We start from the raw sequence: 72089 nt of genomic DNA on the forward strand, positions 1-72089 counted from the left end.
CTAATCCAGCACTCTCCATCCACATGAAGTAATATATTCATAATTCTAAATGATCATTGTAAAGATCTTGCAGTAACACAAAGAACTCTTCATGATATGAAGATAAGTGAAAACGTAAAGATTGCTACATAAAGTCCTATGACCTTGCACATTAAAAATATATGCAAATGCAGGCTATTATAAAAAGAATATGCAAATGTGGAAATAATTAGAATTTTAAAAACGGAAACATTTCTTTGAGGGTCTAAGTAAGTATCAGTACTTGGAAGAACTTGCATGAACCTCCTTGGCAAGACGGTCCTAATTTTTTCCTGAGAAGTGGCATTCCTCAAAGGGATCCAGGTAGTCGACAGCTGCAGCCGAATCACGGACACCTTTTCTCCACCTACAGAAACAAAGAGGTCAATGGATAGAGTCTTCTTGGCTAAATTTTTCAATGATCTTTTCTTTTTTAAGCCTATGGCACCTACTATCACCTGGCCAACACTCACAGGTGTATGAATACAAATGTATATGAAAGGAAAACTTGGAAAAGGGCGATCAGACTGGTTACCTTTTTTTTCGTTTGTGGTTGTGATTTTTCTATTGCCTGCTGATAATATTTTCACATCTGGGATTTGTCTGAGTTGATAGAATTAAACACTCTTTGCCTCCCAAAGGAAGAGCTCGTCTGCACTCCCGGTTGCTAAACTAACACCGGTGATTTCTTCCGCCCCACCCCAGCTGCTCCAGAAAGGAAGAAGGGAATGGTGGGTGCAGACTGTGCCTGGAAGGTTGTTATCAGGTGAACAGAACTGACTCTAACAAGAGGGAAATTTTTATTCACACAAAGAGATCAAAGCTTACGTGCGCCCCCACGCAGCGAGGGGCTGGGCTAGGGACTTGTAGGGTGCTGCAAACCGAAGTCGCCTCAAGCTGCCAATGGTTGAAGTAATATACCCAAAGTGATGGAAGCAAGCGGAGTCCACTGCAGGGGTCCAACATAGGCTGCAGGAGTGGCCACTTTCGCTTCCAAGTCATACACTGAGAGTGCCGTGGGCAAACCATCCGTGTCCCGCAGAGCGTGATCAGAAAAACAATGATCACTAACTTCTTGTGGGCCCAGCACTGTGCTCAGACTTGGCTTATCTCATTAATATCCCCGCTGTGCTGATGAAAAAGCAGAGACACAGAGGTGGAGAAGTGACTTGCCAGAGTCAGCACACCGCTTTCCCCACACAGCTGTCCCTGCCTGACATTCCCGTCGTATCCCATTGTTTTTCAGTCTCCAAGAAAGTGAGGAGTCAGGCTATTGAGTCATTTAAGATGTGACTCAGCACACTGGGTATGTCTACTCTCAAGAAGGGACACCGGAAAGTCACAGAAAGTGGCCTCGGATTTGAGAAGGGCTGCCACAAGAAGAAACCAGCAGAACGCTCCTAAGCGCCTCTAGCTTTGGTGGTAAGTTCGGTGGTAGACGTAAAATACTTTGTAGCAGTGACAGCTGATCAAAACGTCAGTGGGAGTGAGGGCCCGAGTGCCCCGTTAGCAGGGGGGGTCACGCAGAGCCCACACCTGCAGCTCTCAGGGACAGACCACTGGGGGGCAGATTTCTACATGAGGCGGGAAGCACTCACACCCTGAAGTGCTGTGAGCTCCTGAGTTGCGATTCCTCATTACGTCTACACTTTAAGGGAAAGGAAACTAACATTTCTGAAGCCCTCATGTGTGCCAGGTAATACTCCAGGCCTTCCTCATATGTCATCACATTTCATCTGCACAACAGCCGACTCTCACCTTGCCAAATGGGCAACGAGGCAGCCCTCATTTATCTCTGTGTCCACACATACAGATTCAAGTGCATTACGGTCAAAATTTGAAAGGGCTTCTTTCTATGGCAGGTGCCAGACCAAAAAAACGTTGAGGATTGAGCCGACAGTCCTGGCCACCAGCTATCCTAAACGAACTATCTCTTGTCTGATGCTCCACAAAGGGTCATTCTAGCTTCTAGGAGAAAAAAGAAGGAGGGGCAGAAGCCAAATCGTGAGGATGGTTTTTCCTAGCCTGAGGGATAGAGATGTTGAAGCTGTTTTTGTTTTTGTTAAGATCAGTATTTTATTTGTGCGTGTGTCAATCGATTGATTGAGTGCCCAACTGAGAAGTTATCTTCCCCAATAAGCAGATCATGCTCCAGCTAAAATGCACACAGAGGGATACCAAGTCATAGAATTCCCAAGACAATCTCTCTCTTTCTCTTTCTCCCTCTCCCCTTCCCGCCTCTCACTCTCTCTCTGGCCGGTGGAACCTTAGCCTAGCTCTCCTTCCTGTCTTCATTCCTGCTTCTCCCCTGGCAGCTGGCCTAGTGGCAGCCTGGAAATGCAGCCAGATGTCCAAGAAGAATGGAGGGGAAGTTTGATGTGCAGAGAATGAAGAAGGAAAGAGAGAGGAAGAGGAGAGAAGTGGAAAAAGGGGGGGAGGGAGTGACAGGGAGAGAGTGAATGAGATAACAATAGAGAGAAAGGAAAGAACAGCAATAGAGAAAAACCAAGAAGACCAACAATAGAGGGGGTCAGGGACCAAATAGACAGAGTGAGGCATGGGCATCAATTAAAATTGGGAGAGCCCAAATTAGGAGGAAGCGAGAAAAGAGTCTTTGAGGGGAGATAAAAGCCTCTGAAAGATCAAGGGAAGCACTGCAGAAATTTTGAAGAAGTCAAAGTAAAACAGATGGAGAAAGAGAAGAACCGTTATTGAGAACACTTTATAGACACCATCTCATTTGATCCTTTCAACAAGGAAAATGTCGATTTTCGTTGTGAACTGGGTAGCTGGCATTCACAGCTCACACCCTTTGCCACTCCACTCTCCTGCCTTCCAAGCCTTCTGCCAAGAAGTGGAACCAAGTGAACCTTAGCTCATGGAAGGGACCCACGTCTCAGGCCACCCTCCTTGCCCCAGAGTGCCAAGCCGTCTGCCTTGAACCCAATGGACCCACCATGAAGGCTGGTGTAAGTGAATCCTCTGTGATTAAGAGTCATGCCCTCATTTCTAGTCATTTTCCACCAAAGATCGGAGCACTGGCCTGGGGTATAGCAAGGGACGACTTCTTCATTTAAGCCCAGACCCTGATGAGAAAAACATTACAACCAAGCAGTGGGTTACAGGATGCAGGTTTTAATCTGCTCTTGAGCCATTTATTGCTGTTTGGTCAACATAACAAGCACTGCTGGTCACTGAGTTTTGTCCTGAACTTAGCAAGTCATTTTGTCCAAACCAGGGAGCTCCCTTGCCTGTGGGAGGAGGTGAGGTTGCTACTCGCGTTCCTCATTTTATTGAGCACCTTCTAAATACTGGGCACAGTCTCATTTCAAACACACACACAAGTTCCTTGTGAGGTGTTAACTGTTGCCATCCACACTTGCATTGAGAAATTAAGGCTCAGAGTTCAGCTGACCCACCTAATTGGGGCATAGTCATCCAAATAGATCCTTCATTTTACACTAAGTTGAACAAAGCAGTACAGGGTAACCGTTACACTTGATGAGCAAATTTAATGGGTACAAGCAGAAACAATTATATTCTTTCCCATCCTTTTATCAACAAGGCCTCACTGAAAAGTTCTTTCTCTGCCCTGGGTGGGGAGGATGCAGGGGCCGGTAGGAACACAAGTCGAGTCCTATAACCTTTTCCGGCATCCCTGTATAATAAGTTTTCCATTTACTTTACTTCACAAGAATGCTCTCACTTTAAACATTAAAAAGTCCTGTCCAGGATAATAACACTACAGCCCAGTCCAGTACAAAACCTCTCCCCTTTACCTACAGGTCAGGCCCGCTTCCGAAATGGAGACCTGCAGTGGGGGGGGGGGGGGACACGGGTGGTTCCTCTTGTCATTCTGGCACCAACCAAGGGGTTTCAGTCCTATTATTTCTACACCAGCAGAAATCAAATACCAGCCTCACATTCTAGAGGACACACATTGAGCCCACCTGTCCCTTGAGCCTTCTTAGCATGTCCCTCATGAATGGCACCTGGCTTGAAGATCTGGAGGTGCTTGGTTCTCAGCCAAGTACCCAGGACAGAGAGTGAAGAGTCCCACTTTCACCTCTATCGTAGAAGCACTGGAAAGTCCTGGAAGAGGTCCAGCTTTGTGGAGTGACATTCATCACTGTAACACTGTAACTGTTATCCATCAGGCAAGTTTGTGCTTATTCTGCTTAATTTAAATCAGAGCTCCTGACCAAAGAAGAGCCGTAGACCTTCATTGGAAGATACATGTATGGATCACTTGCTAAACGCATTGATTCAGCACTCAGGGGCTCAAGATAAATTTCTCATTAACTCTGAGTCACAGAGGCAGGCATTGCCAGTGTTCATTCCAGCAATTTCTAGGTCATTCTAGCCAATGGATCTTAAGGGTTATGGTCCCACTCTCAGGCTAGCCACATCAGGTATGGGTCGGGGGATATCGAGCTATCTTTGCCGAAGAGGATTTTTTTTTTTTTTTGAATTAATTCTTTGGGGCGTGTTATAGGCCTATCTCAAAAAAACAAGAACTAGCCCAAATAAACAACCTAACACTTCATCTTAAAAAACTAGAAAAAGAAAAAAAAAGATGAAGCCTCAAATCAGCAGAAGGAAAGAAATAATCAAAATTAGAGCAGAATTCAATGAAATTGAGAACAAAAAGATAATAGACAATACGTGGTGATGGACAGCAGGTATCTTATGAGACTGGGGCCTTACTACCTGGCCACCACTCCTGCGTAGGAAAGAAGCTTCCTTAAAATCGCCCATCCAGCCACCTTGCTCCAATGTCATGCTCAATGTCAATGTCATTCTGAATATTTACTTATTCACCGCCTCATGCCAACACAGCAGTCACCAGCGTGGCGGACAGAAAAGTCTTGCAAGAGTACAACAGTGCGTGCCATTCTGCGGTGCCAACTCGGGAACACTGGAACTAGATTTCCCAGAATCTCCTTCGCCGTACAGTTCCAGGAGAAACTTGGCCCAAAGAGGACCTTGCACGTGGTGTGGAAGCAGCTCTCACTTCCAGAAGTTAGTCATGGCAAGGTGGTGACAGGCGCAGAGGCGCCCCACGGGTCCCCACTCCTTCTTAAAGCTCCGTGGTCCCACATCCACATGTTCCTCGGCGTACTGTGTCCCCAAGCTCACCACAGGGGCTTGGCTGCTGACCCACGGAGGTAACGGCCACATCGCCCACACTGTACCCACAGCACGTGGAGGACAGAGGCAGTCAGTTAGAGACCTCAAATGTCCTGAAAGCTTGTGAAAACACAGAGAAAACCTTTAATAGCATGTGGTGGGGACTTTTCAGAGTAATTGAAGAAAGCAGACCTTAGGCATCTATATAACTGTTAAAGGACCTGGTATTTAGAGTGATCTGTAAGCAGATTAGCAAACTGCCAAATTTCATAAGCTAATAATAAAAACCCTAACACAAAGGGAGTGTAGACTCCAGCTAGTAAAAATGATGAGGCCCACAGAGAAGGGTCCCCCGACTTTGTAAAACAAAGAAAGAAAACCCGTCCACGACCTGTATAAATTCTAAACACCCGGGCTCACCCAGCTAAGACTTTTTATCGATCCCTTACCGAGGAGGAATTTGGTAGGTAGTATCTAAACCTCATTTAAAAAATGCATCATATATACTGTCTGCTGTGGCCTTGAGGGAGCATGGTGCACCGACTAACTGCATGGATGCTAGGCAGATTGCCTGGGGGTAGATCCTGCCTCTGTCTCTTTGAGCTGGGTGAGCTCAAGCTCTTTGTTCCTCAGTTTCCTCATCTGTGAGATAGCTCATAGGGATCTTCTGAAGATTAAATGAGTCAATATTTTATAAAATATTCATAAGAATTCTTGGCACATAGAAAATGCCACATATATGGCATTCGTTATAGAAGACAAATAGTTTTCATTCCACGGTGTGAATTCAACCTTCCTGGTAAAAATCGTTCTGCTGTCTCAGTTCTTCTTAGAGACTCCCTCTCCACCCCCACACCTAAGAATAGTTACAAATAGGTATTACCCTCCTGGCGCTTGCATGACGCTGAGGGTGAGCAAACCAGGAAAGCCACCTCTCTGCAAAACTCTGCTTCGCAAAGACTGATTCCTGGCCTTGGTGGTTAGAGTTAAGTTCCCAAGTGGAACCACTGAGTCTCTCCACATAATTTCTCTGGGTGTTCTGCCAAGGCCTGGTTTGAAAGATCTCCTCCCTCACCCCCACCCAGTGGCTTCTGACTCTGGGTCCCGCACGACAAGCAGGAATTGCAGGCTCCTTACTCCAACTTCCTGTCAAATCCCAACCAAGTCTCCTGGGAATGTTAGTGAATCAACTTTCCCTTTCCCTCTGTGGGGCAAGTTCAGGCTGTTCCTCTTGGCTTGGGGCTATGTGTTTTCACTTTATGATTCCTTCCTTGTTGCTTTAACATGCTTTCTCGGCCACCATATCAAGGCCAGGAGGTGGCCTTCCCAAACAGCACCGATGCCCACTGACCCCCTTCTTCTCCTCATTCATCATTATGTCCTGAGGGAAAGGGCAGAGGTGGTTAAACACTAACGAACATGAAATCAGAGAGGCCCTGTCCCGCTCTGGGCCCACTGCCTCCTTGTTAAGGCATCTACCGTAGGTCTGTCTGCCTCAGTGGCTTTTGGAAAGGAGCGGGGTGGTCGGGTGGGGGGGGATGCAGGCCACATTTTTTGAGCCTCTTTATCACAGAAAAGCAGCTGGAAGTTGTCAGTGTTTACATGTGACAACTTTAATTTCCTTAAATTCATACACTGGCATGTACTCATTTGCAAGTATAAGATCTCTCCCCGTGGCACGGTCTTCTTTTTAGAGCCCTAATCAATGAAGAGTCTTTGCATCAGAATTGACCTACTTGGTCAAGCCTTGATGAAGCAGAAATAAATCAGACATGGCACCTTCCTCCTGGGTGCTCACAGTTTTGTGGAGGTATGTGCAAATAGATGAACCATAGAACAAGCTGGTAGAAGGCAAAAAGGGGGATATGGACTGTGATGGCGAACGGATGAGCCCCCATCTCTGCTAGGGGCTCAGAGGAGGCTTCCCCATGGAGGCAAAGGGCTTCCAAGCAGAGATTTCAGGATGCCTGCTGCTCCACCGGGACGTCTTGGCTAGAGATAAACCTGAAGGAATCCATTGCAGAAGTGGATTGCTGTGGTCACTGGAATTAGAGGAATTGAAGGCCTGGCCCAGGGCCATTTGGAATGAGAAGAGAAAGCAGCCCAGACGAAGCCTTTAGTCCAAACACGGGATAGTGCTCAAGGTTATCTGTGGACTGGTTACCAGCTTGCGTGAGAATGGGTGGGAGGTGAGTTCAAAGAGGAGGCTCAGGCCCCTCTGGGCATCTCATCACCTTCCAGGAGACCAGCCAAGGCAGGAAGGGGCCTATTCCCCCAGGGCTGCTCCTTCTGCCAGCCCCTCTCCCAGGGTGATGACAATGGCTCTGGGCCAGACACCCCCACAGGTCAGCTCACCACCCTCCCTACCGTCCCCTCTTTCAGAGCCTCCACCATTTATAAAGACTCTATCGGGCACATGGGGAGTTTGGTCTTGGGTTCCCCTGCAACAGGAACCTCTGTGCCTTGATCCCCGGGCTCTCAGTGGAGCTAAGAGCTCAGCTATCCCCAGAGCAGAAATGAGCACTACTTCTTCATTCCAAGCAGCCTCCCGAGACCTAATTCTTTGTTGTAGGAAAGAGGAAGAACAGGTTGAGTCTCCCTTACGGTTCATTCTCCCTCGAGGTCTGTCATCTTACTTAGTCTGTTCCTGCCAGGCTGTGGGCTCCTCCGGGTACGAAACTTAACTGTTCATCCTTACATGCCCAGAGTCTAACAGGAGACACTCGATGGATGTGGGGTCTTTGCTGTTGGCACCAAAAGTAACAGTAAAGATGTGAATTCTGTGCTTCACAGACAGGATGTGGGGAGTTGAGAATTATGCCCCATCTCCAATAGGAAGATATTTTTCCCTGGGGTGACTTTAAAGATACAGCTTTTGCAGTCTGTGAGCCTCAAAACAGAACACTCAAAAGAATATGAATATAAACATTCACCTGCTTTTTCAAGGACATAAAATAGCTTTTAGAATGGCACAAAGCCTCCTTTCTATGCATATTTTGCTCTATAGGGCACTTTCTAAATGAGTTGATGAATCTGTGTCCAGAAATTCTATCATATGACTTGACTAGTTTTTTTTTTTCTTTTTTTTTTTTCCATCTACTCTGATTGAAGTTGAAACATTCCAGGGGAACTTGCTTTCCAAAACTTACACTTTTCCAGAGAGGCAGAAAATAGCTTGCTTTTCAAATCCACTGTAAAGATTTCACTTAAAAAATAAAATAAAATAAAATGGAACCAAACACTCCTGGCATCTAATCTGAGTACAAATTGAAAACTATACTAGTGTTTACATGGTTTGGGGTTTTATTAGGAAAGAGTTGCCCAGTGTTAATAATATGATGTTTAGCTGGAGTGGAATTCCAGCTCTCCTTCTTTCCAGACTCTGGGGGAATGAGAATACTCTGTCCATTCTCTGGGCCTCTGCAGACTCATTCAAGGAGGAGATGCTGGATTTAGGATGCACATGAGAATCACAGCCATTGCGGATTTACATATATGAGACCTAAGTGGTTTCCCGCACCCCTGGTACATGGATGTCATCCATCCCACTGTACAAAGGAGGAAACTGAGATTCAGATGGATTAAGTCCCTTGCCCAAGAAGACCACACAGGCAGTAAATAAGGAGACAAGAATTTGCATCTGAGTTTTTCTGCATTCATTTGTCAGATACCTTGATTCATCCAACTGACTGACTCAGTGGTTCTCGATGGGTGTGTGCTAGAGAAAGAGAGAATGAGAGAGAGAGAGAGAGAGGTATTTTGCTTGCTCAGGGGAGATATGGTTATGGCTCGGTGACATTTTTGGTTGTCACATCCAGGGAATTCCTACTGACATCTAATGGGTAGAGGCTAGGGATGAGGCTAAACATTCTACAATACACAGAACAGCCCTCCCCACTCCAAAAAAAAAAAATTATCTGACCTCGAATGTCAATAGCACTGAGATTAGAATCCCTAAACTAGCTCTAAGTGCTAGATGAATATTGGAGCATGTGATGTTTTTGAAGGACACATACAGATCGTTGTTCTCAGTCACACCAAGAAAATGAGAATTCCTTGGTAATTGACAAGTTCCATCATCGGTAGGAAAGAATACCTACACCTTTTCATGAGAATTATTTAAGGGAGAGGTGGCTAATTTTGATTGAAATATTTGGCAGAGAAATAATTGGGCAATTTCCTTCTGCTTTCTCTGAATTACAATGGATCCGTATAGTTCTGAGCTCACTGTAGTAAAACTCCAAGAGCCCAACCCCACAGGCATGATTCCCCTTTGGACATTTCCTAGGGAGACTCCCTTAGAGGCACTGGGAAGCCGGGACCGCTAGCCGCCACTGAGACTTTCACATCTGGGTGAGGAGTGGAGTTCTGCGCTGCTTATTTGCATCAACTTTCGGAAGCCCCCAAACCCAGAGCTTGATGAGTTGGGGTCTTCAGCTGGAGTGGGCTTGGCAGATTTAAAGAAGCAACCATGAAATCATTAGAACCACACCCAAGAAGTTTCCAGAAATGGGAGATACAAAGAAGAGGTCAGGAGCCAATAAATCATGGAGGAGAATAGAAAGAGGGGAACAGGCAAGAATGAAAGGGCTCGTTGTGAACATTGCCAGGGCTCGTCGTGCAGGGGTCTGTCTGCTCGTTTTAGAGGTAAGGTAAGAATTGGATGAACACAATATAGTTCTGCTCTGACTCTGGAGATGTAGCTAGGTCTCCTCCCTGAAGCCCGGGCTTTCTTTGTAATATGAAAGAGGGCAGAGCTCTGGCATTTGAGGCAGAAACCGCAGCACCATGTTCTGTGCCACGCTGGCCCAGCAAGGCCATTACAGGGAGAATGCACCTACACGCTCACGCTCAGCCCGCCCCGGCCCTTAGGAGCACTTTAGCTGCTAAAGGGCCCGTCTTCGGCCTCATGCCTGCACACGTGGAGACCATGGCCTGGAAGCAAGACCAAAAGGATGCGATGTGTCTGCGGCCACGTATGCACAAAGACTCAAGGAGGATGCATTCCAACCCGCTCAGGGCCTGCAGACCCTGGGCAGAAGCTGGTCTGTGCCATACTGTACTTAGCCTGTGCTCTCCAATTTCATCATTTCTGGCTCAAAATGGGCCTGCAATTTTCATTTCTTTATGAGCTTAAGTAATCTATTGCAAATGTCACCAGCAGGCTATAATGCATTCTTGCCGAGGAAACTGTTCTTTCTCTTCAGTAACTTTCTGGTCGAAGATTTGCTGGGCCCGGTAACTGTTTTACATTAGCTATAATGGTGTTTACATTGGATGCACCGATGTTTAAATCACTGGACAGATTTGTTATTAGTAGGGAGGCAGTGGCATTGTTTAGCCCGAGTATCTGGGGGGAAGGGCTTCTATTAGTATTGATAATATTTTACAAGAGACCTCGCAGGGGTGTTTATAATAATAGCAGTGCTGTTTATCTTACCAGGATTGTGTTGAAGCAACTTTAATTGTATTCATATTAAACATATCAATGTTAGAACTGATGTAATATGTTTAGCATTAATATAAAGGTTGCTAAGTTGGGGGCTTTTGAGTTAGAATTAAAGGGCCGGGAAGACAATGGGACATATGGAAAGCATTTGGGGGTTTCTGTTCTTGTCTAACAAGAAGGATTAGTGCGTTTGCCGAAATACAGTATAAGATGTACAGTGGATTGTAATGCTAGCATCTGTTTCCCTTACGATCGCGTTCTCTTGGCTTGTGTATGTGTGCGCGCGATTGCTCTAGAGTCCTTGCATTCTCACAAACTCCACCAAAGCCCAAATGTCAGGGATACTTCAGATGCTTTGCAGCTGGCTGTCGCACCCAGAGATGTTTCAAAATGGATTTTGTAATGGCTTATAAAAGTCCCACATTGTGCGCTGGCGGTTATTGAGTGTGATATAGTGTGCACAAGAATGTTCCAAATTCCCTCCGTGCTGTATCCATCAATCTGGCTCTATTAGGGTTGGCAGGATAATGGCCAGAGTGAGGCTCTGGACTTTATCTCCAGCTGAAAGAAGCATCCTAATTATCTACTCATCAGAGCTACCCCACTCCTGGCTCAGGGAGACCACTGCCAGCTCAGGCCCCGAAATTCCACATCCTCGCAGTCACCAGCCAGGCCCACAAAGGCCGGGTGCATGATTGTGTCCAGCTCAGCTGGGGAATCGTGGTCTTAATAAATCCGGGAAATCCATCTGACTCCCAAGCTGGAGGCACCGTCCGGTAAGCCAGCAAGGCTCTGTGTCCTGTTCTGTCTCCTTCCAGGCCAGTTCAGTTCCCTCGGCCCACCCAGCTCCCTGAGGCTGCATGGTGGAGGCTCGGACCCAGCTCAGGCAAGTCAGGAGCCCTGGTTTTCCGTGCAGGATGACAGCTGCGCCTCCCTCCTCAGGCCTTTGGGAGGATTCAATGGGAAAACCGACAGCAGCACCTAGTAGAAAAACTGAGCCATCACGCATTTATTACTGGCCACACTGGAAAATCTAGTGGAGCATTAAGGCTTTACAGTAAGTGAATGGTTTTATTTGACAGAGACATGTCTGTTTTTTAGTGGAGTACTCAAAGAATATTTGTAAAGAAAGTTCTTCTTTACACAATACTTCTCACAAATATTATCCTGTAAGCTGGTATTATCACCATTATTATTTTTCTTCCTGAGATTGGAATCCCTAAATGAATGCTTAAGTTTTGATGAGGAAACTAAGACTCAGAAATGAGATGATTTGCCCATTTTCTCACTGATTCTTCCCTAAACTCCTATGTGTTGGCCACTCAGGCTGTAGAGATAAGGGTCCCTGTCCCACTGTGGTTAACATGTGACTGAGAGAGGCATGAATACACAGCTCTATATGCCTTTCCCTTCCCAAGCCACCATGTTGCAAGTCTGCACATGTGGAAGGGGGTTTGAGTGGAACACACATATAAATAGCTATAATGTAAGATGCAAAGAACTGAAGAGGCATGAGAGATGGTGTGATGAGATCTGAGAAAAGGGAGAGACAACAGTTGATAAGATGCAAAGGAGGTAGGACCGGAGCTGTGCTTCGGAATCAGTGGGACTCACACATGCAAAAGGAGAGAAGGGCGTGCCAGACAGAGGGGCCAGGATGAGCAAAGGTCTAGGGGCAGGAACGTGAGAGGAACATGTGGGGAATAGCAATAACTTCCTTTGGGTTTGGGTGATTCCGGTGGTGGGTACGGAAAGGGATGGACTGGAGGTCCTACTGTGTGCCGATGTGTAGCAGATCAGGGCCAACTGAGGAGCTACATGTTCCCTTTGAGGAATGGGGATCCAAGGAGCACTTTAGAGCAGAAGCATGACACATATGATCAGAGCTGTGTTTTCAGAAGGTTAAACTGTAAGCTTTGGAGGAAGCGGATGGGAGGAGGAAGATGGGCCTATGGCAGAGTGTACATGGCCAAGGCGAGGGGGCTGGAAAGGGGCAGAGAACATGTATGCGAGAGAGATCAGAAGTAGAAATGTGACTACATATGGCCGTTTCCTCCCTCTGCTCTTTGGAGGGGCATTGGCAGCAGCTCGAATGAGAGGCTGAGGAGCAAGCCACGCGGCAGCAAGATTTTGCCCAGGTTGTATTTCTCAAGCGCTGGTGGGTGGGGGTCTCTGTATCTCACCTTGGAAATATGCCTTGGAAATATGCTCAGGCTGCCATAGCAATGTACCACAAATTGGGCGGCTTGCGTAATAGAAATTTATGTTCTCACACACAGTTCTGGAGACCGGAAGTCCAAGATCAAGGTGTCAGCAGGACAGGTTTCTTCTGAGGCTTCTCTCATTGGCTTGTGAATGGCAATTTTCTCCGTGTTTTCACATGGTTTTCCGTCCACGCCTGTCTGTGTCCAAATTTCCTCTTTAGTTAAGGACAATAGTCGTATTGGATTAGAACCCACCCTAATGGCCCATTTTAACTTAATTACTTTTTTGAAGACGCTGTCTCTAAATAGTGTCACATTCAAGGGACAAATCCATCACAGAGCCATTTACAGTCTTCCCCAACACGCTTAGTGCCACATAAACCCATGCCAAGCCAGAGCGAAATAAGACTATGTCCCAGGCTCTCCTCAACAGTCCAAGGAAGGATTCATTCCCCACCAGCCGCAGACAAAGCCAGGAGTTGTGCGTGGGTGGGATCTAGAGCCAGTGTGCCCCGGTTCAAATCACAGCTCTGCCACTTACGAGCTGCATGGCCTTGCAAGGATTGCTTATCTCTCTGTGCCTGAATTTTCTCATTTGTAAAGTGGAGTTAATGGTAATCTCCACCTGATAAGCTTGTTATGGGGGTTAACAGAGTGAACATATGTACAGCTCTTAGACGGTGCCTGGTACGTAATAAGTGCTCAACACAGGTTAATTATGGCATCCATTAATATCCTGGGTCCCAGCTGGGGTGGAGGTAGTAGGCATTTGAAAGGGTTTACCAAGAAGAAAGAAGATCTAGAAGCTTTTATCAGCATTTTACAAAGCCCGCAGGAATGTGTGCATTTGTCCTCCAAAGGACTGCATGGGCTAAAAGAACTCCAAGTCCTCTCCTTGGGTCATTATGTATACCATTCATCATAACACACCCTGCTTGCCTAGTAGCACAGGCCGGGCACTGGCAGGAGGAGAGGGCAGGGTACTAATCAGGGCTGTCAGAGGAGGAGAAGCCTGTACAAATTACTGGAACACAGAGGGCCCGAGACCACGTCATGCGGTTTATTAATACAGACCCACAGTGGCCTGGGGGAGAAAGGGTTTGTGGGAGGTGGAGCACAGGCAGCGAGTGACTGTGTTGCATCTCAAGGCAGACCCTGCCTTTATAGGGGTGTCCCCACAGGGTCAGGACTAGGGTGAGGCGAGCAAGGCACTAACCTCAGGCAAGACATTGAAGAGGATGCCAAAACTCAGTCATCAACATCAAAATAACATTTTAATGCAGTCCTTTTAAAAAAAAAAAATCAAAATTTATGCAAAAGCCAACTAAATAAGTAAATATATCCAAGATGAACAAAATATCAAAAGTTTAAATAAGGACAAGATCTGACCCTGCACGTGGATGAAGGCCTCACTCACCTCACCTCAATTCTGGCCCCAGACCACCAAATTCCTTCAGGAGTCTTCCACTCTGACCTTGATTTGAGTCCTTGCCTTAAGCTGCTCCTTGTCTGAGGGCAGGAACAGTCTTGCTATTTCTGAGCTGTGGAACTTGAGGAATTTGTTTCACTTTGTCTAAAAGGGGTCTAGCATCACCTACCTCACAAGGATATTGTAAGGCCCAAGGTAAACGAGCCCGAATGTGTTATGGCACCTAGTTCAGTGCCTGGAAAACACCTAGCACTCATGACATTTTTACCGGGGCCAGAGAAATCATTTCAGATCCATTTTAATGTTCACATATCACTTTGTGTGGACACCGAGTAGGGAAATTGATGTCCAAATTCAGTGGGACATCTTCACGGATGACACAGTATAATTGAAATAGAAGCATTTAACTTTTTGAGCTTAAGAGTTAAAAAAAAAAAGATACGTGTCTAACCAGGTCTGAATGGTCAACCCAGACCCAACCAACCTCTGTAAATTGGAGCACCATTTTATGGAGGAGACAGATGGGGATCAGAGAAGATTTGTACACTGCCCAGCATTGCACACTCAGAATATCAACCAGAGTGGGAGATGGTGGCCAAGGCAGAAGCCTGGGCATTGTATCTAAGTGTCAGAGCCCTGGCTGGGCCTCTCACAGGTGAGGCGTGGTGCTCTGTGTGGGTTTGGTGCTGATTCTAGGAGCTGGTATGGGGCAGAGCACGGAACGTACAGGGGAGCCAAAGAGGAGTGTAGCCCCAGGTTGTAGAGAGCTGGCTGCTACCAGCCAGCCCTGCATCTTCTGCATACTATGGCTAACATGTCCATGTGTCCTGGATGCCCAGGAGAGCTCCAGTTTATGCCCATTGTCCTGGCATAACTGTTAGTAACTCACACTTTTACCATCAAACATAATTTGGTCTAGATATAAACCTCAAGCATCACCCCAATTATAGCACTTCTCAGGCAGAAGACAGGAGCTGTGGATTCTTCTCCTCCCCCGGGAAACCCCTTCAGCCTGACTCCCCAAGGGCCAGGTGTGTGTCCTCTCTCTGCTTCCCGGGATGCCGACCCAAGAATCGGGTCAGAGCAGAGATGCTCAAAATCATTTGCTCAGTGGAATTAAATGGAGTGAACCAAACATCTCTGCTGCAGTCTCCCTTCCCGGTGCTCCCCAGAAAGGCACTCATTCCCGGTCTCTGACTCTTCCAAGGAAGGGACAACGGTCTTCAGAGCCACTGTGCTGGATGTGAGGCAGAAAGGAAAGCAGGAGCGAAAGCAAGTCAGAAAGCGAAGAGGCCCTGCCTGGCTCGCACTCGGCATGGAACCAGTGTCCAAGACACGCCCCGCAGAATGGGATCGGGGATCTGCTCTTTCCACTGTGAGGGGGACTCCAGCCCGTTTGCTCAGATCATTGCAGCAGCCCAGACCCTCTGTACTAAGGAGAGAGGCCCTATTGTGTCACGTCCTCCATCAGCCATTTAGCTGAGGAAACTGATCTTAGTGTGAAGAATGTGAGACTAAGAGGCGACGGCAGGCCCCTAGACTGGGGAGAGGACCTGTTTGGCATCACTCTGTGCCCAAGTCTGACCTTTCTGGATCCCGCCTTTGTTTCCCTCAGACGCTCCCCTTCTTAGGGAAAGTCCTCCCAGGTTGCCGTCTTTGCCCCTGACCTTGGCTGTGGTCAGAACCTGCCTTACTCTCTTGGCTCACCATTACATCGCTTTCCTCCCCTGCCCTTCTTCAAGGCCGCCTTTCCTCAGGTCGCCGGCTTTCCCCATCCCCGGATTTCTGATTTAGCAGGTCTGCGCTAGAGCCCAAGAATCTGCATTTTTAACAAGTTCCCAGGTGACGCTGAGGCTGCAGTCTGGGGAACAGGCTTTGAGAACCACGCCTCTTGCTCCTCTCTGGGAAAAGGCCCGCTCCCAGCAGCTGGGCTGGCCTCGAAAGCAGCAATCCTCCATCTGGCTGCAGAGGGAACTTGTGAAAGGTTCCACACTTCAGTCCACACCCTGGACCAATTACATTCAGATCTGGCAGTGGGACCCAGGCCATCAACATTTTTTTTTTTAAGGCTGCTCAGGTGGTTCCAGAGTGCATTCAAGGTAAAGAAATACTATTTTCCATGGACTTGATTTTCCTGGGCCCTTCTGCCAATCACAGCTGTTCTTCCTATCTGAACTGAGCAAGTCCCTTTCTCCTTCACATGTGCTCAGCATGTTTTTTTTTTTTTCTTCAGCATGATTTTTCACACCTCATTGCAAAGTTCTCTCATTTAATCCATCCTCATGGGGTGGTGGGTGGGGGTTGGCAGGACCATAGTTCATGACACCTTCACACAATATTCTTTAAATACTTGCTTAATGTTTATTTAATGGGGATAGCAAGAAAATTTTCTAATACAAATTATATTCAGAAACAGGTTCTCCCGATAATTCATTCCCATGGCCAAAAGTGATTAAATGGTCTTTTAAAAAGAAAAATAAAAACCATTTCCCATCTTTCTGTGGTTCTGGAACTCCTTTCAGTTGTCTTTTGTGATTTTCTAAATCAGACCAACTTCTTGGGAGGACGAATAAAGGGTTTAAATTTAGATAGTAAAATGAATCACCAACATAAAGAAGACCACATCAACATGCGCTCCGGTTTCAGAGTCTCAGCTGACAGCTCTTGCCTGAGCATGTCTCAAAAATACACAGCTGAACTAGGCAATTGCTGGTAAGGCTTTTTTTTTTTTTTTTTTTTTAACTTCCACTCAGAGACGTTTTGTACTTGGATGAGAGAGGGACCGATTTACATTTTGCCAATCATGTAAAACGTTATACACAGAAGTTCTAAATAAATTGGCACTATATCTCTAATTCATTCCGAGGAAATTTGGCCTGCAAAGAATTGGTGCCCTGGGAGGCGGTCCAGCTGGCCTTCCCTTTGATCCACTTTGGCTTCCAAGTTATTCTTTCCATCACAAGCACTCACAGAGGTGGATAGGATAACCATTGCTGCTCACCAGAAGAGCTGGTTCTTACAAAAATCAAAGAAGAGAAAATTTCAGGCTGGAGGAAGTTGTCATCAATTGAGAGGCTGAGTAAGCTGAGACTTCAAAAGCAAAGAGAGAAAAAAGCATCCACTGATTTGAAGAAGCAATGTCATGTGAGAAAGTAGAGACAGTGAGTTTGCAAAGCTCTTTTGAAAGCTCGGTTTAGGAGAAGAAGGAGGAGATAAGAGAGAAAGCTGGAAAAGAAGACAGGGCCAAAAGGAGATTTTGTTTATTTATTTTGTCTTTAGTTTTATAAGATTAAAAGGACTTGAATTTGTACTTATAAGTCAGGAGGACTGGTACAGACTGAGAGATAAATAAGTGTAAAAAGGGTACCAGTGACACATGGAATTTTGTCACTTAAGAGGCAAAGAGGGTGAGGTTCTGAGTGAAATTTGCCAAAAGTGTGCTTCACTTTGCTGCCTTTTTGGTTCTCACCGGCTAACACGAGTACTTTGTTTCTAACAAACTCCCATGGAAGATACACATTCCCAGGTGACGGGAGGGTCTGGCACAGGGGAGGGACTTCTTGGAAGAGAATTGGGTCGTAATGGTGATTATAATTAAAATTTCTAAAATTCAATATAGAGTGGCTTTTTAAAATTTGAAATTTTGTTAGTTTAGTTATACTTTTTACTGAGTTGAAAAAAATTCAATAAAGTGTACAGTACTAATCTTGGTGTAAAGTCTGTGGAATTTTCGCATTTGTATGTACACCCACGTAACTACCGCCAGATCAAGATACAGAACACTCCCAAGCGCCCTATAAGGTTCTCTTATGCCCTCTCCCAGTCAAAACCCCACCTCCAAAACCACTGTTTAGATTTCAATCGCTACAGACTACGTCTCCTATTCTTGGACTTCATATAAATGAAATTACATATAAATGGCTTCCTTTGCTCAATACAATGTCTGTGGGATTCATCTGTGTACTGGCGAGTATCATTATTCTGTTTACCTTTTTATTGCTCTTAAGTATTCTATTATATGAAAATATTGCAACTTATACAGCCATTCTTCTATTGATAGGCATTGGCTTACTTCTGGTTTGGGGCTGTTATGAATGCAGATGCTATGACCATTCTAGAGCATGGCTTTGGTGGATATATGTCCTTTTTTCTCTTGGCAGTATATCTGGGAGTGGAATGGATAAGTCCTAGGTTGGCATATATTTAGCTATAGGGAATATTTTGAGGTTTGGAGGCTTCCCGTGATCCACAGGGTAAGGCTAGAGCTTTATAACATAGGGTGCCTTCCAATCTATTGCCCTCATTTACTTCTCTGACCTAAGCTCTCACCATGGCCCTCTCTCACCCTGCCTAGGAGCCATCTGAACATCACACACTTCCCCCGACCTTGTCCGATGTCTCCAGGCCTGTGCTCTTGCTGTCTCCTAAGCCCATGATGCTTTCTTGCCCTCGTCTATTGGAGAAGGCCTGTTTAGTTCTGAAGACAATAGGCAAAAATTACTCCATCACTGGATCTTTCCCTGCCTTTTCCCTTTCTCTCCTGTCTGGAGTATTTTCATCTGTGTGTTCAATGCCTTCTGCCTTTATCTTTATTAACTCCAGTCACTCTGTGTTGAAATTACTTGGTAATGAGACAATGACTGCATCTTGGTCATCTCTCTGTCCTCATGTGATGCACAGGACCTCAAACTAAGAAGGATCTTAATAAATATTTTTCAGATTTAACAAATGAACTAGATTTTAAATAAACAGGAGAGATGGCCTATTCTTTTTTCTCCCAGAGATACAACAATAGGAGACAAAGCATCCGGTTTCAAAAACATGTCAAGTAGAATTGCTCACCTGATCTGCAACAACCAGTGAAGATAAAAGTGGACCAGAGACGGAAGTAGGAGTTCTGAGTGACGACTTTCGTCTCTCCTCAAAGGAACACGCTTTCCAGACTCCGAAAGACATGCTGGTGATTCAGACTTTGTCTGTGTCCCTTAACACCAAACACTTGACACAAAGTAGTTATTTTATTTTATTTTATTTTATTTTATTTTATTTTATTATTTTATTTTATTTATTATTCTTTTTGGCAAACTTTTCAGATGTTTCCAAATACCCAGATGTTCTCCCCGATGTAACCCAAACAATTCTGTGTCTCTGTCACATTTTATTAAGATATTTGGTATCTTGGAAACAGAGCTTGGATGAAGTTGAAAATTCAGTAGACAGAACCAAGGACAGGAACTTTGACGGGCTCTCTGTACTCCAGAGAATGCCTGAGAAATGCGGCCCAGAGCCGAACCCGGGAGAGATGCCTGCGATGTGCCATTCCCGACGCCCGGCCGTTCCAGGGAGTCCCTGGCCAGTGCACTTCTGTTGATCACGCAGTCACGTGAAGGAGTGTTTTCCTTCTCCGTCAGGCTGAACGACCAACCACCTTTTTTTTTTCTTTTCAGATTGTCACTTCTTTTTATTGAGTTACAAGTTGAGGTGTGCAGGTTCGGTGGCATCAGCCCCCCAAATCCCTTCCCCCTTGAGTGACAATAGCTCCCAGCACTGAGGAATGGGGTGAGGGGGAGGGTCCCGAGGGTCCCTGGTGCAGACATGTCGAAGCTCACTCCTTTGTCCAAAATGCCTTGTCCCGGTTTCTTCCCAACACATCCTTCCTATCCCAGCTTCCTCCCAGCTGAAAGTGATCTTTTGCTCTCCATCTTCTCTCCGTCCAAATCCTTCCCAGAGTCGGCTCAAATGCCAGCTCCCTACAGAAGGGGATCTCACACTATCTGGACACCCAGCTTTCCCAACACCCTCTGCTTCTTTTGGGGGGTCCCTTGGCATTTTCTACATTTTAGCACAACTTTCTATGCATATATTACCACCTTCCACAAACAGGAAGTGCTCGAAAGGCTTCCCTTTGGGTTTATCTGCTATGTATCTGTGCTCCCCAAAGAAAATGACGGCCAATTAAAAATATCGATTGAAGGTGACAATTTCTGTGTATGGCTTATGACTGTCATTTGGATGTCCTAAAATTGAAGGGATAGTGGAAGGAGCTCCTGATTAGGAGTCAGGCTGACCTGAGTTCCACACTGGATCTGCCACCACCTCGGTCTATCATTAGACAGTCTGCTTCCCCACTCTGGGCTTCAGTTTTCCCATCTGTAAAGTAAAAGTGTCTCCAGGATGCATGTAACAGAAGAGTTGTTAAGGCAGAGTTAAATGGGGGTGCCCAATTATGTCAACATTTCTCTTTCCTATTCAGAGTTAGAGGTGAATGGTTATTTTGGGATATGCCTTCTCTCCTGGGGGAAAGACACCTTCAGTACACAGATTCAGCAGAGAGGGAGGATATAGCAGAACTGACTTTGTCTTTGTGTGGAGGACTGGAATTCAAGCTGACTTATTTTGGTATCCCCAGTGCCCTTCCTAGCTGGCTTGGAAAAGCCCTAGGTCAATGTTTAATGGATGAATGAAGGTTTTATCCTGCCGAGACTCAAGAAAGTCCAGTATTGGGGACAAGGAAGAGGTTGGTCTTTTAAAACTGAAGCATTCAATCGATGAGTATCTATCAGCTAGACTAAAAAGCTAGGTCGCTACAGAGTGAGACTTGAGCTCTGGTTCTATTAGGATTTCTCCTGGACCCTGAGTAGGACTGAGCCTCTCTCACTGGGAGTCAAGTGGCTCAAGCCATTATGAAAGAATTGCTCTATTCAGGAGCCTGACATCTGACCAGGTCCCTCTTGAGGGCAAGTCAACTACAAGTTCCTCTATGGGCCCTTTGAGCTCTCACGCTTCTGTGGGTCTCTGCCTGCTGAGTCTGAGTGGGGCTTCCTGACCTTTCCTGCTTTGTCCATTCTCTCTCCCCCTCTTTCTCCTTTACCTCCTTGATCATACAATGGCGGGTTACACAAAAGCCACAAATTCCAAGCTATATGTAGCAGAGAGCGGCTGTTTGTCCCAAAATACCGTGGCGCTGACTACAGCAAACACAAATTACAAGCTTTATCTAATCACAGTTATGTGACCAGTCATTTTTGGTTTCCAAAAATGACGGTGAGTGGCGTGCTTCTGCAGCTGGTGGTGGCACCGGCTTGGGTTTCAGATCTCAAGTGCACACAGATGCGCTTGGAGACCAGCATCCCAAGTGACCGCTTCAGAAAGGGAAATAGGAGAGGGAGGAGAGGAAGTGCAACTCCTCGGATAAACAAAGCCCTCTGGCTTGGACCTCAAAAATAAATGATTTAAAATCATCACGGTGCATCGCCACCACACGAAAGGTCATCAGCCCTCATCTCCCTGGCACACAGATCACTCATGTAGAAGACACCAAAGTAGTCACCGAATGGCCACGCGAGGGACCGGAGGAAATGAAGCTTGTTTAAAAATCATCGATTTAGTTTTGGGGTTGAGTCTGTTTGCTTCCTTTACTTATCTTTTCGCCAAGAGTAGATGGCAGTGGTATCGAGGAGAGAGCACTGGGTCGGTTTACGGCCATGCCTTTGAATGTGTCAGCACTACTCTGAGTGACCTCATGTATAAGATGAGGCTGATAACACCATCCGCCTCCCTGGGGTGATGGAAGGTGAGGATACAGGAGGAAGTACCGGCTACATATTCGGCTCATATGGGCCTGGATAAAGGGGATCGAGCCATTCTTCTCTGGGAGCTGGATTCTCTTTCCGCACCATTTCATCATAACCATTTTGACTGCTCCTTTATTCTCACGTGTGTGGGCTTTCATTTGCTAGGAACAGGCAGCAGAGGGGCCCGGCCTCTCTTGTCACGTCTTGCGGCTTCAGTTTTCTGCATGATGAACTCGGCCTGTGATTCAGAGTGTCAAATACTGCCACTCAAAATAAACTGATGTTCCACTGAGACCCCAGGGCACGTGTGCGCACTCGGAAGGTATTCCCCTGTAAGCTTTAAATAGCCCAAAGATGTGCTTGAGCAATACTCTCTGTTAAAGCATGAAAGTATCAGGGAAAGCACAGCCCTGTAAATACCTACATTCCTCCATACCAGATTGAAATTGCACAAGGCCACTGTTAACAGGGGGTGTGAGCTCCCACCACGAGCCTCTTCGGCAGCAGAGGCCTGACTCTCCGGGGCCAGCAGAGGGGAGAAGAAGGATGGACAATTCTACCAGCAGCTGAAGTAATACCAGTGAAACAATGAACGGTCCGAACTCAAACTGACTCTCACTTCCCTAAACTATAAATAAATCAGCATTTTTTTTTTCTTTACTTCAATTCCACATTAGTGCATCTCATAAATGAGTCCTTTAAGAGAAAGAACTGGAATCTGAGTGTCAAACTCTAGCTGAGTAATGCTGGAAAATTCAGCCCTACCCCTCACTCTGAAAGAAAGGATGGGCCACCAAAGCTCTTTTAAGCTCTAGCATTCTCTTCTGTTGAGGCCAGCTCATCTTGAGAAATGGGTTGGAATAAGAATTTTACCCAATGGAATATCTTTATTTTTCATCTGCCATCATATTCGTTGCCAGCGATTAATTCTCCCACTGCCCAACACTCGATCAGTAATGTAGTTAACTCAGATCATCATTTTTCAGCCTCTGTCACATTGGAAAAGGGATAAAACTCTGGAGCTAATTCGACTGAACAGTAGCTGCGATACCAAAGGTAGATGATTTCTGAATTCAAGTAGAAACCTGAGAAGAAATCACAATAATGATAAAAACTAGCATTTACAGAGTCTCTGCTATGTGTTATGCATTATCCTTAAGAGTTTCACAGCTCTTATTTCATTTCATCCTCAGAACAATTCTCTGATGTAGGTGCTTTTATTACCATTTTATTAATGATGAAGCAGATATTTAAAAGTAAGGTAACTTGCCCAGAATATTTCCTGTTTCTTCCACCCACTAGGAAACTCAGGGTTAAATCTGGTCAAATGCAAGCGCACAGGGGTTTATACCTGTGATCTTGTCATTCCCAGCTCCATTTTCTCTAGGTCCTACTTTCCTGTTTTCTTTCTCTTACAACTTATTTCTGCATTTTTCCTATAATATAAAGCTACCTTCAATCCTTGTTTGGAAGAGAGAGATGCAGATAAATGACAGAGCAGCAACCAGGCAGCAGCATAGCCAAGATGGGAACTGAGGTCCCAGGTGCCTGAGCCAGCTGCCTTCTCACGTGTGTGTTCTCTGCTCAGACGGGCTATTTGCCTGGAGAAGTGCAAAGGTGGAAAGTCGACAGGAGGTCAAGAAGAGAACCCTAATCTGAAACTACACAGGTGGCTTGAGTTCCAGCTGAGGATGGGGTAGGAAGTGCAAAGGCGGAAATGAGATCTGGAATCTCCCTATGGAAGAACTTAGCTCTTTTGGTGAGAGGTCCAGAGAGTGGAGACACAAACATGGAGTTCTGGAGAGAGCAAACCGACAGGAGCTCCTGACTGTCAGCAGACACAACCCTCCCCACGGCTCAAGGAACTCAAAAGCCCCAGCATCTCTGTAGGAACACGGTTATGGCTTTCAGAAGCCCTAAGCCAAAAAGTAGCGCTGTCTCCACCTGAGAAATCCACAAGAACCTGAAAAGAACCATCCACAGTGATACAAGAGCTTCACAAAGGGATGGAGTACAAGATAAAACAGCAATAATTCATGGCATCCTCACATGTCAGCAAGAAACGGTTGGGAAAGCATACAGGAGCAAAGGAATCTGTTTATACTGCATAAAAAGGAATCTGTTTTATACTGCGTAAAAAATCGGCGGCAAAATTGGGAGAAAATTAAAAGGAAATGAAAATTAAGTGCCCATATCGTGGCAGGCATTGTTAAGTGTTTCACATCCCTTCTCTCATTTAATTAAAATGACACCCCTCTGAGTGTCATCCTTATTATCTATGTGTGATTATGTGGAGAGTGAGGCTCAGGATGGTTAAGCAACCTGGACAAGCGAGCAGATGGCAAGACAGGATTTATACCCAGGGATGATCTAGTTGTAAAGCCCAACTTTTCCCACCCGACTACACCACTTAGAAGAAATAACTCAAGTTCAGTCCACCCTGACCACCCAGTAATGGATGTATATCTTAAATGGACACTCACCCGAGTATCAAATGGTCTTTTAGAACTTGGCAAATTACTATAAAGTTCATAGGAACTATAAATGCATGAGAACATGCAAAAAAAAAAAAAAAAAAAAGAGAGAGAGAGAGAGAAAATGTTGGAAAAATAAGCAGACCTACTAGTAGTTAAACCAAATCATGAAACAACGATAATAAAAGTCTATGATATTCAAAGAGTAAAGAACATGATTTTTATAATAGAAAAAAAAAGAATAACACAAAAAAGTAGTATGTTATCAAGTAAGCATCAAAAGTAATTGGGCTAATTAACATTGATTTAATTAGTTTTCTTATGTAACCAGATCACAATTTAGAGTTGAATTAACTTACATTACACTTTATATGATATGAAAATATAAACCCCAAATGAATTAAAAAGTAAATTATTAAAATGAGCCATAGAAATAACAGAAGTAAAACAGAATATTAATCACAGTTTTGGAAGAATGTTTATTTAATAAGTAGCAAATAATAGTATAACTATTATACTAGTTACATTATTAGGGGGAAAAAATCAACTCTATAACAACTGCTCTTCAAAAAAAAATGTAGCTCTCTTCAATAAAAACAAATGCTATTATAGTAAAAGTAAAGCTATTTATCTCTAAATATATATATCACAGGCGGTTTATTTTAATGTCTATGATGTATAAATAGCCAGTACAATTAGTACCCAATAGAGAAATGGGTAAGTGTCAATTCACATAGGAAATCCTACAGAGGAAATAAATACATTTTTAACCTTAGAAAATAAAAATGTTGAAGCACATTTTATACATATTTTCTGATGGCACTATACTTTGATTTTGTTCTTTTAGAAAACAATATAATGATACATAACAAAATCATTAACACTATTTGAGCCAATAAATCTATCCTAGAAATTTATCCAAAAGAGATAACCCAAAAGAATCAAAATTTATAAACACATTTTGTATTGTATCTTATCTGTATGAGAAGATGGACGTTAGCTGAACCGATCGTGGTAATCATTTCGCAATGTATGTGAATCGAATCATTATGCCTCAAATTTACACAGTGATGTTTGTCAATTATTGCTCAGTAAAACTAGAAAAAAATATATAAACACAAAGATGTTCTTCGTAGTTATTTAAGTGAATAAAAAAGAAAAAAAAAAAGAAAAAGATTTCAAATTAATGACCGACAAGAGTGAAATGGTGAAATGATTGTGGTATAACGACCGGATGGCATTAGGCTGACATGATAAAGTGAGGTAACAACAATATTGTGTTGGAGAAAAGGGCAGGTCACAGGATCAATGAGGACCAAGGTCCCAAACACATACACACGTGTGCACATGGAAGAGTGCAGGCGAGGGCCATAGAAAATGGCAATTTTATGAAGGAGGAATGTGATGCATATTTTCCATATTTTGAATTTCCCTCAATGTTATTCTAATGAAGCTTTAACCATAACTTAAAACCGTTGTCAGCGGGCCTTATCAAACATCCGTGGGACAACTACCAATGTGCTAACAGATACTTCAGAATGCTCCTGGGAAGAACACTACTGGACCTCCCTGCCCAGGAGATGCCGTCCACCTCTAATACAGAAGCATTTTCTGCATTTTCTCCATTTGTTTCTTAAGTCCAGAGCATTGCTCCTGGGCCAGGACAATAGGATGGAAAGACTCTCGGTCCCCTTCAGCACTGTGTGTCTGCCACAAGCTGGGTTGCTTTAACGATGAAAACGTATTCTCTGACAGTTCTGGAGACTAGATGGCTAAAAACAAGGCTAAAATTGTCAGCAGGACCAGGACCCTCTGGACTCTGGGTAGAATCCTTCCTTGCCTCTTCCTAGCTTCTGGAGGTAGCTGACAATCGTGGTGTTCCCTGGCCTGCAGCCGCATCACTCCAATCTCTGCCTCTGTCATCACGTGGCATTCTCTCTTTGTATCTTCACATTATCTTCTTATAAGGACACTAGTCATATTGGATTAAGGGCCCACACTAATCCAGTGTGGTTGTATTTTAACTTGACTAATTGCATCCACAACACACCAATTTCCCAACAAAGTCACATTTTGTGAGGTACTTGGAATAAGAATTTTAACACATCTTTTGGAAGGACATAATTCTAGAGTGTCTAGCCCAGGAACTTTCAAATATGACCTGCCCCATCTCTAAAAAATCAAGATGCTTATAAGGCTTATGCTTCCACTTCTCTCAATTCTCCCACCAATATGATATAGGCAAGAAGTAGGGCAATAAAAATTAAATTTTGGGCACCACCATTTTGCACCCAGTCACAGGTACTTCTTATTGGAATTACTTTGGAGGGGAGATCTGAGGATTGTCTTAAGTGAGAATTTCAAGGAGTGTTTTCAAAGGTACTCTCTGACTCGGGGACTGAGAGGTTTTGAGTTTTACAGGTCACTATTAGTCTCTCATTGCTCTGGTCTCAGCAGACTTTAAGTCAAGATGGGATTCGGCCAAGATGTATGGCTTCTGCAACCGGTTTCTGTCATCTTTAGCTTTGGGGACTTTGGAGGCCACAGTGTGGGGCAAAAGGTCACAAGGAGACCTCACAATGTGGCCTGGCATCAGCAGAAGTAGAAGCAAAGCAGGCCACAGACTCAGGAAGCCTGGAAGCGTTTGGCAGGAAGCCGGAATTGTTTAGGAGTGACTTAAATCAATATCAGGGACATTTCAAAACGTTCTAGAGAAACTTTAAAAGGCTTCTGGAAGGCGATTCTTGAGCTCTGATGGATATGAAGTTCTTGGAAAATAATCTGTGTAGTTTCCCCTTCACCGGTAGGTAAGATCAAGTCCAAACACGATGGCATGTGCTCACAATTTGCTCTCAGTCTAGCCTCAAACCTAGGTGCTCACTTGGCATTTCCTCAGCAGACCTTTCGATGTGGCGCGCCCATCACTTCGCACGTGAGCGTCCTCCTACAGGATGCCTCTCCGGCTTCTATGTTTGGAGGAGAGAAGCGCTGAAGCCTGGAGCTTCTAAGGTCCCAGCGCAAGTGCCAGCTCAAAAAGCCCTCCGTTGTGTGCCTATGATCATTTCCTGTATTTTCTCCATTTGTTTATTAAGTCCATTCAATCTTCAGTCAGCCATTGACTATTCGTTTTTAACTTATGTTTTTATTTAAGTGTAGTTAGTATATAATTTTATATTGGTTATATTAGTTTCCGGTATGTAATATGGTGATTTGACATTTTTATACCTTACAGTGTGATCACTCCACTAATTCTAGCGATCATCTGTCACCATGTGGACTTATCACAATATTATTAACTATATTCCCCTTCCCTTTTTTACCCGTCCTCTCGCCTCCTTCGTTCTGCTAACCATCCCTTTGGTCTCTGTTCGTTGCAGTATTATTGACAGTAGGCCAAGATATGGAAGCAACCTAGGTGTCTAATAATAGATAAATGGATGAAGAAGATATGTGTGTGTGTGATGAAATATTACTCGCCAATAAAAAAGGAGGTAATCTTGCCTTTTAAGGTCACGTGGATCAATCCATAGGGTATTATCCTAAGTGTTTGTTCTTGCCAGGCTTTCTCTGAAGGCTTTCGGGGAGAATTCTTCCTGCCTCTTCCTAGCTTCTGATGTTGGCCAGCAATCCTTGGCCATCTTTGGCCTGCAACTGTCACTCCAATTTCTGCCTTTGACATCAAAGAGTGTTCTTTTCTCTCCTCTCTAGGGCTTTGTTGCTCTGTGTCTCTGTGTTCAATCTCCCTCTTCTTTCTCTTATAAAGATACCAGTCACTGGGTTAGGGGCCACCATAATCGGTATGACTTCCTCTTAACTGTTTGTTTATTGAGGTATAATTGATGTACCATTAAATATGTATTGACTACTGGCAATGTGCCGGGGACTGTGTAACGTGCAAAGGATGGGTACATGAGTAGGTGGATTATTCTATAAACTCTCAGGCAAGAGAAGAGTTTGGGCTTGTGGACAGAGAGTTGCAGGTTCAAGTGGAGAGCTCTATGGAAATGAAATAAGGGACCATTACAGACACCAGGCGCATTCCCCATCGAGCATTTGGGAGCCTGTGTCCTGATGGCAGCAGAGCTCTTCATTCCCAGGCCAGCCTTTCACCTCCACGTGAACTGCCGCAGCCTGGATATAAACGGCAGCCGTTTGGGATGGGCGTTCTCACGCCTCAATGGGAAGTCCAGAACCAGAAGGCCTTTACGGGCCTAGCCTGTCCCCATCTGTGGCAGTGGCCAAACCAGGTGGCCTGAAGAGGAACACAAAACCTCCAAGAGCAGCCTCTCCACCCTCTCGTGGGAGGCCCAGGCCCCTTCCCGAGGGATACAGAAGCACCCAGTCCTTCGGCTATGGCATCTGATGAGTGTCACTTCCTGACTGAGGAGGCAGGTTCCATTTCCTGAGCCCAGTTCTATAGTGTAGAAACAGCCCAACTTCAAAAGCAACAGGGAAAGTTACTCATCCCTGGACCTTACAGGGCCTTCTGTGCTTCTGTGACAGTAGAACTTTTATTTCCTCCTCACTCCTCTATTTTTGATTGCATATACTTCCTCTATTTGCTGCCCCACTGGTCCAAGCCACCCCCTACATATCACTTCCAAAAGAGAAATAAGCAGAGGTAAATGAACCACTTCTTCCTCAGTTCTCCCTCAGGCTCTGCCCTTCTCTCTGCCACTGCAAAAGCCACAGCTCATAGTGATTGCCAGTGTCCTTGCACCCCCTGGACTGTGACCTTCCCACTCCAGGACCCTGTGACCTTCCCAGTCCAGGGACCCTGCCTGCTTCATCTCCATCTCCTAAGCAGAGCTTCGTGCACAGTACATACAAGTTTTCGCTGCACGGAGAGAAATAAATTAAAGTTGGCCATGCCTCTGTTTTCTGATACTTACCTTGATTTCTCATTTAAAGTCTCTCTAAGTAAATACAAATGGAAAAAAAATTAGGTCTTATAATCTGTGGCTTTCTCCCCAAGCTGCAGAATTTCCTACTTCCAGACCTGTGTTCAGATGAATAATAAACTGTTGCACAATGAATGAATGAAAGAATGAGTGAATCACAGAAAGGCATGACTAGAACATCTCTTAGACATGAACTCAACCAATCCTTAATGACCAAATGGATCCTGAGACTCGAGGTCTGGCAGTGAGTCCCTGGCAGACCCAGGAGGAAAACACAAGCTTCCAGGTTCTCAGGCACAGCGCCTCCTTCCACACACCAACTCTATTCAAATGTCTTTGCAAAGATGTCCAGCACATACAGGGTCAGGGTGGACGTGTTGTGTCCTCCAGCTGGATGCTCGGCTAGTCCCCCACTCCCACCTCCCCACCTAGGAGCTTGGCAATGCCCAGGTGAGCCACCGATTTTCTCCAGGATGCTGCGATTTCCCAAGAGGCTCAAATAACGTTTGCAAAGGACATCTGGAAAAAAAAAAAAATGTTCAGAGCACATGTACGAATGAATGCAGGGAGCTCGATCTTGCCGGTCTCTCTGCTTCCCTGGCTCGAAGCCACCCCAAGTTAGTGCTTCCTCCTGCCCAAGGAGACAGAGAGAAACCTGAAGTTCCTGCGGGGAGTTGAGCCACAAATGCAGGAGGAACACTTTCCTCACTGATATTTCAAGACTATTTCACAATCGCAAACCACCAGCCACATGCAATCACTGGCTGAAAAGCAAAAAGCACAAGTTTGGATTGTGCGTGTATGTGTGTATATTAAAACACAAATAATAAGATTTGAAGGAAACTCCGACAGCCAACAGAATTCCTTGTAATCGAAGTGTGGATTTGGGCCAAAAGAACATATATGGGGCAGGGAGAAGAAAGGCTTATTTAAGTCAAGAGCCATTTGTTAGATCACAAGATATGAAAAAAAAAAAAATTCCCCAGGACAAACAAAATGTGATATGCAGATCCAGAATTATGTTTCTTAAACACAAATAAATGTTAAATTAAAAGAAAAACTTGAAATACTATTGTTTTCACATTCTGCACTTAATATTTTTGAATGTGATGATGTCACAAGTTGAAAGACCAAAAAAAGAAAATTTCACCAAGATGACAAGAGCAAAACTTAACACGGTTTTTGTTTGTTCATTCACTTGTTCATTTTTTCAATTCTTTGCTAAAGGGATAGAGAGGACAGGATACTTCCAAAGTGAGGTTGCCAACTAAAGCATATGATACTCAGATAAATCTGAATTTTAGATATATGACAAATACCTTTTTTTTTTTTGAGTATAATTATGTCCCAAATATTACATGGAACAGACTTACACTAAAACGTATTGGTTTTATATCCAAAATTCAAATTTAACTGGGTGGCCTGTATTTTTACTTACTAAATCTGGCAGCCCTATCCCCAGGGCTCCGGCCTGTAAGCATGGGTACTTTATTTTAAAAAACTGCAACAATCTCCATGCCTTCCTCAACCTTTCCCACAATTTCAAACCTGGAAGCTATTTGAGTCCAATGTCCTCATTTTACAGATAAAGAAACTGAGGTCAGAGAGAGGAAATGACTTGCTCAAGATCAACTGAAAATTCTGTGGTACAACCAGGATATGAACCTCAGGTTGGTTTGCCATGAATGACAGAGGCTCAAGTTACCATCTCCAAACATCGGTCCAAAGTTCCGACCACTCCAGGATCATAAGTCTTTAGGCCTATTCACTAGGAAATGGTAGATTGAAAGCTGAAGAATCATGAATTTAGCACTTTTTAAATGCCTGGAATATTTGTCTCAAGTGAAATTGTATATGAAATCCAGTGTATAAAAGAAATTAAAACTAAAACTACTATGGCTGAATCAGGGTTAGGGTGGCGGCCCTCATGGCCCTATTTTTCTCCAGTAAAGCATCCCCAAATTACATTTGTGTGTTCTTTTTAGTTCCATCAAGTGCCATGGGATGATCACCTATTATGTTGGAACAGTCACCAACTTTGGATTCAGAAACTGCACTACTACCATCCTTGAGCCAAACACTAACTTCTCTGAGTCTCAATTTCTTCATCGCTCAAATAGTAAAAGAACAGTTACTAACACCAGGATGGCATTGCATGCACTAACATATATGGAAGTGCATTGGATGCTGTAGAATACTGTATCACCAGGAGTTCATCCAAGTGTTTGTTTTTATGTAAATGAAAGAAAAATAGTAGAAAACTGGGTGGACTTTGGTTAGCTTTATTTTTGCTCTGCTTAAGAGCCATTCCTTTGCAATCTTTTATTATTACTCCTCTTAAGACCTGAGGGATGGATCCTGACAGGTCTGTTGTGGCTCTTAATAACAGATTCTAAAGTTCTGAGCAGTCAGATTATGACCTCAGTACAGTGTCGTGAAGGCTCGTCAGGGAGACAAAAGCTATGGCAAATCTTTAGCCTTCCCAGGCAGCCAGGACCACATTCCCCAACCAGAAACTTCAGCTGTTATTAGTTCTTGTCCTTCCAGTGTCTCAGGTGTGTCTGTGAGGAGTTCAAAGCTCTTGGTTTCTGGGAATACATTCGGATGTCCTAAGAACACCTGGTACATACGTAACCCAAAGATTGGGTTTACATAGAAGGCTACCCTCCGAGCAGTTTGTCAAGAGTGGACTTGCCCTGAGCCATGTCTAGTGGTACCATGCTGGCTGCAATAATCCCCTCCCCAGACCATTGTCTGGCCATGCACTCTTTGCACTTCCCCGTGCTGAGATCTCTTGGACCTTATCCTTCATTCAATTCCCTATATGTCACCTCAAGCATTCTAGATTCTAGGTCCTTCCTTCCTAGAAACACAACCCATGGCTCTGGAGAAATCCTGGGAAGCAGGAGCCCAGGGAGGTGGCTTGGACTAGGGTGGCAAACCATTTGTGTATCCTCAGGCAAGTCATGCCTTCTCTTGTGCTTTGGTTTGTACAAAAGAGCACAGACTTGCTTGCCTCACCAGGAGACTGGGAGAACCTAAAAATGATCAGTAAAACTTAGTGCAGATGTCAGATTTTGTATTTCTGCTGGCAGTTTGAGGCTTTAATCAACCCCGTGTTCTCCTATGCTAATGCCTAGTAGAAAGTAATTGATCAACGAATACTCGGTCTCATTAAAGTGAATTCTCGATATCAGTAACATTAAAATATTTGTTGAAATCCACAAAAAGATTGGCATTTCAAATCTTCTGCCTCTTTGATGTTTGAATAATGAGAACTGCCCTTTATGTAATAACCTAGTGGACACATTCTAAATAAAAGTTTACTTGATCACAGTTCCTTCTCTGGTGCTGGTTTTCTAGTACAAATGAAAACAAACAAACAAACAAACAAACAACAAAAAAAAAAACGTGGACCGTACTTCATTGGCAGCTGAAGTGATGGAAATAGAACCAAGATAGCTCAGTCTCCTGTGTGACTGGGATCAGATATAAATGTGCATGAATTTATTTCTCCTCAATGGCTCAAATAGCCAGGACTCTGTCAGCCCGAGAATGAAAAGATATAAATCTAGAAGCCTCTTCTGTAAACCCTCTGCCCTGGCCCCTTCAGCCTTACATCTTCTGCAGAGCCATCGCTTACACTTGAGAGTGAGTACCAGTAAGATTATAATGACATTCAGAATTTCCCAGTGCACCGAGGACCCGAAGATCTGCTCTTTGTAGACATACTTGTGGACGTGGGATGGAAGAGTTCACAGGGCAACTTTGAGGCAGAATCACATGACAGGACTATTTGCAATTTTTTTGAATTTTGAGGTTGAGGAACTGGACTCACAGAAACAGCACTGCTTTGACAGAGGGTAAAGGGGCATTTGAGAGAATTAAGTTGTGAAAGACAAGGAGAAAAAAAAAAAAAAATGGAGAAACCTTAGTTTCATATAAGCATTTCTATTTCAGATGCTTAAACTGTACTAATGGGTCTGTATCCCAGGACCCAGTTCTATCCCACAGTGCTGCCTGAGTGTCACCCTATTCTCTATCCTGTAAAAAGGACACTTGACCTCCTAGAGCTGAAAGCCTGTCCAGAACTGCCATCGGCCATGTTGCCTCCTTGCGTTTGAGCTCTGGAATTTGGAAAAAGTTCTCCTATCTCATTTGACCTCATTTGCTCCTCTCTGTCACCCTGGAAATAAAGATATTGTCACACTCATACCCCAGATAAGGAGACCAGCCATCGGCTGCCTGCACAGGAAGGGAAAAGCTCACTTGCAATTATGAAATAATTTTAAACTACTTAGGGATAAACGGAGTGAAGAAATTTCCTGTCACATTTATGCTTTTGGAAAACAACATTTCCAGAGAGTAAGCAGAACCAAAACTAAGTATTAATTGCCTAATAACCACAGTTTTAAGTGGATGGAATTTTATGAGATGCCCAAATTGGGCATGCCATGTTTCTAGGCAAAAGGACTGAAAATTGTCATTTTGATTTGTCTTTTCAATAGATTCTAGTCCTTTCATTAATCTTCATTAATGGGATGGGTAGAAAAATGGAAATCAAAGCCAAAAGGATGCTTGAATTCCTCAGAATTAGAGAAATATGATGTGTAAATAAAAGTTCCCCCACTACCCACCCCAACCCCTACCAAAGTTTGTCTTGTTTAAGGAACAGAGTCATTTTTCTCCATTAAGCCAGCTCTATCGAAAATGTCAGCATGGAATCGGAGCCGCGGTAGGCCAAGCTGCGTTGTAAGTGCCTGCAAATGAATTGCTTTGACCTGACACACTTCTACTGAGAATGGAATGAAAAGGCTCTGCTGGTCGCCTGGCACGGATGTAGGTACACACTTGTGGTGGAGACTTCCCCAGAACTCTAGAACAACCAACTGAAGTGCTTACCCACCCCCTCATTTTACAGATGAGGAAATGGGGTCGAGAGGGTGAAAGACTCCGCTGGCCATGGCAGCTCTGGGGCCAGGATCAAGGGCTGCGTTTCTAGCTCAGACTGTGGCGTGCTATACGGAGTGCATGGGAGTGGGTAGGGGAGGGTGTTAAAATTAGAGGCTGGAGCCAGGAAAGGATTCTGTGGCAGAAGAAACCTAGCTGGGTCTCAAATAATAAGCATGAGTTGCAAAGGTGGGGCAGAGTGAGGGGTAATAATTAATCCGAAAGAGAATAGTTACAAAGTGTAAGGAGTCTGGGTGTTGAGGGATTGCAGGGAGCTCAATTTGGGAAGTGGGAGAGAGCAGGGCAGGGGCCAGGTGAAAGACCCTCGTATTCATTCTAACTGCCACTACCTGCTCTGTGCCGGCTACTGGCTCCTCGAGAGCGTGGACCAGTCCCCACCAGCTACCCTCCTCTGGGCATCTCACCACTCTCTCTCCTGCACACCAACACGACTCAGAGCTCTATCTCCATCTAGACCACATCTTTCCCTAGAGGTCCCTGCCCACCTCTCTGCATCCACTCTTCCACAGGAATAGGACATGTTACCAGACATCTAGGGGAAGTGGGGGGACAAACTGTTTCCCACACTGATCATGAGGACAGAATAAAATAATAGACATTAAATATAGAGTTCTGGGCAAACAGCAGATACAGTGAGATGAATAACAGAATAGCAAGTGCGGGAACCAACTTGTCAACCACATAGAGAGTTCCTTTCCCTCAAGGGGAATTCCATCCATCCAGGTGGACTTAACATCGCCTTAGTCATAACTCGTCACTTTCATCACCACGAGCCGCTGTGACTTGTGCCCACTCAGCAGAAGAGCATGGGACTCTCATGGGCGGTGAGCGGGGGTCCACTGCCTTCCTTTGCCCTCTCTCCTGGTGGTGCTGGTGATAACTCCCCGAGGAACTGTCACAGCCAGATGTTGGCCAGCATAACACGACACGTGGCAAGCTCCAGAAACTTTTCCAGCTGTAACATCTTTGATCTCTGGGAATTCTCTAGACTCATGAAGAAACAAATCTTATTAACTGTGCTATGAGCATGCTTTCTTCCTCTAAGATCTCCAGAGAAAGAGTCGTCTGTTGCTGGGAGTCTTAAAACATTGAGTCCTAGCGCAAGGTCTGAGGGCAGGGTTCTGGTTATTGTTGCTGCACACAAATTATTCCAGCACTTAGTGGCTTAAAGTAACCATTTCGTTATACCTGTTGATTCTGTGGATTGGGGCTTTGGAAAAGGAACAGGCTTGACTTTGCTCCCCAATGTCTGTGGACTCAGCAGGGAAAACTCAAAGCCTGGGGTGACTCAGTGGCTAGAGACTGGAATCGTCTTCACTTGCAGGTCTGGCAGGGACTTCAGCTGGTATCGTAGGCTACGTCGCGAGAGCCTGCACCTGTCCTCACCTTGTGGCCTGAGCTTCCCCACAGCATGGCAGCTTCAGGGTTCTTTAAATGTCAGCGAAGGACTCCAAAGGCAAATGTCCCAGCTTCAAATGCCAAAGCCCACTTCACTTCCCAGGCCCAGCTTTTTATGACCTGGCCTCAGAAGTCACTCGGTGTCAACTTCTGCAGCATTCTGTTCCTTCTGAGCAAGTTGGGACCCTGGCTCAGATTCAAGGGGAGGGGAATTGGACTCCACTTCTTGACGGGAAAGTTGCAAGACTCTAGAAAGGCACATGGCATGGGAGGTATTATTGCTGCCGTCCTTGGGAAATACAATCTGTCACAGGTAGCAACAGATACTTCTCACGTGGGGCCTTCACTTCCCTAACTATGTAATGCGAATGGCTTCAGCTTTGGTGTCTGTCCTTGGCCTTTAGAGGGGCCTGCTTCTCTCCAAACCCAAGGCTGGGGTCGGGTCCTTCCTTCCCTCATGATGGTGCCATTAAAAGGATTTTGCAGGCAGCTTGGGGGCCAAAACCATGATTTGTTCATCTGTAATCTCCCATCCTCATGCTTCTTCTGGCACAGAATGGGGTCCAGAAGTGGTCATTGAATTCGAATTATTTGGTTATTCAGATGTTATAGAATATCATAATAATCTTAACGAACATTTTATATAGTGCTTCTTACGTGCCAGGTACTGCTCTAAGTGCTTTAGAGGCGTTAAGTCGTTTAATTCTCTAACAGGCTTTGGAAGGGACGGACGAATGTTATCCCCATTTTACAGATAAGGAAGCTGAGGCATGGGCATGTTTAATGACTGGACTGTGTACATTCTGCCTTGTTCTTAGAGCCTGCACTCTTAACCCCACCTCACTCTGCCTCTCAGGATGTGAGGAGCCCTATAAACAGGTCATTGAGAATCTGATGGTGATTCTACCACCTCCTTGAGCATTTGCCAGTTCTTGTCCCTTTCCGGCTGTCCATGCCTTCATCAGCAACGCCAGGAGGCTGAACTAGATTTCTCAGGGCCTTCTAGGCCTGCTACAGATGCTATGTCCTCACAGGTGGATGAAGCCAAAAGCCGAACCGTTTATGACAAGCTTTTATGGTCCTCTAGAAATAGCTTAATGGGGACTTTCAAAGGTTATTGAGGACCTCAAGTCCTAGGACAAAACGTCATAAACCAGAATACAACATTTCAAACTATCCATCTTAGAAATGTATGCTGAGTACCGACAGATGCAATGTTAACCAGGGGATATGACAGAAAACAGGAGTCACAGGGGTGTGGGTACCCCCCACACACTGGAACACAGAACCAGGAATTACAAGGGCACAAGGGAGCTGAGTGTGAGACTCGAGTTGTCATGAGTGAACAGAGCCATGGGATCTGGCTTTCAGAAGAAGATCGAAAATTGCATGATTCTCACTTTGTGATCCTGGCCAGCTCTGAGACTTTGTTTTCTGGGACTGCTCAGAGCTCTGCACGAGAATGAACCTACTGAGACATAATGTTCTAGTCCACGCTGTCTTTTCTTGACACCAGATGCTTGCCCGGCTGACATTCATTGCTGGCCAGCAGAGAGAATGAGGGCAAATGACCCCACAGTGGTATTTTGATCCCTTTCTCATTTCAGTAGTGCAAAACCAGCATGACAGGGAAGACTACGGCAGAAGCCTTCGTCCCCTCATAACAGTCGTCACCAGGTGCCTTTCCATGTAGAAAGGGACAGAGGAGGAACGAGAAGGCCTGGCAAGGTGGGCCTGCAACCGGAAATGACAGGCCAGCAAGAGGCTACAAATTGATTCCTCCAGCCCTGGCAGCCTGTGCTTGGCTCTGATGCCTGAACTGACTGCCCCATCAAAAGCCAGCGCAAGGGAGAGTTGGTGAAAGGTAAATGCCTTCCATTTGTTCCATTCAGCAGTGCTATTAGCAGCACACGGAAAGAATTTTGGTGTCAGGTTTTTATCCCGAAAGCCTCACTCAGATAACAGGGTATTTTGCTTACATAAGCAATCTGCTTCTGATAGGATTCCCCTCCCATCTTCAAACCTCTCCTGCTTCGCCTCTCATAAGTAAAACTTCGATTCCTTTTTTCTTCGTCCCTTCTCTCTTCCCCCTTCACAGTAGTGACAGAGGCCATTTTCGGAGTTCGTACTCGGCGGAGCCCATCCTCATCCTTGGTACTTCTTCACAACCTTTGACCTCAGTCTCATCATTCTCTCCCTCGTAGACGAGTCTGTGCAGGTTCAGAGAAGCAAAGTCACCGGCCCAAGTTCACACAGCTGGGCAGTGGCAGACCGAGGGAGGTCCTTGGGTGAAGCCACAGGCCTCACCCACCCTGCTACGCTGCGCCCCCGCCCCGCTCCATAAGTGCAGCAGAAACTCTAAGTCACCAGAATCTTGGTGTTTTGCTTGAGTTGCTCCAATTTATAATTCCTATGCTTGATTACTCACTATAGATATGTTAACATTGGTTTAGGGACTTTTTCAAGTACTTTTGTAGCTCTTCTTTAACGGTTTTGAATTTTCCCTGAAAAGATTATTTTTCCAAGTTTAACACAGAGTCGGACTTTTGTTATTGTTATTCAGCATATAGTGAGATTTTTGATGATTCTCTTGTTACTTTATTCATTGTCACGGAGAACTTGCTACATCTACTTCAAGGGAATAAAATGATACCAGAATAGATTTATGGAAAATGAAAACAGGAACTGGCAAAGTCAACACGATTTCACAATTATTTGCTAAAGGAGTTTGCAACACTCGGATTTAGTTGCTTTATTATTATTTTCTTTTTGTTCTGTTTCAAATGAAAGAGTAGTCTGAATTTAAGACATTTTGAACTTGCTAGAATGCCACATGCCTAGTCCCGGGGAGGAGGAGGAGAAGTCTATGAAAATCCGAGTATTAGAAACTTAGTCCTCGCATGAGGACCGCTCTGCTCCCGTTTCTCCTAAACTGGGAAGCTGCTTTCTCTGTAACCTCAACGAGCTTGAGCTGCCTCTTTAGAGAACAGAAAGAACAATATCCCCTTTTAAGGAGAAAATGTTTTTGCTATGATTTAGGGGCTACCCCCTCCACCCTCTGCTTTACAGTCTATGGACAAAGGCTGGTAAAACTTAGAAACAGCTCTGAACCTCAGTGTTAGTATTTCCGAATTCATACTTACCATATTTGCCAAAAAGGTTGCTGGGAGACTGACCTGTCCCCTGTAAGACAAGGACAGGAAAGAGTTTTAAATTCTGCACAACCTAGTGTGTGCGAGTGATCACTAGAACCACCGTCATGATTATGATCCACAATATAACTCGATGTGTAGGCACGGCCCTGACGGCACCTCCCGTGATTAAATGAAAGAGTTTCAACAGAACTGTTTCTAATCTGGTCCTGGCAAACATATCACCTATGGTAAGACTTTATTTTTATGAGCGATTCCAGGAGTTTGTGATGACTCAGTCAAAGGCTTGGCTTGAACTGACCTTTGGTACCGAAGGGGAAAAAAGACTCATTTCGTCATGCATTCATTTATTCATTCGACAAACCTGGAATGCCTTTTACAAAGCCTTCAGATAAGGAAGAACCTAAGGATTGTAGAAGAAGCACCGTTTAACCAGGCTTTTCAAATGTTAAATATCATATACCAAGAACGGGTGGGAAATTACTCTGCAAACTGTTAAGGTCGTAGAAAGGTGAGACATTCACTTTATAAATCATTTCGAAGTCTTCCTTCAAGCAGGTTTCAGAGATTCCTCTCATTTACCTTTTGATCATCTAATGCAGGTCTGCATGAAGAGTTTAAAACTGTCAAGCATATTTTAAAGTTATGTACTATATTCATCTGTAACTTATCTATCTCAGTGTAGACTTTCTCCAATGCTTTGGAAGCAGTATGATTTTACGATTAATGGAGATGGAATGGAGGGCAGGCCATCAAAGACACCCACAGGCCTTCCTCTTCAAAGGTTCCTGCAGGTGGAGGCTCCACCTCCTTTGTAATGGCCTGAACCTCCTGGAGGGTCTCAGCTGAATCTTCTTAAAAGATTACATTCCGCCAACCTCCTACCCTGACTTGTTTCACGGCAGCTGCCTTCTTAGGGGATATTTGGTAGGTTTCTCGGGCCACACGAGACTTCCTCTCTTTCCCTGGGGTTCTCCCCATCCCTGTCTGCTTCCTGGGTAAGGACGGAGGTACACTGGGACAAGCTCCCAGCAAGCAGGTGCTGAAGTATTCTGCTCTTCGGGGGGAAAAAAAACTTTTCCCTGAAGGGACACAGAACTGGGGTAACCAGGACATAAAATGGGTGCATGGCTTTCTAAATTTTAGCAGGAGATGGTAGAGTACAGAAGAAAAAGATTCTTAGGATTATATAGCACGGTGCGTATAGGGAGCTTGTCATTACACAGCTCAAGCCACTTAACCTCTGTAAACCTCAGTTTTTCATCTGTAAAATGGGGATGATAATAACTCTTACAGGGTTACTGGGAAAACAAAATGAAGCAATACTGTCTGTAAAGTAACAAGCAAAAGAGTGAGCCTATAAGTAATGATTAACTCCCTGGCCCATTACAGATGCAGTCCTAGATACTGATGCAAGCATGTGGCGGCATGAGCTGCTATTATCTTCCCAAACAGTGGGGACGATGGGAGACGAGCCCACTGTCCGGGAAGCTCCCTGCTCTGACCTTTTCCTGCGCCTCCCTGCCTGTCTTCCCAACTCCAAAGCTTGCTCTCTATACTACCTGACTCCCACACGGAGGATCTCCTCCCTGTCTTCATTCTGCCATCCCTGCCAAATCGTTGTGCAAAAGTTATGGGGCAAGGGCCCCCAGCACAAGGAGCCCTCTCCCCATGGGTGCCCTCGCCAAGCTGCTTCATCTCTCCTGGGCTGCGATACTGCCCCTTCTGTGGTCTCCAGGCCTCTGACGCTTCTCCCACTCTACACCCTCTGTCTCTATAACCCATAAATCTCATCAAGCGTCTTACTTACAATCTCTGGAACAGGTTGCACATACCACATGGGGTGGTCGAGCTGATCCACTAAGTACAGAAAGACACATATCGAAATTTTATTTACAAATATTTTATATAGCATTCATTTTAACTTCTATTCATGAGTGTTTTGTAATATATTTTGAGCTAACATTTTCTGAGCACTTACTGTGTGCTGAGTCCCACTGCATTTAACCTATTAATGTATATAATCATCAATAACCCCGGGTTATCATTGGCATTTTAAAGACAGGGAAACTGAGGCACAGCTCTATTAAATAATGTTAAAGAGTAAGACACAGGCCCCAAATGGTGTCATTCATGCTAAAACCCATGATATCGAACCAAGATTTAATACCTAACATCATCTTAATCAACCAGATGGGGATTTTTCCGGTCAACATCAACAAGGTAATGAGCCATAGAGGCCCTCTCCATTTTCCCCCATAGAGAGAAGAGGCAATCTGCATAATAAAAACTCTTCTCATTCCTCCGATCTCTTCCCCTAAAAATGATGTCCCTACTCCAAAAGGATCTTCTCTTTTCTTAATAAGTCCCTTGCCCCTTTTTATTCCTATAAAAATCTTCCATTTTGTACGACCCCTCAAGTGCCCTTCTAGTTCCTAGGTGCTAGGAACTAGATGCTGCCCAATTCACAAATCACTTTAAAAAGCCGATTAGATCTCCAAATTTACTTGGTCGAATTTGTTTTGTAACAGTAACTTACCCGTGGCCACACAGACAATCAATGCCTGAACTTGTGCTCTTAGATACATGTACATAATTTATAATTAAATGCATATGTACAAATTGGGGTCGAATGCTCAATTTTATTTTTTAATTTTAATTTTATTTATATATTTATTTATTTATTTATTGCTGTGGTTGCACAATTTTAAAAGCTTAAATTAAATCTATGCTCTTTATCTTGGCCTTCTAGAGCTACTGTGATCTGGCTGCTGCCTACCACTGCACTCTACTTTCTGGGGACTTCCCTCTCGTTACAGAAACACAGGCTTCAGACCTCCAGGGCTTTGCTGGTACTGTTAGCTCTGACCGGCAGGCCCTTCCCTTAAGGCACAGGTGAAATTTGAAGTGTAAGGAAAATTTTTGTGCTCTAATGGGAAGACTCTGTATTGTCTAGAGGACACCTTCCAGGTTATCTGACTGATTCCATGGGAGCAATTTTACAATTCTAGATATTGTGGATAACTGATAGCGATGCAAAATAATTCTTGTTTATAGACATGTAAATTCTGTCCTGTCCACAGAGGTTCAATTCACTTCTCTCCCGACTGTGGGAGAAGCTAGTCTTGCCTCTATTTGCACATTCCTCATCTACACCTGTGCCACCTCTTTGGCTTCTCCTTTGAAGTGGGTATAACGTCTGCCTGGGTGATCGATGAATTAAACGGAATCTTTAGCACACGCCTATCTTCCATCTGTACGAGAGTTCATGATATTATCCTAGTCTGAAAATAATCGTTTGGTAAAGGTGAGGTCTGACCCAGAGCCCACGCTCTTTACTCTCATCTCATCCATTCGATAAACCTTCAGTGAATACCTGCTTGGTGCCAGACCCCGGGTCGGGTGTTCGAGATCAGAGATGAGTCCAATATGGTTCCCGCCACACAGTGACTCCAAGTCAGGCTCACGGGAGAGGCACAGTGACACGGACAAACACTGTGGGATCAAAGTGACGAGTGCCTAGCCCCAGTCAGGAACATAGCAAAAGTTTCCTGAAAAATCAGGGTGATAATTCATACAATGAGTTAACCCCATTAAGACACGTACTAAAATTCTATTTAGAATCATTGGACAAAATATAATTTTATGTTGAATATTATTTGAATTAAGTGAAGTAAACCTTGGCAACAACATCTGATTTTTCATGAACTCTCTTAGTAATGATATTTGGCCTATGCCGTACTTGGAATAATACTGTATACTTTTCCAAAGAACATTGTTCAACATTTCCAAATCCCAGGTACAGAACCGATTAGAGTTATTCAAACAATAGTCAGTCATCAAACGGCCATCCCCATGGAAAGGAAAAGACACACCTACACAACAGTGGAACCATAAACCTTTCCTGACACCTGGCAAAAGGGACGAGAAATCACAGGCGCTCACCACGCGTGACGTCTCAGTCAGGGACGGACCACCTCCATTATAATGGAGCTGAAAAATTCCAGTCCCCTGGCAACGTCGTAGTTGTCAGAACTTCACAGCACAATGTGTTACTGTGTCCGTGGTAATGCTGGTGTAAACTGCACTGCCAGTCATATAAAAGTACGGTACATACGATTATGTACAGTACATAATACTTGATAATAAACAACTGTATTGCTGGTTTATGTATTTACCGTACTATGCTTTTTATTGTATTTTTTAGAGTGTACTCTTTCTACTTATAAAATAAAAGCTTTCTGTAGAACAATGTGCCACGTTATGCCAGCAGCAGCCTCGTACATCTTGTGTTTACTGCCTTGCTCGATGCTTCATTTTCTCTTGTGCTTGATTTAATCTCATGTTGTTTTTTTACAGTAACATACTGTGCAGGTTTGTAGCCTAAAAGCAACAGGCTACACCATATAGCCTAGGTGTGCAGTAGGCTGTGCCATCCGGGTCTGTGTAAGTGCACTCTGATATTTGCAAGGCTAAATCACCTAATGATACATTTCTCAGAACGTATCCCAGTCATTAAGTGGCACATGACAGCAAAATTCAGACACACGTTTATTAACTTAGCTTTAGATTGGTTATCCAAATATAAGTTTGTCTCTACACCAAGTCACCTGATATTTTTCGTCTTTATATTCCAAGTGCCTTGCCCAATTCATTTATTCATTCATTCACCCATCATTCATTCATCCTAAAATCTACACCAAATGCCTGCTTAGATCTGTAGGAGCTGGAGGGGGTAAATGATGGGAAAAAACTCAGTTCCTGTCCTCGAAAGTTATAGTCTTATGGATGGGGGTGGCGGCAGGGCCCACATGTAAATACCCACAATGCAATTTAATTCGTATTATTGTATAGCTATATTTAAAGTGCTTTGAGAACAAAGGAGGCTGTGATAACTCGTGAGGTGTTGTGAGGAGGCTGAGAACTTTCCACTAAAGGGAAGACACAAGTCTGAAATGACAGCTCACTCCCGCTTGCAGAAATGTGTGTGTCAAGAGCATTGTTCAAGTATAATTTTCAAAAAGCTGAAAACATGACTTTCTTAAAAGTGTAAAACGATGTCAAAGATTTCATTCAACTGTTTAATTAATAAGATGTTGACACCAGTTCAGATGAGACTTGAAGGAGCTAGGCATTGGCGGGCAATTTAATTTTAAAAATTTAAGAATGAGATTACAGATTGGATACGAAAGTGTTTAATAAACATCGCCTTTGGGTTATCAACAGAGGGAATCCTGACCACGTTGTATTTATCCCTGGGTTCAGTGAGCTGGGTTAAATCCCCCAGAAAATACTTGCCTGCCTCTGGATTTGTGGAGCCCTCCCATCGAGCTTGAGATGATCCTGGCAGGGACACTGTTTAGATGACAAGTGGTCTTATCCGTTTCTGCTCTTTGTGTCCCTCCTTCCTGTATTTCACCTAAAGGGTGTAATGGAAGCTTGTAGGACAGAAATACTTAGGCATTTGGTATTTGGGGAAAGGGAGCACACCGTATTTCCAAGCCCATAGTATCGTGGTGCCATAAAAATTACCTGCCGCTTAGGAATAGGCAGACGAGCTTCCTGGTGTTCTTCCTCTGGGGCTCTGCACTTTGACCTTTGATTGGCTCCCTGTTGATAAGGCTATTTTCAATTCTCCAAGGGCCGAGGTTAGCTTGTAGGGTTTTTTTTTATTATTATTTGTTTTCGCTTTTGTTTTGTTTTGTTTTGATAGAGATGCAAAATTTCTAACTGTGTTAAGCTTACAGGGTTCATACTGCAGTGGCTTTAATGACATTTCAATGGCAGTGAGTTTACCCAGTTTGCGGCTTTTCCAAACCAGTCGTAGCAGCACTGGCAACACCAGCAGAATGAGCCGATTTGCCAAATCTCACCAAGGTACCCCCTCCCCAGAGCTTTAAGAAGATCCAGTCAACACATAATGATTAAGGAAAGAGCTGGTAATTTGGGGCATGGGAACAGTGGGGCAAAGCGATATGAAGAAGTTCGTGAATGGTGTTAAGGAGTGTGGAGATTATCAATTTGTGGCTTGAATGAAAGACCAAGGATAATACCCAGAGAGGTCTAAGCCAGAGAGAGACACAGTCCATTCTTCACAGAGGCATGACTGCTCTTGAAAAAGTAGAGTCAGGACACTCAGCAGGAGGCATGGGAATGATTCAGACCTGAATAATGAAGGCTTGGGTATCTTAAAGAAATAGTGAAGCAGAATTCAGAGTTGGTAACCCATTCATGTGAGGAGTGAAAGAGAAAACATGATAATCTCTGTTTATTTTCTAATTTGAATGTCTGAGAGGAAGGTGGTACCATTTTTAAAAATAAAAATAAATGCAGGTTTAGGGAAAAGAACCGAAGATGGTGAATTTAGTCCTAGACTGTTACAGTGAGCATGGAGTAGGCGTTGAAAACCTTGATGAACTGAATGGAGCTTAGAGGGCCCATTGGGTCATTGTTTTCCACAATGGTCTTGCCTGGAAATAACTTGTATCCCTGAGAGTATTTAAAGAAGTGACACAGTCTGAGACTCATGTCACAACAATTCTGGCAGAGTATGAAACTTCCACCATCTTTTTAGTCAATTATTTATGAGGATTTGAACACCTGCGCTGTGTCAGGTATGTGCAGGGAAGCAGAGGTTACTCAGTCTGCTCTTTGTCCTCTGAAGGTTCATAGTATCTGAGAAATTAGCAATAGCAGATAAGGATGGAGGGTGGGGAGTGGGTGTAAGAGTTGCAGAGAGAAGCCCACTGGTCTCCTGGCTGTAGGCATCTGCTCTCTCCAGGGCACAAGGTCAGTGGGCCGCAGGGTTTATGTGCCTTCATCTGATACAAGAAGTCACTCACAAGAGGAAGGGGAGAAAGTAACTAAAAATAAAGTGGTTTCTGATAGGAGTATTTTGCAACATTCTTTGGGTCATTTTAAGGAACAAGTCCCTATGTTCTTGTAGGAAGAACTTGGAAATCAGCAGCCATAGGTGATTTGAGTCATAAAATGTTTAAGGCTTGAGCCAGGCTTCCAGAAATCCTTCAGACATTGCTTCTCCCTAAAGGGAAGAGGAAACTTAATTTTTCTTCCCCTTCTCTCTTCTTCTTCCTCTCTCTCTTTCTATCCCTCCCTCCCTCCTGTTTCTCTCTGGATCACAGGTGCTAAGAAATACATTGATTTGATCCCTTTACTCCCCAGGCAATAGTATAATATCACCAAAAGTTCAGGTACAAGGTGTCAAGCCTTTTAAAGGCTCTGTTGGGCAAACATTACTTCAGACTCCTGGGAACAAAACAAAGAAAATCTCTCTTAAGGTTTAATCAAGCACTGCAACAGAAATTAAATCGGGAGACATACCCCCTCCCCTCCTCACAGAGCCTCTTCTAGCAGAAAGAGTGCCATTTGGGAAATACGGACACCTGAGTTCTGGCTTTGCCACTTAACGACGAAACCTGGAATGAGTCATATTCCACTTTCCCTGTAGTCCTCAGTTTCCTTCATCATTGTAATATCTGCCTTACAATCCTCACAGGCTTCTTTGGAGATCAAATCATCATAATATAAATGAATGAAGTTTCAGAAAGTATAGTATAGCATACTATTCAAGTATAAGATGTTCTTGTGACCATTATTATTGTTGTTATTACTGTATCCCATCTACTGGAAGGGAGAGTTAACTATGTGAACATCCCTGTACACCTAGGAAAGGTCACATGAGACCTTGTTTGGTCCAAGAAAATTTAAATGTGTAGAATCCACTGACCCCAAAGCATGACACATTTTTTAGCATGACTCAAAGTAGCGATTTTACACACACACACACACACACACACACACACACAAAAGAACAATATCCCTTGGCTTGAGGGGTTTTAGCAAGACTTACTTATTTTTCCCTCTTAAAGAACTTCTAAGGATTTCTGGAAATACTAAATCACCCTTGAATCCATTCATTTCCTACTAATTATCCACAAAAGGCCTTCTGAATAATATACAAAGCTGTACCACTGTGAAGAACACTGAACATTCATTCAGACAAATACTTTTGGAAGATATAGACAGAGCATGGGACATGAAGCAAAAGGGACTTCATATGTTCCCCATCTTGTCCTCATCTAGGGGCTCCCATCTAGTGGGGTATTCTGGTGGGAAGGGGGCAAACTTTTCATGGAGAAAGAAAACCGGACTGTATGCCAGGGGTGGGAAGTTCTCCACTGTGTCTGTAACACACACCTGTTGATCACATACACTACCCCACCATTTCCGCCCCTGAAAAGACCCTGTGGTCCATTCATGTGGGGACTAAACAAGGTCCCTACATTCCAGGTTTTCTCAGGTTATTGCAAATTGAGCTGTTGACCATTTATCTCTGCTCAAGAGATCTTTATTGCAGGAACTTCCAGCCTGATTTTACTTTCAATCAACAGGAGTGTGACTTCATTACTTCATTGTCAGTTCATTAAGATTATTCTGCCACTTCGTGCCAGACACATTGCCATAGGCCCTGGGGAGACAGGATATACATGGCCTGACTCACAGTGCTTACAGACCAGTGTACTGTTGGCTGGGGTCAAGAGTAGGATGTGACCATTAAGAATCTTCTCTGTTTTCAGATTTCACACTTTTTGAATGCCACATGTCTAATATGTTTGTTTCCATTGGTTTGTTTATTTGTTTGCTTGTTTTTGAAACTGGTGGGTTACTATTCTGCCAACCCGGAATGAAATAAGGAATTATTTCAGGTTAACTTGACTGTGTAGACAGAGAAACTGGACAATTAGAATTCCCCCAAATCTGCATGGAAGCCAAGATTTTCTGTTCTGCTTCCTGTAGTGGTCAGATCAACCTCAACCCATCAGAAAACTAACTGTCCTTAGCCAACTCAGCAAAGGCTTCAGGCTGCAACATAGGAAAAGGCAGAGCAAAGAACAATACTGTGATAAAAAGGGTTTGGTGAGAGATGAGAACAAAATGTTTTCAGTGAGAGTTGGGTAAAGTCTTGCAAACCAGGATGAAGGATACACAGGGGAATCCTTCTCAAGGCTGAACTGATGACTAGACCAATTTTACCCTCCCTTAAAAAAACTGGCATTGATTAGTGAGTGTGACTATATGGGCTATTTGGGGCTTTAGTTTTCATTCCAAAAACCTGGCAGCGTCTCTCACCACTGATCTCCCCCAATTGATGGATGGTAGCAATTATATAGAGTTATTTATGTAATGTGTTGTAATAGCAGCACACGTTGGCTGTCACTTTGACCCCTTTGCCCAATTATAAAGAAACCTCATCACGGAGCTGCCTTCAACCAAGGACTGGGAGAAGAAAGGAAAAAAAAAGAAAAAAAAAAAAACCTCTTCACTCCTCCTCTTAAGGAAATAGAAACTCTGAAGGCCTTCAAGGAAATAATGCCTCTTTGGTAAGAATACTTAACAGTATCATTCGGTATTAATTTGTCTTTGTGATTTATCAATCCATTTAGGCATTTATTCCTGCCTGTTCTTGTAGCAAACAAAGATTACTAATTTAAAGGCTAAATGCCATTCTTCCACTAAATGATGTTTAATGACCATGTATTAAGTGCAAAGCATTGGTCTTGTCTCCAGGGAGGTGCCAAGGTGAACTATAGCTCCTGTGTTCTGGAAGCAAGGTGTCTGGTGTATTTAAGATGAGAACAAGAATAATAAGCATAATAGTCACAGATTGCATTTATTGAGTGCCTGCTGTGCACCCGACTTTGCACTAGGGGCTTAGACATACCCTCCCTTATAACACTGGAATGAGATCATCTCTTCTCCTGTGCGCTTGCCTTTAATCACTGATGCCTTTACTCTTCCACGAGCACTAGGTGTGCTCCAGCCTCAGGGTCTTGCACTGTCTCCTCTACCTGGACTGTTCTTTGCCCAGATATCCATGTCTCACTCCCTTACCTCATTCAACTTTCTGCTTAAATATCCTTTTATATGACAAGCCTTTCCTGACCATGCCCCCTGCCACCCCAAGTAGGCAAGCAGCATCTTCACTCTTACCTCACTTGGTTATCTTCAGAGCACTTGTCTCTCCAGACAAGTCATAGATCCTTTTGAAATGGACCAGGAATCAGATAGTGGTGATAGTTGGGCAATGTTGTGATATGCAAAAAACCTTATGAATGGTACCTTTTAAAAGGATGAATTTTATAGCATATGAATTATATCGTAACACAGCTGTTTAATAAAATAATAGAGTGAAAATAGTTTATGGCCTGTTTCTCCCCGTCTAACAGACATGCGGGACTTCGTTCTCCTCCCAGTTGTATTCTTGGTGGTTAGAGAAGCACGAGCAAAGAGTAGCCATTCATTAAATACTTGCTGCATGAATGAACATATGAAAAGGAAACTTGAAAACTAAAAAACCACTGTCTAGCCACAAGGATGTTAGCATTTTTAATTTCATAGGTGACAATCAGTTTCTCCTAGGAGTCAGATCAGGATATCTCCTGGCATAGTTTGTCTGCTTCTCTAAGAATTAGTTGAGCTTCTAAATTCCTTTTCTTTTCTTCTTTGTTCTTTTTTTTTTTTCAGTTAATTGCAATGTCATAAAACTGAGAAGTATTCACATAAGAGCTCTGTCAATTACAACAAAAGAACAAATAGCTTGTTCTTTTGAACCTCAGTTTCCATATCTATAAAATGGGGATCATAATATCTACCTGAATTCTTAAGAGGATCAAATAATAGAATATATGTGGAATATTCTAGCAACCTCTAGATGTATAATAAATAAACAGCCAGGAGTGTTTTCATGTCTGCCAAAGTATCAGTGACAGATCTTAAAGATACTCGGATTTAATCTTCAAGTGCGATAAAAAAAAAGTGCAAAAAAAAAAAGTTTTTTTACTTCTCAAGAACTGTTAACTTGGATTTCTTGTTTCAAAGCAAGAAGAAAATGCCATGACTGCCCTTCTACTGGGTGTCTAGCTTTAGTCCTATCTCACCTCCCATCTGCATGAATACAAACCTCTTTACTTCTTCACATGGGCATTGCTCAGCATGGTAGAGTGGGAGAAGTGCTGGCTTTCCAGCCATATAGGCTTAGATTTGAACCTGAGATCCGCCTCACTGTAACCTTGAGCAAGGAGCTTGACCACTCTGATCATTGGTTCCCTTATCCATTCAATAGGAACCATATGCAAATCTCTCTCTAACTCTCTCTCTCTCCCTCTCTCTCTCTCTCTCTCTCTCTCTCTCTCTCTCTCTCTCTCTCAATCAAACTGTAATGAAGTAACAGACATACAAATATAGTTCACATTCCTAATAACATGAGCACCTCCTGTTTTCTACCCTTACTCATTGGATGTCAGCTCTAAGGACCATTCAGAAATGCTTTCATTCATGCACTCATTCAATCTTTAACTATTTAATGAACACCTATTCTGTCATTCTCCTTGTGGTCTGCAGGTCCCTGGGGGGACCTCTCTGCCTGCAAGACCTCACTGCTAAGCAAGCAGTGAGACCTGGGCTCTGCAGGAGCTAGCAGCCCACTAGTCCGTCCTCTTCTTCCCTCTGCATGGTCCCAACACTCTAGGAGTTTGAATTCCCAGAAGGAGGACACTTTAGTGTCTCCCTCGGTCACACAAATGAACTAAGGCAAACCATCTCTCTGACTCCCTCTGAATGTTTGAGATTTCTGAAAAGACAAAATCTGATTTTAGGCCTCAAAGGCCAATAGTATAAGAAGCTGTGCTGCCATTAGACAGGACCCCTGGTCTCAGGCAGCATCAGAAAGACCAGATTCATCGGACTTTCTTAGAAATTGCATCCGGCTGTTATTAGAATGATAAAGAATCCCGTGGACATACCATTTCAGTGAACTTTTTCTGCAACACTGAAGTTTTCATTTCAAAAGGAAGGTTTTTCCTTCTTCTGCAGACCAATAGCTTCACTGGGAACAAATGAGTTAATCTTGGTAAGAAGGTGATTTAAGCACAGAATAGAATGGCAGAATTCAACTCCTTGACTCCCTTTGTAAAAAGTCCTGTGCAAATATCAGGGCACTTTTATTCTTTCCCTTAACCACAATGTGGTGGGAGGAATACATCTTTACTCCCAGAGGATGCTGCCTGCACTATGCTTGGGAAAGAAACAGCCCACCCCTGGCCTAGCCCTTTTGCCATAATCCTGGAAATTTAAAGCAGTTTTAATGAACTGAACATTCTTTAAATGCTTAGTCTCCATCTGAAAAATCAGTATTGATTTTATTTACTACATTGGCAAGTGAAATTGGCAAGGCCGAGAGAAATCCCTAAGGAGAGAAATATCTGAACACCCCCCAACCACAGCTGGAACCACTTGTGATGGGTGAGCTTTCCCAGGGAGCACCCTGGGAGCACCCTCAGAGCCCGCCAAGTTCCGGCACGCACAGCAGCAGTTACTGAAGTGTGTGTGGGGAGGGGCGATGGCCTTTAGCCCACGCACGCACAGCGTTACTTAAGCCTCCATTCGATCTTCGGAAACCTCTTGGTGAGTATGACATGGGGTTGAGGACATAGGCTTAGAATCGACTTGCCTCCATCTGAATTCCAGCTCCCCCATTTATTAGCCGTTTGACCTTGAGAATAATAACAGCGTCAACTTCACAGGGTTGTGAAGATTAAATGAATTAACACGGGTGAAGTCTTCAAGAGAGTCCCCAATACATAGTAAGTACTTCACGAAAGCGAGCGGATGAAAGCGGAACGTTTGTGAGGGAGTTGGGATGGAGCCCAGTGTCTTGTCCGGGATTTTCCTTCTTGTCCCTCTCCAAAGGCCCACCCCCCAAAGCTGACTCTTCTTTTAGCAGAGTTGCACACTTAGATTAATAAGCCACTGGGTGGACCTTGGTGGGGGACTTGGGAGGGTGGGGGATGACTTCTGAAGTCCCCGCCGTGTTTTCACCCTTGTAAATTTCCTCACCCCATATTCTGCAGTTAATTGGTTTTCTTTTCCACCTTGTTTCCCCGATCCTACTTTGCTAAGGAGCAAATGTAGCTTTCCCCACTTTGCAACTTGAGACTACTATCATTTAATTTTCTTTAAATAGTCCAGGACCATGATGATGAAAAAAAAAAAAAAAAAAGGAAGCATTTCAATAACACTACATTTTTTTAATAAGAAAGACAACAAAATTCAATGTGTACATACTTGTCTTTATTTAAAACCTCTTCCAGATTACATCTGAAATCTGTGACAGCTTTTTCTGCTCAATATTTAAAAATAGCTTAATCCCTCTTTTAAAGAAAAGTTTCCCTAAGGACCAGCAATTCACTGCCAGTGTCAAAATGAGGTGAAATATGGAAATAGCTTTAACCAGCAACATGTCGTCTCAACTTACGCTTGCTACACAGCAAAGTACAGCAAAAAGAACATGGACTGAAAATCAAAAAAACTAGACTTTCCAGATCATTGTTTCCCCTGTTTATGATTTGCTATGTGACATTGGGTGAGATTTCTCTCTGAAACGCCACTTTTTAATTTCAAAACGAGGGGTTTTAATTTTCTTCTTTATTCCTTCCTTTCTTCCTTTCTTCTCTTCCTTCCTTCCTTCCTTCCTTCCTTCCTTCCTTCCTTCCTTCCTTCCTTCCTTCCTTTCCTTCCTTCTCTCTTTCCCTTCCTCTTTTCCTTTCCTTTCTTCTTCTTTTCTCTTTCTTTTTTTTCTTTCAAGTAATAGAAGCACACACCCCACCCCAGTAAGTGAAATTCCATTCAGTTGTGCATCATATTAAACATGAAGATGGATTTTCTCTTTGCGATGCTCCTCTTCTTGCTTTTGGGAGTGTACGTGGCAGCTAAACAGCAGTCTAAGTCTCCTTAGAACCCAGCTTTTTTTTTTTTTTTTTTTTTTAAGAAAGCATTGGCTTTCAGGATGAGACAGCATACTGTACAGTGCAAAGTACATGCACTTTGGAATAAGACAAGCCTCACTTCAAACCCCTGCTCATGTTTGCTCTGACCAAGGTGTGACTGTAGATGAGCCATTTTCATGCGTCGTTCCTTGAGTCCTCATTTCTTCATCTATAAAATGGGAATACCAACATTTCTGAGGATTAGTAGAAGAAATTTTAAAGGACGAGTAAGTTCCTAGCATACAGTAGGAGCTCAATAAATATCACCAATTTTTTATTACTGAGAAGACTGAATGTTCCATCCAACATCTGTAGTCCTGGCATAACTATTAATAGCAAATCCTCTCACTCTTAAAAGGCCCTGGTTTAGACAATTATATAGCTATTATCATCTCCTAAAATGATAGGCCTCTTTTGATTCTTGGACTTTCAAAACATGTAGGAGTCTGTTGGATGAGTCTTAGAATCCCACATTGGGCCACAGACACCCTTTTAATGTCAAGGCACGAGAATGCGGTTGATGCCGTTGCAGAGGTAGGCAGGCAGCTCACGGACACAGAGGAAACATTTGTTTAGCGCTTTCGTACTTCACCAGGGGAGAGGCGCCCTCAACCCAATAACTGGCAACTTCTATGGGCATACACATTTGGGAGTCAGAATGGACAAGGGTACTTAAGAAAGCCAGCGTGTCAAGAAAGCCAACATTTGCTCGCGTTAAGATGGTATGTGTTTGAAGCAGACAACCCCTCACTCATTTCATGTCTCTTGCAATGCTAGTGGTTTATTTTTCCCCCCCTTGTTGAACACAGGCATGCGTGATTCACTCAAACTGTTAGGAAATAAAACACTTGAATTGTAAACTCAGAGATGGGAATAAGAGAACACTCATCTTAAGAGTGTATTCTAATACAAAAAAAAAAAATGTGTGTGTGTTCAAGTGGGTATTGTGTGTGTTTGCGTGTGCCTTGTGGTTATAATCAAGCAAATCCATTATGAGCCAACAAACATTGTTGGACTTTTTTTAGTGTTGGTGAGTCTGTTCTCAAACCATTGGCTCCTTTGTAGAACTGACTAGTCTCTTCATTTAAAGCTAAACACTTCAAAACTGTGTTTTAAGCTTTTACATCAGCCTTGAGAATAAGAGAGTAAACGTGAGCATCACTTACCACTTTGGCAACCTCAACAAACAGCATTTTGGAGTGTTAACAGCCCAATAATGGAGACTCTTACTACTGTTAGTTAACCAAACAGGCATTAAGTTGAAGAAGGCAGTCAGTGACCCATCCACATACTGACTGTCCTCGATGTTGGCCTTGGCTGACTGGGAGTGCATTCTAGCTCCAGCACCTTCTGATGAGAGCTGGTGGCATTTGCCACCCAGGAAACAGTCTTGTCATTTAAATGCCCAATGGAAACATGTGGTTGTTAACAAACATCCTGCCATTTTCAAATGTTAGAGATAACCTTGGAGATGGAATTTGGACACTTAAATATTGGCATTTCTGGAATATTTTCATGACTTATAGCATCAGTGGGGCAGCAAGTTTAAAACAATCAATGACCCTTCTTGACCATATCTGTGAACAGCTACTCATCCCCTCTGGAGAAAGAAGGGCTTGTGTTGGTGGGAGGGGTAGGCAATATAAAGGTTTTCATGCAAATGACTGTGCTCTTGTAGAGCTGGATGTACTCTCAAAGCCGGGCTGCATTAGCCTGTTTTGAATAACTTGGATTTTAGACAGGGGTGACTTACACGGTCTGTTCTCCCCTTTTTGTTCACAACTAATAATAACTCCACCTATCCTCTCAGGTCCTCTTCAAATACCACTCACCTTCTCTAGGAAGTTTTTTCTCCCTTCACCTTTCCCAGTGAGAAATTACCTTTTCTCTTCTGAATTCCCACAATACAAACCTCGAGTCACTTGAGTTGTGTGTAATCAACGCAGGTACCTCTACTCTAATTATTAGAAATCCTGGCTGCATATTTGAATCCCTGGGGAGCCATTTTCAAAAATGCTCTCCAGGTGATACCTGTATGCAGACAGAGTGGAGAACCACCACTTTTCTCCAAAGAAATTCTGATTCTGTTTATCTGGTGCAGAGCCCAGGAATTGTCATTCTTACCAGCATCCTGGGGCAGGGTCTCCAAGTTTACACTTAAGAAATATCACCATGGCCCCTATGTTTTAAATAGGGCCTGATAATTAAGAGATTACTGTCACTTTAAAAGGCATATGCATCCTGGAAATTGGGGAATCCTTCAATCTTCTAAGCATTTTGATGTCATTTACATAAGATGCATCCTACTTGATGAAAGAGAGAGGGCTGAACATGTGGGAGTGGGGGAGGGGAGCAGGTACTGGGACAGAGGAAACTGGGACCACCAAGGCTGGGGGAAAGGGAAAGCAGAAAACTCTGCCTCTGGCATATGGTGGCCATGTCCCAGAACCAACTTTGAAGAATGAAAATATTTCAGGAGAATGCTGTAAATCGTTTGCTCCAAGATGTGCAAAGCAATCTTCTTGCTCCATCTCCCCTTAAGAATCTTGAGTAAAAGAGGTGCTGGAAGCCTTCTTCACGATGGTTGGGGTGGAAATAGGGAGAAGACTTGAAGAGGCAGACTAGGAACTGAAGGACAGTTCACATCTGTCTTCCATGTGTGGGCTTCATCTCCTAACATGGGCCTGTTATACAAAGCAGGTGTTCAACAAATATTTGTGAAACAAATGGAATTACTGAGAAAAAACTCAGAAGGAAGATCACGGTTCCTACCACCACAAAGGACCGACAAGGGTAGAAAGAGAAACAAAGTGTCCTCTCCTTTATCAGTTTACAAAGGCAAATCATGACCTCCTCTACTTCAAGCTACACAGCACACAAATGTCTGCCAAGAAAGAGCTGGCAACTTTAAAGCGTATAGAACCAAAGAACTATCCACGTGATACTGGCCTGGCTTTGGGTGCTTGGCTGTTGTTATTGTTTTGGAGAGTTTTGGGGGAGAAAAAATTAAAGAGGGCATTCAAAACACATAGAGAAAACGTCTCACACACTGCGTATCCTGATGTGCACTGTGTTCGTCTAAAAGCAAGCAGAGGAGGGCACGTCCATCCGAGTGCCAGCTGGTCGAGTGAAATTTTGCCCCGAGTCCCATCTGTTTGTTTTAGGCTGAAGTGACAGACGTGGCCTGGGGCTTCTACTTACAGTTCAGATGTGCACAGCTCAGCAGCAACTGGGCCCTTCTTCTGCAAGATATTTTACTTTGCTTGGAAGCTATATGTACATATTTCTAAACCAGCAGAGTTCACTTTAATGACTTTGGAAACGACTGTCTTAGGACTAACACTGAAGCATCGGGAGACCTAAGGAAGAACCAGGAGCCAGTACTTTCCTTCTCTAGGCCTCTTGAGGTGGCGTAGATATGCTTTGTTTTTATCTGCCCAGAATCCGTGGAACTGCTTCTTCCTCTGTCATGCCAGCAGAGCTACCGGTCTCTGCATCTACCGTCACCCCCTTCCTGATCCCAGGGTTGGACAGGTCACTCCAGATCAGCCATTCCCAGGGCTCTGTGTCTCTGGCAACAGTGATTGGTCCAGGTGCAGTTGTTTAAATTAAGCAAGGGCAATCAAACTCTTGCTTGGGTTGATAAATGGTCACTGGAAGTTAATAAGCTAGAAATCATGTGAATCTAGGGATGTAAGTGGACAGAGCCTGTCCATGGGATAGAGCCACTACCCAGAAAGACGGTGACTAAGAAGTGAAGAGAGGTCAAGCCCCAGTGTCACTGTTGGAAACTCTGAGTCCAGCTGTACCTGAAGGCAGATCATCGCTGGACTTGCCAGGTACACTAAACGTCATTTGTTTGTTCATTTATGCTTATGGTGTTTTAAGTTGGGTTTCTGTAACTTACAGTGAAAATGCTGGAGTGAATATAAATGAATATAAAATACTTTTATATTCAAGTTACCTTCATGAAGTGAAGTGGAACAGCCACTACGGCTATTGATTAAACACCCATTTGGCAGCAGGACCTGTACCAAGACAGTAAATGTCTATCTCCTTTGAACAGCTCACTAAGAAATGAAGACACCTGAGACTCAGAAAGGTTGCTCGACATTGACAAAAACCCACTGAGCTAATCGGTGGAGGAGTGGGGATCCTCATGTGCACCTCAGTTTACATTCTCTCTGCTCTCTGCTCCCAAAGGAACAGTGTACACATGGGGCGGCCTAATTATTCGGAATCAGCAATAACCTTTTGCACTTATTTAGTTAACAGAGTGCCAGCTCTCCCCTGTGGAGCTTAACCTTCAGCACGGTTCTTTCATCCTACTCAAGACTCTAAGCTTCCGAACCAGGCTCCTGTGGGAGGCAGAGCCAGGCTGAGGAGCCAGTGGCAAGGCCCCCCTGCAGGTCAGTTGAGCTGCCGGTGCCACGTGCCAGGTTTGCTCCGCCATTAGCACTTGATGACTGGAAGCTGGAGAGGGAGACAAACACTAAGGTGGTGAGTCTCAACCAAGACCAGCCATTTTCATGGGCCTCAGTGAGGCCATCCAGTATTTGCCAAAGTGCAGAAGGCGAGGAGAGGAATGGAAACAGGAAGGGAGCATCTCCAAGCTGGTCTGCCCTCATATTTGACTGACTCTGCCCGCGCTCCTACTCCCTCTACTACCTGCCCCCCTGAAACTGGCAGGGGAATAACAGCCTGAAAAACACATCCCAACGGCCCATTAATGAGGTTTTGTCTTTATTTGAATATCAATTCTATTTCCAGTTATGAAAAATGCATGATTTCCTTTATTTAAATTTCCATTCCAATTTTTGAAAAATGCCTGGATGAAGCCCTGTACTACTGTTCATTGCCTCTGTGACTTCGGGCAAGTAACACAGTCCCTTTGAGCTTCAGTTTCCTCTTCTGTAAATGGGAACGATGCCACTACCCAAAGGTATCGCAAGAATTAATAAGGCGACATGCCATCACTCCTTCTGGTGCCTGGCATGTGGCAGATGCTCCATAATTGTAAATATTTCCCAAGAGTGTTCTCGGGAACAAACTTACTTAACACATGCTGAGCCCTGGCTCCTCTGTCTAATCTTGAGTTGCTGCCTATTAAATAGCCAACTTCTTCCAAATGGAGCAAGAAGTGAGAGATGGCTTTTCCCATTTTTCAAATTTATAACTCTAGAAACCCCACAGCTGGATAGATGGACCAGAGCTAACTTAAGGCCACAGACTTACTACCCCAGTTTAAATAACAATTGTGTGAACTGCTTTTATGCTAAGGTTAACTGTGTGTTACTCGTGGGTGCAATGGTAATACAAGACATATCTTGGAAAGCATGGTAGAGATCTCAGGTTTCAGACACTGCCCTCCGCCTCCAGCTGAAGCCCCAGGGCCACAGGTTGGATGCAAGAGATAAAGAAAGAAATAAGAGGCCCCAACACTTCCTAAGGTGATGGCCTTTTATTGCTGCACCTCCCACTCTGTCAATCCCCGGGGCATACTCGCATGTCCATCTCTAGAGTGAAGGGGTCACCCAGCCTCCAGACAATCACAGGGGTACTCAAGCTCAGGCAAAGCCTGTTCCAGAACTTCCCCACTGTTCCTTGTGTGGACTAGAAAGGCAGGGGTTCTGGGAAAGAAGCTTGCCTCCGCAAATGTTTCTGTCAAGGTAGAAGCATCAGGCATAGTGATCTGCAATCCTTAATATATGTTACGAATCACCTGAGGATCCTATTAAAATGTAGATTCCTGTTCAGCAGGTCTGGAGTAGGGCCTGGGATTCTGTGTTTCTAACAAACTCCCAGGTGATGCTGATGCTTCTGGCTCAGGAACCAGGTTTTGAGACTAGTAAGGCTCTAGGACATAGGAAGTTCATAGTACATGGTTTCTAATTAATTAGTAATAGATAAATCGATGAATGGGCATGCAAATGAATAAAACAGGGGGAAAGTAGATTAAGATGAAAACTATTATTCAAGGCTAGATTGGGGTTAGAAACTATGCCTTCAGACTTCCATATTTAACTTTTATCCCCTCCATATATACATTTTAATTCTTTTTGCTTTGTTATCTCTCTCCTCCGTGATGAGGCAGTCAAAAGAGTAAAGTGACTATCTCTGGTATAATCTCTGAGCCTCAGTGTCCAAATCTATACACTGGGAATAATACCACCTATCTTACAGTTGTCGCAAGGACTGAATGGCTCATAAGAAAAGTTCAAGAAATGGTAGCTATTGACTATTACCCATATTAACTTGAAAAGATAACAGATTCTCTCCTTCACATAGAAACGATGGGAAGGAAATACTACTTGTATATCTATCTATGTGCTAACACTATTCTCAAGCATTTGAGGTCCACAGTGTTATGCCAATTTCACAGATGTGGAAAGTGAGCCTTAGAAAGAATAAGCAACTTTTATACAAGGTCACAAAGTGAAGTAAGTAATGGGGACACGTTGTGTCTGATTCCAAAGCCACATTCTTTCCCCCACCATCCCGGCTCCCCCTGAGCCCTGATCATGGGCAGCATGCCCCAGTAGAACAGACTACTCCATAGTCAAAGGCTCTGACTATTCGCTGTCAAAGCTCAGCTTCCGTCCCACGTTCGGGCTCATTCCTTGGCTCTGAAGCAGACAAACTGTTTACATGACACAGGACTGGGATGGCAAAGTCTTCAGTGCCTATTTGTCTGCTTTTGCCTTTTCCTCTCACTCAGACTTTTAATGAGTCAGTTATGGTCAAATCCAAGGACAGCTTGTGCCCAGCTCACTCTAACTTACCGAGAAGGTGTCTGAAGTCCTGAAGGTCACTGGGTAAAAGTGTCAAAGGAGACAGACAGATGACCTCTCGCCTCCTTGCAGGAGGGAGCTGTTTGTTGAGCAAAAGGCTCAGGGCATCCTCTCCAAGTCCCAAACAGGTCTGAATCACCAACCCCACTTTCCAACCACAGATGTTTTCTCACTCATTGCCAGGTTCCAAATGGGGTAGGTAGGATCTGCCTGATGGAGCTCTAGAAAAGGCTGAAAGAAATGTGAATCTGAAATGTTGTGTTCACTACTATAAACTCAACTTCCTGGTCCCTAGCCCTATCCTGCCTTAGCGTTGCCCTACCTGGGGCAGAGATGGGTCAATGTTCCACAGAGATTCCCGCTCTCCTTCTATAGCATAGCATTGTTACTGGAACATGATCTAATTTCCCAGCACCCCTTGCTTTTTGTGAGGGTCATGTGACCACTACTCACCAATGAGCAGAAGCAATATGTCTGCCTCCTGGGCCAACACATGCCTTCTCCACCCTCTTCTTTCTTATCTTAGAGAGAAAGAAGCCACAGATAGAAGTCACGTGGGTCCCTGACTCACCAAATGGGAAGGCTTCCTGGAGACCAGAAACACCCACACAGACAGCTTGGCAAGTGAGAAATAAAGCTTTATTATTTTGAATCCACTGAAAATTTCAGACTTGTTTGTGATAGCATATGGCATTTCTTTTGCAAGTATCCACCCTAGGGCTGGGATAAGAGCATAAATTCTAACTGGCCCCTTGGCACTGTGTGTGGTATGTTGTGCTCAGAACTTCACCTCTGGGATCTCACGGAGCCCTCATACGATTCTGATGGATGATCACCATCCCCACCTTAAAACACAGAAACTTTGGCTCAGAAATGTTAAATCATTTGTTCCAGGTCATACGGCTAGGAAATGGAAGGCATAGGATTCAAACAAAAGTCTTTCTGTACTTTGCAAGGAGCCTTTCCTTTTGCCACCTCTAGGTAGTATGATTCTGAGGTTCATCAGAAAGGCTATTTTTCCACAGTTGTTCCTGGGCACAATCCACCATCTGAACTCACTTACTGGTTTAGAGGACTCCTCTCCTACAAGGACCTGATTTGGGGTCCCGGAAGGGTGAGGACAGAGAGGCAGAGTGAAAGCCGATTCCTCACCCCTCTTACTTGGCCATCCATGGGACAAGGGAGCCCTCCCAGGCATAGAAATACCTTTCCCAAACCCTCTCACCTAGGTCTGGCACTGACCCCAAAAAGTAGCAGCAAGTTTGGTTGAAGTCCCTTTGGAGTGGAATGCAGATTGCTAAAGTGGGTCTTCGACTTGCTGTTGGCAAGTCATAGTGAAACAGAGTTCCAGTAACTTTCCCAATTGAGGTGACTCAAAAGTATTTACATTAAAATTTGTAAAGGTGGTCAAAGTGTAAGATGTGAATTATGCTGTACTGGGAGTCAATGCAGAATCATCAAGGACGATTCTAGAAGGTTCTTACAACACTGGCAATAACACACTCAAGTGGAAAAGGTATTGAGCTCAGAGTAAGAAGCTGGAGGTCCATGGCCTGCCTCCCTGGCTTCATGTCTTGAGGAAGAAGCAGTGTTTCAGAGTCACGGCATTCTCATTTGCATAAAGGTGGCAATGGTGGGGCAGGTGCCACCCTATCTTGCTCACAGCATTTTCAAATTTCCCTGTCTTTTTCATCTTTATGCTCAGCAGCTTCAGGCCCTAGCAGTTGTATCTGAATGATTGCAACAGGCCCCTGGAAGGGAGAGAGTAGTTCCAGTGCCTTCTGCTCCTGCTCCCCCTCATCATAGTACCCAGTGAGATCACCCATCAAGAGTTTCCCACCATCTTCAAGATAAAATCCAAAGTCCTTAGACAGCCATTCAAAGAATCCCATGAGAGAACCCTGACATCCATTTCTATTGTATATTCCTTCACTCCCGTCCTTCATCCTACACTTGATCCCAATGACAAATCTCACACTTCCCTGTGCAGCTTCCTGCTACTTAGTCCTTTCAACTCCTCTGATATGCTCTTCTCTAGCTTGTTACAAGTTTAAACTTTATCTTTCAAGACTGATGTAAATACGACCACTTCTAGAAAATCTTTCCTGATGCCCACAGCTGGGACTCCCTCTTCTGAGCTCAGGCAGCAAGATTTATTAGGCCCTGATATTTTTCAAACTTGTTGATTCATTATTTAATTCCATTTCTTATCTCTCCTCCCAGCTCCTTAGAAAAAGAACTCCACCTTCTTCATCTGTGCATTCTGTAGCACCTAGAATTGTGCCTGGTACAAAGCTGATATTTGGTAAGTTTATAAGTTAATTCAAAATCATAAGTCAAGGAAAGACTCACAAAGGGCAGTTGATAAGAGAGAGAATTAGAGTAAGCCATGCTGCAATAACAAGTAAATCCTGACACTCAGGGCTTTTATAAAGATTACCTCTCCCTCTACTCGCAGATCCTCATGGGTTAGGCAGCTACCCAGAGCAGAGCTCTTCCAGTCAGCAATGCATGAATCCAGTTTCCTTCCATCTCTCAAGGGACTCTGAATCCCCAGTGCTTTGCCTCTGGCTGTGCAGATGTGGTCGAGAGATTGTGGAAGTCTGCATAGGACATTTTATGGCCAGTGTGGAATGGATAGACATTCTTCGCACTTGAAGTGTGGTCTGTGTTGTCTATGAAACCAACAGCACTGGTACTTCCTAAGAGCTTGTTGAGATGCAAAATCACTTGAGACCTACTGAATCAGAGTCTGCATTTTAACAAGATCCCCAAGTGATGGGTGTGCACATCACAGTGTGAAAAAGCACTGGTGGACATCATTTCTGCACACATTCCATCAGCAACTCAGTCACATGGCCCAAACTAACTGCAAGGAAGGCTGAGAAAATGTATCCTACCCTGATGCACAGAAAAAGGAAATGGATTTTTCTGGCCATAGACACTGCCTCAGGCATTGTGTTAAAGGGAATGGATCCATTCCCCCTTCCAGGTCAGCCAAGTCATACGTGAGCTCCGTACCTCGGTCACTCACTCTGCAACAGCAAGGGATGGATGAAAGGCCTCTGCCTGCCAAATAAGGGACAGACTGTCTCAGATTGGTGGGGTCCAGCAGAAGGGCAGGGACTTCTCATTTACCTGGAGGGAGATGGAATCCAGGTGAAAAGTCATGTTAAAAACAACAACAACAACAACTTTCAGCAAATGAAGTTGAAAGAACATTTAAACAGCTTGTGTTTTCTGAAGAAAAGAGCTCCCTGCTGCTCCCACCAGTGGTCCTTCAATAGTGCAGAGGCCACAAGCAGCCTCAGTAGCAAGCTGGAACAATCCTGTGCTCTTTTCTGTGAAGTTCTGACCTGTTAGATCTAACTGTGTTCACTATTTCCATTGGTCATTGTTTCTGGTTCTCATTAGTTGAAATTTATTTTAATTATTCTTTGACTCTATTTTTTCCAGAACACAAGGATTTAAGGTTCACATACTTTCATCTTTTCTTTATGATTGGTTAGTTAACCAGCACCGAGTAGGGGGTGAGGCGGTGTAGGAAACTGTAATAATCCTTTTTCATGTAAATGTGTAGACCACTTAACAAGAAAACTCAAAGGTCCTTTGTAATATGTGTACTTGATGGCATTTTTACTTGGGAAATATTGTTAAGCCAGCTCTGATCTTAAGTTTTAAAGCATTTCATTAAAATAAAAAAAGAAAACATAAAATTTCATAATATGAATTAGCTTGATCTTACATGTGCCAGACGAAAAAAAAAAATTCAACCCTGAAGCAATCAAAATTTCCCCATCAACACCGAGAGCACATCACTTTCATAGCCGAACATCCTTGTCCAATATATTGTACTTTTATTTTTAAACCACGGGGAAATAAATGATTTACAAACCCAATAGGAAAAGAAAATAAATTCTTAAGGGGTATGTATCATGAAAAGCATTTCTAGTGCTGAGTATAAATTGGCATTTTCTATCCATTCATATGATTTAATATTATGAGTCAAGATAGTGTTACACCATTCACTTGTGAGCTGCAAGGGTGAATGGGTAATATACACACGTGTGCCGTCCGTGGTGGGATAATTCTGCATTGTTAGAGGGCCATATACCTTCTCTCTTCTTTCTGCTTTCATCTGAGGGTAGGCCACCTCTCTTGAGGAACCAATCTTCTCATGGCTTCAACAACGAATTGATGGCATCCAAGTCTTTCTCTCCAAAATCCACCTTGCTCTTGACCTTTATACTTATATAAACAATGCAGTGTTAGACACCTCTATTTTGCCTGTCCTAAAAGTAGCTTACTATCATCTCCCAACACTTCTTATGTTTTCTTGTATTTTCTAGGAATATTTGTTGAATTATTGAGGAAGGTAGAGATTCATTCTTCATTTTCCTCATTTTCATCTCCGCAGAATTAGTATTATCCTTCATATACATTTATGCTTACCCTACTTTACCCCCCCCGTCCAAAAAAAAAAAAAGCTGAAGTAAATTTTTTAAAAATCTACAATACAGTACAATGAAAATGGTCAAAGTTATCATGGGAATGGCAAAATAATTTGAAAAATTGGATGAAGCCAAAGGAAGACTGATTCCCAGCACTGTGTAACAGGAAGTTGGGACACAAATAAGGGTCTGAGTTTTCCAAAAGCTAGAGCAAAGTGGGAAACACTGATCAAGAATGTGTGATTCATAGTGTCTGTCAACTTAAAAGAAATATATTATTTCCAGCTGTTTAAGGGGAGCATGATTTTATTATTTCACAAAAACAATGCCAACAGATGAGAATGGTATCGGCTTTCATACAAGATGACTTAGGCCAAATGAAGCCTCCTTGATTGCCTATCTTGCCTATTTGATAATTAGATCATTGACAATGGACTTAGGGAAATACCTCGGTGAATACCTAATTAATCTTTCCGTGAGGATTCTCTGGAAAAGAGTGGAAGTGGGCAAAGACCGACCTTACCGTCACAGCCTTTTCTACTTCTCCGAGTATGTGATTCTAGTGAGCATCCTAAAATGAATTGTTAGTCCAATATCAAGTAGATTTGACTCTTGTCTGGCTTCAGTTCCACCTCTTGGCATGCAGCCTTCTCACCATCAACACTGCTCCACTCACCCTGCCTCAGACAGTTCTCTCACCCCTCATGCCTTTGCTTGTGCTGTGTCCCCTAGAAAGCATACTCTTACCCCAGTTCTCTGCTTCACATTCTTATCCATCTCACACAACCCAAAGTTCATTTCTAAGTTTTTCTCTGCCTCCAGAATTAGGAGCTCCCACCTCTCGCATTTATTCATCGTGTATCAAGATGTCCTGTTAAGTGGCTGCTACCACATCTAAGAGTGAGTGAGTTAATATTTATTGAGCACTTACTATGTGTATTAAGTAAACACTGAACTAGATGCTTCACTATGTGTCATTTTATTTGATTCTTATATTCGTGTTCTCTTACTGAATAACAAATTAGTAACAAAACTTGGCAACCTTAAATAATAAGCATTTAATACCTCACAGTTTCTGTGGGTCAGGAATGTGGACGTGGCTTCAGCTGGATGCCACTGATTCAAGGCTTTTCATGCGGTTGCTGCCAAGCTGTGGGTCGAAGCCATGGTGTCATCTGAAGGCTGGAAATTTGGTAACGCGTACATGCAGAGTCATTTTACTATATGCTTTTTGCTTTTGTGTATGTTTGACTTTTTTTTCCATAATGAAAGGTAAAATAAAATTTGAAGATATGTAAAATGTCTAAGGTTAAAAAGGGAACAAGAAAAAACTGGGAAAATACCTCAGGGAATCCCCACAGTACTTCTTTGAAAGAGGTTTTAGTATCTCAGTTTACAGATGAGGAACCTGAAACTCATTGAGATTAGAAAATTCTAGAGCTGAGATTCATAGCCATGTCTGTTTCACTCCAAAGACAATATTTTCCCCACATTTACTACACTAACATATACAAATGTTATCTATGATGTTTAGGTTGCCCTGGATTCTGGGAGTACATGAGATTATTCTCATGCCCAGCTTACAATGACTTTCAGCCTTCATCATCCCCACATAAAGTCACCTGCAGTTACCTGGGATGTCTCACCTGTGCGTTGAGCGCATAATGTGCACCAAGCACCTGGCCTTAATATCAATTCATCTTCACAATACTTTTGATGTGTAGGTATTATTACACCTCCCCCCTTTTCCACAGGGGGAAACAGACTCAGAGAGGTGAAGTCACAGCTCGAGTCGCATAGCTAGATGAGGTGGGGTTCAGATTTAAATCTAAGGCTGTCAGACCACAAAATGATTGCTCTCTCTGTCAGTAGAAGTGCCATTGCAGAATGGTGATCTTATGAGAAGGAAAAAAATTCTAGACTAGCAGTTCAGTAGCCTGAGTTGTGAGCCATTTTTCCTGCTGATTACCAATGAGATCCTTGTCAGATTGTGTTCTCAGTTCGGCAATGGTCTTAACATCTGTAAAAGAGAAGCCTGGTGGTGATATCCCTTACAGTGGGGTTTTCAAGCCATAGGTCAGATTCATTAGCAAGTACTGTATTCAAATCAACAGGGTCACCACAAGCATATAAAAAAGGAAAAAGAAAAGAAAAGGAAAACCCATCAGAGTAAAGATGAGTATTACTTCATGATAGAAACACACGCATACGTGTATGCATATGTGCACTGGGTCATAATGTGAGATCAATTTGGCACTGTGATTGCTATCAAGAGTTAGAAACTTACTGCTGTAAGGCACCTTTCAGACTAGGGACTTCACTCTGAGTTAGGTCTGATAATTTGCAAATGCAAATCCACTAGTTTCCTGTAAACTCTGTAGACCAACAGAAAGAAGAGAACTTTAGAATCAGATAGACTTGAATCTGACTTCTAGTTCTGACTGTATGCCCTTGGGCAAGTCATTTCACCTCCGTGGACCGCAGTTTCATCATCTGTAGAATTCAAGCAATAATGCCTATCTTATATGATAATAATGAGGCTTCAAGGAGAAGATATAAACACTTACAGAGTTCATAACACTTAGTAATGTTCAAAAATGTTATTTATAATCATTATTATTAATTTTTATTTTTTTTAATTGCTTTGAAATTATTTATTTACATGTCTCTTCCTACACTAGACTCACAAAGAAATTCAAGGTATTCTTTGTCATTATACTACCATAAGATATTTTATTCAAATAAATTGATCATGTTGACAGCACCTACAAAGTTAGAAATCAGACCGGAAGATAAAAAGACTATTACACACACACACAGACAAGTGTGTGCACACACACACACACGTTTATGAAAGGACTTTCATTCAGTTAACAACTCCTTGAAAGAGAATGCACTGTCTTGAAAGGTAATAATGAAGACTACACACTATAAGGCATTTTATCTCTACAAGGTGAGATCATCTTCCCTCGCTGTACCCAGGGCCACGTTCATGGGCATGCGATCTGGGACAGTTGCAAGGATCCCCACGCCAATCCTCCGCTGGCACCATCTTGAAATTTTTAATAATTCTGTCTTTGAAGCTATGTTTTGTCAGTAAAGCCTGATGCAACAGGAGAACAGGCAAGTGAGTAGAAGAGAGAGATACAGGGAGTGTATGTGTCCGCCATTTCTTGGCACCCGTTCGCATATAGTGTCAGCCACGCCTCACGAGTACAGAATTCCAGTGGACTCACAACGTGTAGGAGTTCAGCAACCCTCAAAGCAAGTGCAAGGCTAAGTGTTGCTTCTATGACCAAGTAAGCTGGGGGGATGGGGCGCTTTTTATTGGAACCAGAACTTGCTGCAAACAACCAACCAGCCCTGTCACATGTTTTAGCTGATCACTTAGTTCCGCTTCCTTTTAGTCCAGCCTCACTCATCAGTGAGCCAAAAGTAGAGAATGTCGGTAGAATGTGCACATATCAAAAAGTGAATTAAAAATGGTCGAGTTAGTGTTGTGTAACATTTACACTGTTCTGGTGAGAGCGAAAGGCGTATCAAGGTGTATGAACTGCAGGATATATATTTCAAATGTTAACACAAATATAGGATATAATTTCAGGGATTCTACTTAGGATTTTTGTCAGTGACGTTCAGCAAATAATTATGAATGCAGTTACTTCGAGAGAGACAGAGCAGGATTTTACCAGGAGTGCTCTTCATTCTTCCTCCTCCCCACCCTTCCCTAACTACCTTCAGTTCTCAATAGCCGGCTGATGGCTTTTTGCACAATGTAATCAGTGACAATCACCCAGGCCAAGTTCTCCAGATCAGGACAGATCAGTAGCGATGTAGGTTTGGGCGCTAGTATTTGGCAAAAGGCAATTGGGCTAATTATTTCTTTATTGCCATGAGCTCCAGAACATTTAGGTTCTTTATTTACTTGGCTTCTGGTAAACTTTTACAGCCTTGTTCTGGCAAATATTGCTCTCCTTTAGGTTAAGGCCTCATTTCTGAAATACAGCTTTGAACTTTAGACTGTAGTAAAATCACTCTTGAACTTAGGAGTTGTCTCTTCTTTGTAAAATTACCAAGTTTTCCTCCTACGGACATAATTATAGCGAAGTCATTGTATGTATGTTATAGCCAGTGTGCAAAATCCCCTTGGGCTAATAACCCACAGCCTGGAAAAAGAACAAACCTAACCTCTAGGGCAGTTGTTTTCCAACGTAGCAGCACTTTAGAAAGAACTGAGGAGCTTTACAAAGTAGGGGATGCCTGGGTCTCATCCTCCACGATTCTAACTCAATTGGTCTGAGGTTCATCCTGGGCACTGAGAGTTTTAAAGGCTTTCCAGAGGGGCTTCTATATGTATGCAGCCCCAATTTTGAAACCACTTAGAGCCATTATTCTAAGATCACATTGGTTTAAATTCAGAGGAGAAACTCCACACAGCCAGCTCAGTCAGGTCACCAGCCTTCGTATCAGTAGGATTCAGCAAATAACCGTGGAGCCCTTGCAGTCTGATGGGACTACGACTCAGCCCTTTGGAAACAGCAGGGATGAGTAAGGTTTCCCCCAAGCCTAGAGGAGCTTACAGGATGGAGGGCAAGTGAGAAAGTAAGAGAGAAGGGAGAGTGCTGGGAGAGTGTCTGGAACAGAGATATAACCCGGAGCCAGCGGGATGTTGTACATACATGTTACCTCTGTGTTGATGGTGCATCAGCAGGAAAAGCAAAAAAGGCTACAAAGTAGTGACTCTCAGGACAGGGACAAAGTCTTATTTGACTTTGTGTCCCAAGTGACCAACACGATGCTGGCACAGAGTAGGGGCTCATCAGCAAATATTTAAAGAATAAATGAATGGCCTCTTTTATACATAAGATGCTTAAAGGACTGAAACCAAAAGGGTCGGAAAGCTATGCGCCAGATCATGCAAGCCTGGTAGGTAAGTCCTTGAGCTGGTCCTTGAGGTTCCATCATCTGAGCTATTTATCAGGTAATAGATTTGGCAGTAGAAGCCGGGGACGCTTTGCTTAGAGAATAAATCTGAAGGTGATTTAGAAAGCAAGGACCCAGGAAGCGGCTAATAAGGACCTGCACTAGGCCACGGGAAGTGGTGATGAGGAGGGAAGTCATGCTAAGAGATTGTTCACTGATGTACTTACGAAAGAAGCCTTACTCTACAACATCTCACCCTCATCCTCTTTTACCCTGACAGTCCAGAGAATTTTAAATACGACCACTGTCACCTAATATGACTCTTTGTGCAGGATGCACGCGAAGATAAGCATCTGCCCCCTGGTCCTTCCCAATCTGTCCCCTCTGCTTTCCCAGAGCCCACCAATAGTAGTAATAGTAGGTACCATTTATTGAATACTTACTATGTGCCAGGCTGTGGTAGACATATTTGGGATGTCTGCCCAACTTTGAAATGCATCCAAAGCCCCAAATGAAAAATTACCAGTATAAGAGAGACTCAGAATTTAAATCCTAACCCTTATTAGCCTTGCAGTGCCTTTATCATCTCTAAGATAGAAATAATCATTGTGTCAACCTCATCAAGTTGTCGTGACAGCTAACTGAGGGGACACGTGGGAAGCCTGTACAACAATGCCTGACCCAAAGAAAGGGCTATATTCCATGTCAGGATTTCCTCCTTTACTTTACTCCTGCCCTTGCAGATAGCCAAGGTGCACACTGATGCCCCCAGTGAAAAGATAGCCACACACACCCTCCTTCGGGCCTTCTTCACCTGACTGATAAACACAGGGCTTTTCAGAGGTGACAGTCTCAGCTCAGGGAGTCGGAGCAAAAAGAGGGCTGAAGGGGTTCTTCTATTCCAGACTTTCCAAGCCGAAAGAGCCCTTCAAGTTCATGGCACCTAACTTCCCACTTTATGGAGTAGGGCACAAGGCCCTGAGAAGTATAGCCAGTTGCTCAGACATGCCAGCACCTTTGGGTGCTCAGAGAGATTTCTTTAACAAGTTAGGAGAAGTGAGGCTGCCTAGGGTGTGGTGTGTCCAGTCCAACCCAGCCCACTGGCCCCAAAGAGAAGGGTTATCTGGAAAAACAGATCTAAGTGCCAAACTAGGAGGCTGTTTTATTTCACACCAGTTTGAGGGGCACATTTGCCAAAAACTCTCTTCCCAAGAGATTTTGTGATACAGCTGACTCAATAGGTTTGATTACCTCTTGTGGGCGCTCAGATCTAGAGACTTTATCTAAATTTATCTTAAACTTTCTTTCCTATACAAAATAATCATCTCCACTAATAAAGACAAGTCAGAAAATGTTTGATACAATTTCTTAATAGAAATACACTTTTAAAAAAAGTAGATATGCAGTCAATGAATGTCAACATATGACTTCACAGGGAGAGAATGAGGACGGGATTAGGATTACCGACTGCTCTTTTTCCAGAAGATTGGGGAATCTTGACTGGGCCATGAGTTGCCCTTATAATTGGTTAAACATTATTCTGGGTATATCTGTGAGAGTGCTTCTGGATGAGATTAACATTTGAATTGGTAGACCGAGTAAAGCAGATTGTCCTCCCTAATGTGATGGGCCTCATCAAATCAGTTGAAGGTCTGAATAGTACCATGCTCTGAATAGAATGGAATTCATGCTCTCTGCCCAACTGTCTTCAAATTGAGACACTGGTCTTCTCCTGCCTTTAGACTCAGACTGGGGCTGGAATTTACATTGTTGGCCCTTCTTGTTCTCAGACCTTTGAAATCAGACTGAAACTTACTGACTGCAGCTCCTGGGCCTTCTTAGCTTCATCACTCAATTCTCAATTTTATATATTAAAATTAACACATAATGTTAGTTATGCATATTTGTTAATATGGCTGCTCATATTAACTAATTAATATGATTAATGGCTGACATAACAAAATGTCACGGCCATGGTGGTTTAAATAACAAAATGTTATTTTCACAGTCCTAGAAGCTGGGAAGTCCAAGATCAAGGTGCCAGCCAATTAGGTTCCTGTTGAAATCTCTCTTCCTGCTTCCTGCTTTCTCACATGGTGGAGAGAGTGAGAAAGCTCTCTGGGTCTCTTCTTATAAGGGCATTAATCCCCACTCTTGTAACCGCATTTAACCCTAATTACCTCCCAAAGGCATCTCCTCCAAATACCATCACTTGGAGGGTCAGGGCGGTACTGTATGAAATTGGGAGGGATGGACGCACACATTCAGTCGACAACAGCATGTCTCCCATTTTATAAATGAGAACATAGAGGCTTGGGAAAGTGAGGTAACTTGCTAAGTCGCCCAGTTTATAAGTGCAAGAGCCAGAGCCTGAGCCAACATCACTCCCGCAGCCGCCTTTCTTTCTAATATAATTGTTTTCAGTCCTCTCTTCTAACATACAGCGAGGATCTCGTCTTTACAAATGGCCAGTAAAGATATGAAAAGTTGTTCAACCTCTCTAGTTATCTGGGAGTACTAATTAAAATGACAGTAAGATTTTATTTTTCACTCATCAGTTTGGCAAAAATTAAAGACTAATAACATCTAGTGTCAGTTGAGGTGGGGGAGTAAGGCTAGCTCTTAAATACTGCTTGCAGGAACAGACATCAGTGGATTATTGTTAGGGCAATTTGGCAGCGTCTATAAAAACTTTAAATGTGCATTCTCTTTGATCAAGCGATTCTAGTTCTTGATACCTACCCCAGGGACATACTTTCACATCGGCACAAAAAGGTACACACTGCACTTTCTGGTAGCCATGACACATCGGGAGAGCCATATTTCCCATTTGTTGGAAATGGTTAAAAGGACTGTGTACATCCAGACCTTCTGGGAAACCTTCTAAAAGAATTTGGCTGATTCGTATATTCTGATAGAATTATTCAGTAAAACAACAAACCGTAGAGTGTATACAGCATAATCTGCTTATGAGACCAAAAAAAGCACCCTAATGTCTATATTATATGTCTATATGTATACGATTTCATTAAAAAAAAAAAAAGACACAAGGACACATACACACAAGAGAAAAGGGGAGCAAAAGAGAGCTTTTGCTCCGACAATGTGTTGATTTAAGATTTCACTGTTAGAATACATTCGTGTTATTCTTCATATAATCATAACAAATAAATACATAAATCCTTCACGATATATCCTTTTTTCTTCCTCTAAGAATAACTTCGTGGGGTAGACAGGGTAGGATGATTGCATCAGCATTCTAAGTGAGAAACCAGAGAGTCTGAGGAGACAAGGAACACATCTGGGGTGACAGGATGGGTCAGTGATGAAGCCAGGACTAGAATCTAGGTCTCTTGACTCCAGTTCCAGAGTTCTGTGGA

Source organism: Rousettus aegyptiacus, unplaced genomic scaffold (assembly GCF_014176215.1).
Source record: "Rousettus aegyptiacus isolate mRouAeg1 unplaced genomic scaffold, mRouAeg1.p scaffold_m13_p_3, whole genome shotgun sequence".
Classification (NCBI taxonomy): domain Eukaryota; kingdom Metazoa; phylum Chordata; class Mammalia; order Chiroptera; family Pteropodidae; genus Rousettus; species Rousettus aegyptiacus.